Source organism: Chinchilla lanigera, unplaced genomic scaffold (assembly GCF_000276665.1).
Source record: "Chinchilla lanigera isolate Chin_1 unplaced genomic scaffold, ChiLan1.0 scaffold00006, whole genome shotgun sequence".
Taxonomy (NCBI): Eukaryota; Metazoa; Chordata; class Mammalia; order Rodentia; family Chinchillidae; genus Chinchilla; species Chinchilla lanigera.
The window spans coordinates 30,135,177-30,207,265 of NW_004955407.1; the positions used below are offsets into that span (position 1 = coordinate 30,135,177).

Consider the following 72,089-nt stretch of genomic DNA (forward strand, 5'->3'; position numbering starts at 1 on the left):
ATGAGCAAAGTAAAGAGACAACCTATAGTATGGGAAAATATTTGCTAATAACAACTTGGACAGAGGATTAGTGTTTAGAATATATAAAGAACTAAAAATGTTTGCCTCCCCAAAATAAAACAGCCAATCAAAATGGGCAAATTAAATAGACACCTCTCAGAATAAGAAATATGAAAAGTGAATAAACACACAAAGAAATGTTGAACTTCATTAGCCATTAGAGAAATGCAAATTAAATGACACTGAGACATTATCTTATGCCACAAAGAATGGCAATCATAAAAAAAAAAAAATAGTGCTGGTGAGGCTACTGTGACAGAAGAACCCTCCTACCTTACTGATAGAAATGCAACTTGATACAACGATTGCTGGCACCAGTATGGAAGAGTCCTGAAAAATTACAAATAGGCACTCCATTCAACTTAGTTCTTCCTTTTGCAGGCATCTTCCCAAACTTTTAAAGACATCATATTACAGTGATGCATGCCCACATCTATAGCAGCACCATTCATAATAGCTAAACCTTGGAAGCAGCCCACATGTCCATCAACAGAAGAGTGAATAAATCATTTGTGGTATCTATACATAGTGGGATACTACTCAGCTATAAAGAAGGATAAATTTTAATCATTTGTAGTAAAACGGATGCAACTTGAAATTATAATGTTAAGTGAGATAAATCAGACACGTAAGCCTAAGCACTGCATAATTGTTCTCATACGAGAAATCCAAAGCAAAAATAAAATAAAGAGCAAAATAAAGGACAAATGTAAGGAAACAGGAAGATAGATCTTTTGCAAATGGCCAAGAAATGGAGCATGGAGGAGACGGTTGGGAGAAACAATGAAAAAATTGATATGTTTTGTATATCCACAAACAACTCACGGTGAATATGATCATTAGGTTGTGCCAACACCAACTAAATAAATAAATAAAAATGTGAGGAAGGGAAACAGAGATGGAAGGAATGAAGAGGGGGAGATACAAGGAGAAAGAAAATGGTCTTTAATTTTATTAAATGACTTTTTACTCTATAGAAATAGCCATATGAAATGAGTTTTTTCTACTAATTAGATCAGTCATGATGAGTTTGAAAACTTTCTTCTTTATTTTAAAATCATTCAACTTATAGAAAAGTTACAAAAACATTATGAAATGTTACTCCATTCCCCAGACCACTTGTGAATAATGTTAAACTTGATGCCTTACCACTCCAGAGTACTTTAAAGGGGCATCATTTCCTACATCCAGGGGAGAACGGTCTACTCCCTAACCATGAAACAAACATTCAAACCAAGAAAGGGACCATGGTATATTACTACACCTAAGCTTCAGGCTACATCCAGTTTCCAAGATTGTCCTTTATAGTAAAATGGTTCAACATTGGACTGTACACTGGATTCAGTTATTGTCACATTAATCTTTTTTAGCCTTGACTACTTCTTAATTGTTTCTTTGATTCTCATGACTTTCACATTATTTAGGCTATAAACAAAGTACTTTGAAAATTTTCACTAGTTTTTTGGTTTTCCTATGTTTTATTCATGGTTGTATCTAGGTTTTTCATTTGTTGCAGGAATATTTAAACAACAGTGGTGCATTTTTCTCATTATATTTGTCAGCTAGTACATAATTGTGATTCATTCCATTATTGAAAATGTTAACTATAATTGATTATAACAGTACCTTCCACTTTTGTCCAAATACATTACTGCTTTGTGATTAATGAGAATTTTACAATGAATTATTTTCAAACCAAGTAAATAGTTTCCATCAAGTATTCATCTAAGAGTTTTAGTACCTAGTGACGTTTCCGGACTGAACTGATTTTTACTGCAACAAGTTGTCAAATACTGATTTTTCTCAGTGTGTTCTCCATTCTATATACATTACTTGGCATTCTACTATAGGGAGAACCTTCCACTTCTCCCTGTTTAATAGTTTATCCTGTAAATATTAATTGATTACTATTTCATGAAATAGGTTACAATTTGTTTAAACAAGGCACTATCAGTAGTATCACTGACCACTACAAAATCTAAGTTACCTTCTTTGTCCCTACTTAGGAGGTATACTGCATGATCTCACATGTTTTGAGAACTTTTTGGCACAAAAGTTACTTTAATGCCATCTGTTAGTATTTCTCTCCAACATTACTTTCAATAAATTTTCTCAAAGTGGTTCATTACATTTTTTGGCTGGAGAAAAGTATTTAAAAAGACCTGGAAAATCAATGTGTTGATTGGTTTGGAGAGGTTACTATTCCTTAGTCTTCTAAGTAGCCAAATGAGAAAATATAGGCATGTATGTGCACAGATTATTTTTTTATTTACAGCAGTATTTCTACCATTATTTTTAGTCTACAGATAGTTAGCTGTGTATCTATTAGGTTATCTGTCTGAGTAACAGACTTGCACTAGTATGCTCTGGAATAGACTGGCTCCACTTCACACATATAGAATTACCTTCCCCACATGACACTAGACTGAATATAACCACACCCAGCAAGCACTAGTAGAAAGCAGTCACTAACATTTGGAAGTAGTAACTCCTTTAAATGTGGCAACACCCATGTAACATTTCAAGAGCATAATGAATCCAGGAAATATGAGACATGGAATATAAAAGTTCAGTAACTGATCAAAGACATTTTAATGATGAATTTTCTGAAAAAATTCAAAATAACTGTTCTAAACAATCTCTGCAAGCTGTAAGACAGCACAAATAGAATACATAGTCAATTCCAGAAAAATATATGACCAAAGATGCACAGTAATAGGAATGCAAAATGAAAATGATAGAACTTCTGAAAATGAAAGGTATGATAAATAAAATGGAAAAAATGGAATAAATATGAAGAGCACACAATCAAGTGGAAGGAAAAATAAAAATCTGACATACAGCTATTAAAATTATTCAGTGAAAGAGAAAATTGGAATGAAAAAATCCATATGTTATGAGATTCTGTATATATATATGTATATATATATGCACTTTTTAAAGGAGACAAGTGCAAAGACAAAAAAAAAACTTATTTTGATGAATGATGATTGAAAACTCCCAAAATTTAGGAAAGAATTTAAAATCCCAGATTGAAGAAATGCACACACACACACACACACACACAAATCTATTGAACACAAAGGGATCTTAATTAAGATAAATTATATTTCATTGTCAAAGTCAATGACAAAGACAGATTTTTGAAAATAGTAAGAGAAAAATGACTCATCACATATTCTAGAATCTCCACAGGAATTTAAATGGATTTTTCGGTGGACAGCTTTCATATCAGGAGAAGGTGAATGGAAATCCTAAAGTATTAAGTGAAAGAAAACAAAACTATTAATCAAGGATTTAATACCTATAAAATCTATTCTTTAAAACTGATGGAGAATTAACACTTGGAGTAAACAAAAATTAGGGAATTTTTTGTCTGCTGCATCTATCTGACAAGAAGTAAATATGAGAGTTCCACAAATTAAAGTGGACACAGCATTTTGAAAACACAGATGACACTGGTATTGGTAAATATAAAAGCAAATACAAAATGATTTACAATGGTATGGTATATTTACATTTTAGCTCCTGTCTTTTAAAAGACAAAGGGGAAGTATGAAGAATAATTACAACAGCAAAAATTTATTAATATATACACAATAAAAATAAGTGTATTTTAACAGTAGGAACACAAGTCATGCTATAAGGGAGTGAAACTGTAGAGACTTTGTATACAATAGAAGTTTTATCAAATTAAAATACTCAGGTATACCTACAAGCTATTTTTTAAGTATTAAGAAATGCACAAAGAAAATGGACACACAATCATATGCAAAACATAAAGAGAGAGTAAATTCATACAAAAATCAAATAAGAAAAGCATCAAGCTAAGAAGACAAGAAACAGTTCAAACACAAAGAAAATAATCAACAGAATGATAAGTTTTCATTTGCAAATAATTAATGTATCTTCTAAGCGGATGAATCTTCTCAAGCAAAAGCCATACAGTGGCTGAATGCCAACAGAAGGTAATATATAACTTCCAGGAAGTCATCCATAAGAGACTCACTTTAGATTTAAGAACATGAAGGGGCTGAAATGGAAGGAATGGAAAAATTATTCCATTCAAATGGTAACCAAAAAGACAGGGATAACTATATTTATACAAAATAGAGAGAAATTCAATGAGTCTCTAAAGATTTAGGTCATTTCACAATGACTAAAGGTGAACTGAATAGAGTAGTCAATAGTTATAAGTATACACATAGCATACATCAGAGGACCTAAATATATAAAGCAAATAATGACACATTTACAAAAGTAAATAGTTATGGAACCTCTACTTATTAATTGGACAGAACCATAAGAGATAATAAAATATGCAACAACTGACTTGAATAGCATTACAGATGAAATGGAGCTAACAGTCATGTGAAGAACTCTTTACCCAAAAGAATATAATGGATATTCTTCTCAGGTACACATGGAGCATTTCCCAGGCTAGATCATATCTCATATCAAACATCAAGTGTAAACAAATGTAAGAAAAATCAAAATATCTCTAATTGTATTTTCGAACGTAATAGAAAAATGCTAGAAATCAATAACAAGAAAATAGAAAAAGTCACACATAAACAAACAACATATTATTGAGTGCCCATTGGATCAAAATGAAAATCAAAACTGTATTCACAGACTATCTTGAGACAAATGTACAATGCAATGACATCCACAGTAGGAGGGAAATTACAAAAATGAAGACCGTCACTAAAAAAGAATAAAGATATTAAGTAAACATACTAAATTTATATCTAAAGGGACAGTATGGATCAATGAGAAAATACTCATGCTGAAATGCGCCCCTGAAATTGATACTCAGTACTGCAGGAAAGAAGGAAAAGGAATAATAAAAGACAAAAGTTCATAGAAAGAAAGAAATAAAAAGAAATGTGACATCAGCAAAATGACTCACTGGAGGTAACTGGTGCACTTTCCTCCACAAGAAAAGATCCAAATTACAGAGAAAAATTCAACTACTAATACACTGGGCTGTATGAGGCACAACATCAGAATACACTAGAGATTTTCATAGGAATGTTGGACCATAGAAAAATGTAGGATGGCACTGTAAAAACTAGCACAGAGAATGTACTGTCTCATCTCTTCACTGAAGAACAATCCTGAACCAAAGCAAATTAGCATGATAGGGAAAGGGCAAAAGGGGGCTTGAAGCAGGCACACTACTGTCGCAAATATTGAAATGACTTGCTTCTTGAGAAGCCCACAGGCCAGCCTGGAAGGAATCTACATAGTACTGCATTAGCCCAGAGAAAGGGCCAAACCTGTGTTATGCACACTCCCACCTACACTATCCCTACACAGTACTATCCTCAGATGTTGTCCTACTAGGTTCCTTTGACAGAAGGTGATTGCTGAAGCAACTCAATTGACTTAGCCCTAAAAACCTGAGTGCAACTTGGGTAGTCACAACCACACAGCCTCATTCCCTGGCAGAAAGAAGGAAGCTTACACTGAGCCAGCTCTCCAAAACCACTGGAGGATATCTCAGACAGTGTCAAGTGTCCCTGTTTGGGAAAACTGGTGGCCCAGTCCTCAATACTAAATGACAAATCCGCTAATATCATGTGTCTTGGTTACTTTTCTCTCATTGCTGAGACAAAATACCCAACATCCAAAACTAAGGAAGGAAAGGTTTATTTAGCTCAGTTTGTGGAGGTTTCAGTCTATAATCAGCTGCTCCAAGGCAGAGTGGCATGGCACAGGGACAACACTTCAAGGCAACAGAAACCACCAAAAGCAGCAAGAGCAAAAGAAGGGGGGAGAACAAGCCTGTTTTCCTCCCTTATATTGTAAGCAAGCTATCATAACTCACAAGGTGGGTGTAGCATTCACACAATCTCCAACCCATCTGCTTGCATAGGATTAGGATATTTACAAAGTAAGGACCCTAGCTCCCTTCTGAGTGGCTTAGTTAAACTTCTGAACTTCTAAAGTTGACACAGGGTAGCAACAATTACAACATGTCATGATTCATAGACTGAAGCAAAAATACTATCATCTCAAGTAATGCCAAATATATCTGAGAAAATTTGAAAGACATTCATGATAAAGCTCTAACAAATTAGATATGGAAGGAACTGTCCATAGGATGATAAAGGCCATATAAGAAGTTTCCACTGAAAACATAGAAATCATGGGGAAACATTTCCCCTAAGATTTCATGTGAGGAAAGTATCCCAACTCCCCTATTTTGACCCAATACAGCACTATAAATCCTGGCAAGAGCAACAAGGCAAGAAAAAGAAAAACATATACAATTTAGGGAAGAAGAAAATGTATTTCTTTCTGCAGATGATGTATAATCATATATGTAGACCTACTTAGAGTAAAAAGAAAATAGCTGTTGAAACTAATAAATAAATTTATTAAATTAATGGAATACAAAATGAGCACGCATAAATCAGTGGCTCTGTACAAAAACAACATACTATTTGAAAAGGAATTTAAGAAAAAAATCACAGTTAGAATAATAGTAAAATGAATATTAAGGAAAAACATTAGCCAACGGGTTGGAAAACTATACAGTTAAAGTCATAAAATATTGAAGCACAAAATTAAAGCACTTACAGATGCAAGAAAAATGATCCAGTGTTCATGAATTGGGAGAAGTAATATTACTAAAATGTAAATGCTAGTCAACACGATGTATACATTCAATACAATTTCTATAAATATTTCAATGGCATTCTTAACAAAAATAAAGAAAAATAATCTTTAAATTCATATCCCCCAAGGATCTTGAACGATCAGAACAGTATTAAGAAACAAAGTTAGAAAAATCACACTTCCTGACTTTAAAATATATTGCTACCATATAATAATTATACATAGTATTGAGATTTTAATGAAAGAATACAAAATTTCAGTAATACAGGATGAATAAGTCCCACAGACACTCAATAATAAAAGTTACTGATGTACATACTATGTTACAGAAAATTTCCTTAAAAACATAAATCTAACAAAAACAAATTGCAATCTATCAATTGACAGATATTTTAACTATTTTCAGGATATAATGATTTCAAATGCATATAAAATATAAAATTGAATATATTATATACACATATATACGTATGTATGTACATATATATTTCTAAATGAATTGGGAGAAATGCTATATCTTATATTTTGAAGGACATTTTCACTAAAACAGATGCATAGGTTACTAGTACAGGTTACTACTGCTCACTCACAGTCATCATGAAAGATAATTTTTTCAAGGAAGAAAACAATACAAGATATTTATCACCATATAACAGCATGTTGCACTAGTTTGTATTTATATATTACATATGACCCTCCTGTATGACAGCTGATGCATATGACTGCATTGACAATTGAATTTTTCAAGATTTGGTTAAGGTCATAGTAAAGACTTTGTAGAAGTTAAGCAGAGAGGGATTTAATACAGAGAAACAAATGCATATACAACCATGAGGAAGAATTAAAATGAAAGTGAATGAAAACCTTTAAATTTCTCAAATCCAGTATTAACTGAGGGAAGTAAGAAGCATAAGGAGATTTAACAAATTGACAGGGAAACCTGTAGATGCCTACAATATGCAAGGAGTGTTCTGCCCGCAAACTTATTTTAGCCCCTGCCCTTGTATCTCTTTACTTATGCAAATGTGATAATCTAGCATGTGACAGTCCTCTGGGTCTTTGGCAGAAGCCTGCTACTGATAGAGTCTCTGGGGAGACCATTTTAGAAAGTAACTTAGAAAACAGGTATGTCTGTAAATGGGATACAAAAATAAATAAATAAAGAGGAGAAAATGGTGCTTAGTGGCCAATAAATAGAGAATACAATATCACAGGATTCACTAGAACACATTGTGTTCCTCTTTTACTTATTTTTTATAAAACAATCTTCTGTCTACTACCAGGGCCTATGAAATGTAGACAAGGAATATGTCAAATACTAAATTCTGAATATTCATTGTAAGAAAGAAAAAGAAGTATAATCATGCTGAGAAAAAAGTCAACATCTTACATTAATGGGTAGTTCATCTCCAATAAGAAACACTGACTCAGATACATTACTGCCTGCCAGTCTGGAGTCAGGCCAATGTTTTGGATATGTTTTCTGCAGGGATGTTCTTCTCCTCGAGGGCACCCGGAGGGGAAGAGGCAAGGCTGGGTGGAAGAAGGAAAGACTTAGGGAGATCTCATAACAACACATGTGTATGGGCTGAGATCACACCAGTATCCTAACATTAGACTTTTTTTCAAAGATTGTGACGTACACATTAAAAAATTTTATAGCTACCTAATAGATGAGATGTACACATAAATAACTTCATGGCAAATGATATACTTCAGTATTAATCTTACCTAAGCTAAGTTAAGAACACTGAACAAAAACAAATGTCAAGGTAAAAGAGTGAATGGCATTAAAGTCAGTAATGTATAAAAATTATTTAGTAGTAAACAATCACTGAAAATTTATTTCTAGGACAAATGTTTAATCCTTTAAACAATGATTGTGTAATGTGAAATAATTTGAAACTTCATAAACCCACATTCCTTAGAGAGGCATTTATAAATTCTAAAGCCTATTCGTTGTGAGATGAAAAACAGAGTAATAAAATTTTAACAATTAATGGCAAGAAAAATGTGCTTCCTATACATACCAGTCATAGATGTTAAATGAACAAAAACATTGTAGCTAACATACTTGGCATTTTGAATATAAGGTTGCTGGTTAAAAATATCTATTTCAGTTAAGAGAATCACAACACACTAGCAAAGAATTCTTAGCTATCAAAACTTCATCACGCCTAATAAAGTACAGATCCTTAAACTTTACAGTCTGAATTAAAATAAAACCTGAGGCTGACACATGCTTGTGGTTTGTCCCTCATACCATGGCAGATATATAAAAGGCCCTGTAGAAAAGGTAACCTTCACAACGAGGAAACTGATCGTCTGCTCTTCACTGAAATTTGCACTCTGACACCATGTGCTACTATGGCAACTACTATGGCGGCCTGGGCTATGGCTTTGGTGGCCTAGGCTGTGGCTATGGCTATGGTGGCTATGGATATCGCTGCTTCCGTCCATCTTGCTGTGGCAGATACTGGTCTTATGGATTCTACTGAGCAACCTCTGGAGCTGCTTAGTCAATAAATCTCATCCAGGCAGGGGATTTAGCTCAGTGGCAAAAGTGCCTGCCTGGCAAGCGCAAGGTCATGAGTTCGGTTCCCAGTACTGGAGAAAAACCAAAAAAAAAATAAATCTCATCCTCCTATGCTTCCCAACTATCTTTCCACTATTCTTTCTATGAGTAAATTATTTCTCTTTCCTAACAGGGAAAACTTTATCATATAATATTTCATTAGATTAGCTGCTTCAATTCAACATGTTTCAATTTGAGTGATAAAAATCTCCTATCATTCTTCACTAATCATAAACATGTTTACAATGGACATTCCATGTCACTTACCAACTTTGATGTGAAAATATTTTTTTTTAAATAAATTTTGTCTTTTCTTGAAAACTCTTTGCATTCATATTCATTTTTTGGGAAAGTTGAAGCATGGGAAAGTTGAAGAATGGACAGTTCATTTTCTTCTTTGTATTTCATGGGCAAATGTCATAGAGTTTCCAGATACACACCCTTATTTTTCAGGATTCTTCATGGTCAGAAAACTACATTATGTAAAATGGCATTGTGTGTCAGCTAGCAGGGGAAACTATGTTCAGGAGAATGTAAAATCCACTGAGACGTGTTCTGTCCCTCATACAAGCCTTCCATCACTCTAAGAAAATGGAAGGACTTTGGTTTATACAGATCAGTTATTTGACCAAAAGTCTATCAGTAGATACTAGACTAATGATTAAAACTATCTTAAGCTCACGTTGAAAATGTCAATATCAATTCACTGTTATGCATACAAACACATTAACTGTGGGGTGCTCTGTACATATTCCATCCACAAGTAGCTTTGCTCAATGCAGCTTCACACCATGCTCTTTAGATTTCCCACCAACACAGCTATCTCCTGTCCTCCTCTTGGCTGATTTCTGTAGATCTATAAAATATAACAATTGCTTATAAGGACAATCTTAACTCATATCTTCTCCAATATCTGGGTTAGGTTTTTCATGAAAACAAAGATTTTAAAGCATCTGTCCAATAGAAAGGAGAAGACAAAAACTGTCTACCATCCACCTGCTGCTGTTGGAATGTAGCTACAGCAATCTCAGGGCAACCTTAAGACAAAAGAAACCTCAGAAAATGAAGATACCATGTGTTTGGGCAACTGGAATCCTAAAAGTGGACTGTCAGTGTAGTACTTCTCCAGTACCCACATCAGAAACAGTGACATTTACATGACTGTGACACATATTGGCAGAGGTCTTATGATTGAAATGGTAGAAGATGAGCAATATGGGGGCCAGTAAGATGCATGAGTAGTAAATGGAAATATGAACCAGTGAGGAATTTTAAGTAAGAGGACATTGAAGGCTTTTTTTTTACTATTCTTAAACCTTACTTGTTGAAATCAAGTCATTCAATCAATCAAACTAAGTCATTTAAAAGAAAAGACAAAGGCTAAAATCCATTAACCAGTTTCTTTAAACCATTGATATGCAAAGCCTTCATGTGACCCTGCATCACCCCTGTTATCTCTATCCAATATCATCCCCACACATTAATGTTTAATGATGCATTGCTAGACCAACACTATTTCCATATTCATTGTAAGCAATTTCCATGTGACACTGTGCTTCTCGGTGACTGCGTTTCATTCCCTCCACCTCACATTCTTGTCATGACTCCTTAACAATACAAAGAAAACCACAGAGAAAATCCTGCCATGTTTCCTGGTTGTTGATGCTGTGGCTGTGTCAGTTCTGTGGAATGTGCTCCATAAAATTGGCCTAGGAACCATCGCTGCACGTCAGTCCATATTTGAGGCATGAGCATTTCCAAACATGTTACACGAGACCAACACATATGGGCAACGTGAAAGAAAATTAAGGCAAATCATTGTATGAGATGTGATTTAACAATACAATGTATTAAAATTTGCTAGAATAATTATTATAGCAAAAGACATGTTGCTGTTAATACTGCTTGCTTCACACACACTTATTCCACCATTCCTGCCACTGTCTGAAGCAGTTCTGCACATCCTCTTTCATGAGTTTCATCAGTTACACTGTCATGGCTGCCTCAATGTCCTGAATCCATTCATTATGTTTACCTTTGATTGACATTTTTACTTTGGGGAAGAGCCAGAAATTGCATGGCATCAGATGCAGCAAATAAGGCAAATAATGACATGCCACCATGTTTTCATGAGCCTGCCCTCTGTAAAATGTCACTACGTAGCAGCGTTCACTGTGCATTTTTGATATCACATCTCCTAAAGACGCTCATGAAAAAGGACTCCTAAAACTGCTGTAGAAAGTAGCAAAAATGAGGTAACATCTGTGTTCAAAGACGATGGAAGTATTTTGAGAGGAATTAATGGCATTGTATTTTTTAATGTAATAAATTTGATTTAAATATACATTTTGATCATCTTTTGTATAACAGAAGATAATATGATAAATCATTTTAAGTCCAGATAGAGTAGATTATAACATTTCATTCTCTTCCACTGTGAATTTCCTTCAGAAACATCTTTCTGAAAAATCCCCCTTCTACAATTTCAACCATGTCGTCCTTTCATGAAAATATCAACAGAAGATAACCTACAGCCCTGAAATATCACTGGATTGCAGTAAGCATTACATTTTATTCAGTGAACTATATTCATGCATTCATAACTGTATTTTGGTCTCTGGTGAGAGACTCAGACCTGACTGGCATTAACTATATGTTTAAAATTTAAGTAAAATAGAACAGAATTACATTTCAACTCCAGAGTCCACTTGTGCAGACTGCTTTGATGATGATCTTCTACTTCCACCTAATGATGCTATTTCTTTCAGTCAATAAAACACTTTGTTGTGTTCTTTTTGTTCATAAACTGTTTTGCCTTTGTCATATAAATCTATAAGGGACCAGAAAGTAATTATCTCCACCACATTTAAATATTCATCTTAAGGAAACCCCTGGAGCATATATTCCTCTAAAGGACGATCTGCCTTCACAAAGCATAAATCTCAGATAACAGTCAAGAAAGACAAGAATCCCTTGAGCTTGTCAGACTCATTGCACACTTTGAACAGATACTTTACTGCAGGAACAACAAAGTAATGGTAAATTCAAAGAGGAGGGCAGCTGTTTTGAAGTTTGCAAGCCACCTTGTAGCACAGATTGCTATAATGAGGAGACAGATCACATTAGAGAGTATCATCTCACTAATGATATTAATATGATATGTTCTATCAAAAGTGTCTTGCACATGACTGTTTTCCATCAGCATGATCTGCATTGACATTTGCTTAAATGTCATATTAGTGTAAACCATGTAATTTAAATGAATTTCATGATCCAACTGCAAATATGAGAGAAATTGAAGCTATGTACACCTACACACAGATTCTCACTGTCAAAGGGTTGCATTGGGTGCAGTCACACTACTTAGGGAATCTGTATGTGTGAGAAATGAAAAATTGGATTTAGGCACACTTTCTTTATTCCAAACTTCCTTAACTAGGGCAGAAATGATGTAAATTATGGTGAGTTCACTTCGACAACTCAATAACTGAACAAAACTGGGGCAAACTAAGATGTCTTTCATTAGAAAAATCATAAATTCTTCAGAACACAAGTGAAAAGATATTAATACATTACATGTAAAAATACAATAATTCACCTATCTGTTGACTGATGGTACTTTACTTGAGGGACAGTATGAATTACAGGGACAAAACTTCTCATGTCTTTTGCAACCAACAATAGAGCATTTTTAAAAGATCCAGCACTCTCTGGTTGTTCACACTCACTCTGAGAAAGCAGTCTTTATTACTCGACTGAACTTTCAACTTTTGCCCCCAGGTGCCATAATAGAAACCACTGTGAAGCCTGCACACTGCTTATACCCAATAATTGCAGCACAGTATTCGGGTTCTGGGGGTTCTATCAGGGCTCTTCCTGACAGCACAAAGTGCAAGGTTTATCCACTTTGTGTTTCCTACATCGCCTCCATAGTCACATCAGAAATGAGAACTTCATCCCTGGCTACTGAGAAAAAAGTATTCAGTTTGAGCATTTTCCATTTTGAATAACTAAAACCAGTGGGCTATCTTTTAATACTGTGTATACAAATCCTTTATACTTTTCCTGTTAATCTTATTCTTCCTTTTAAAAGCATTTCTGAGGGCAGACTCACAGCCCTTGAGGATACCAAACCTATGCCTTCTCAGTCTTATATGAAAAAGTGAAGCATTTGCACATACCCTACAAATTATCCCATGTACTCTAAATCATTGGTAGGTAACTTATAAAACATAACACAATGTAAATTTTATAAAACAGTTGTTATTCTTAATTGTTTAGGGCTGATTTACAAAGAATGTGTATTATTCAGTAGAGGTGCATTGTTTTTCAAAATGCTTTCATCCCAACTGCAGTTGAATCTATGGATGAGGAATCTATACAGACAGAGGGCTTTGTGCTTATTTCACTTTTCCAGAGAAAAAAAATAAAGTTCATGGTTAACAAACTGAGAGACCATGTAAATTGTGCTTCAATGTAATTATATTGAATTTTTCGCCATGATTTTTGCATTTCTCTTTGTGCATCTATCAAAGAAATGAACAGAGGGAGAGAGACTGAGACAGAAAAATAGGATGACATGGAAACAGAGAGGCAAAGGTAAACACTAACGAATAACACTGTCTTCAATGTCTCCTGAAGTTTTTTTCCTACTTAAAATACAAGAATCCAAATATGAATTATTTTCTTCTTGCGTCATATAATTCGCTCCCATGTGACACAGGCGCCACTGCTCCATTGAGCCAGACAATCGACTATTTCATATATCAAACTTCTCAATGACACTTGTGTCCATGAACTTAATCCCTTTTTCCTATCACTATGTTAACACTTATCTTTCTTTGTATCAGTACCCTACGTATAGGCAGAGATATTCAGCACTGTGTCTCAGGTAGGAGATGATTTGCTGCCTGATCCTCACCTGAAGCTATCTACATGTCGTGTCATGGGAGGCAGGTACAATAAAGATTCAATATTCTGTGTGGTGGCTGCTGGGTACCCAGTGTTTGATATTAAAATTCTGTAGAAAGGATGTGCTGTCCATCAGATCAGCACAACAGTATTCAAAGTGCTGAGTCCCTGGGTCCTTCTTCTACCACCACTGACATCTGATGCCTTCAACTTTTCCCTTTGAAATCCAGCAAAACTCTTCTCACATATTCTGATTTTTCTTGAGGTGGCCCCTGATACTGGTAAATGACAAGAAGATAATGCAATTGCATGCCATGTTAAATGAAGGACCTTCTATTTTATTAATAATAATAAACACATTTCTGAAAGTTATTCTGGCATAATATTTTAAAAATCAACAGTATTAATGAAACTCTTATTGACCAATAGATATGAAACATTATTTGCATGCTTTAAAAATCTATCTTATTTGAAAAATACAGAAATGTATAGAATTATATATATATATTTTACTTACTGAATTTTTTTTTAATTCAAAAGAAAGAAAACACTTTTTTTTACATCACTGGAGGTTTCTCCATATTTTCTTTCATCTCATGAAATGTTTCAGCTATGGACAAGAAACTATTAGTAAGAGACAGGAGGATAATGATAAACTTTACATCACAAAATATCTTAAAAATGATTGGCAAATGATTGGTGGCAAATATGTATCTACTCAGTGGTTGGGAGAGGCCAACCAATATATGACAATTTCTCTCAGACATCTAAACCTATCCAAAAATAGACCATTGGGGAAGAAAGAATTTTCATATTTAAAGACTTATGAATAGTTTCAGGATTCAGTAATAATAAGGTATAGCGTGGGTAGGGTTTCTGAAGTCAGATGAAATTTGGGTCAGCAACTGTAAAATCAGAGGGAAATCTTTCATCCTTGTTAAAACACTCAAGTACCTAAATTTAGATAATGACACATAATTTAGAAGATATTGGACCTATGATTTCTACTGAGGAATTCCTACAGCTGCTAACTTCCTGGTTATATTGATTTACTTGACTGTGAATCTCAGAGAGTTGTATCCTGATAATAAGTCTCATTTATTTTAAGCAAATTACATTTAATAAATTTAAGCAAATTTTTTTACATAAAATGAGAGAGGTAGATCCATGACTGAGTATCTCTGTTTCCAGTAATACTTCACCTAACACCTCAAATCTGTAGGAACAAACAAGAGGACCATGCTTCCTGGATCCCTCTCTTACTGTCACACACTTTTTAAGAGAAATGTCATGCCTGAACCAGGAATGCATTTATGAGATGAAAAGTAAAACCTGACTAGAAAAAACCCCTAAGAAATGAGGATGGAGCACCCAAAGTAATCTTATCTGTGTCACAGTTACATCTACAAAACATTTACATGGAGAGACATAAATAATCACAGATCATATAAGACTTTCTGTCAATAAACTATTTTATTCTTTCAATAAAACTTTCATTTTCTGGGAAGTTTGAAAACATTTAATCAAGTAATAAGGTCAGATTAAATACCCATAATGTACCAATATGATAGTTACTCACCACGAAGTTACTGAAGTGTCACAGCAGTCATGAGTAAGATACAGAAAATAAATTGTTACAGGGCAGATTTTTCAAAAAAGGAAAGGAAAGAAGAAGACAAGGGAGGAGAAGTAAACAAAGGGAAAAGGATGAAAAGAAGCAATGAAAGAAGGGAGAAAAGAAGAGAGAAAAGAGAGAAAAAGAAGAGAGGAAAAAGAGAAAAATGAAAATGATTCTGCACAAGAATTAAAATAAAACACAATGAAAATAAAACTGGAATTCATATTTCCATGATTGCCTCATACCATGTGATCAGGTCATAAGTACAGATTTAACTAAATATAGAATGGACTAGAGTCTTGAAAATAGGACAAGTTTCACTTTAAAGGCCTGTAATTTTATCATGGAATCCAAACTTTGGAGCAAAAATCTTAGTTATGAAGGCCTTGTTTTCTCAATAAATAAAGTCATTCATGACGTTGTCCCAAGCTGATTGGTGAAATAGTATGATGCTGCCCAGCCTGAGGTTTAGCACAGAGGTATAAAAGACCCTAGGCAGACAGTGACATCCAGACACAATATACCTACTTCCTAGTTCTCTACAGAACTGTCCACTCCTGACGACATGTGCTACTACGGCAGCTACTATGGTGGCCTGGGCTATGGCTATGGCGGCCTAGGCTGTGGCTATGGCTGTGGCTATGGCTATGGTGGCTATGGTGGCTATGGTGGCTATGGTGGCTATGGTGGCTATGGTGGCTATGGTTATGGCTGTTGCCGCCCCCTGTGCTGCAGAAGATACTGGAACTGTGGTTTCTACTGAGGAATTCCTACAGCTACTAACCTACTGGCTATATCTTCCTGTTTTCTTACAACAGTCTTCAATTTCTTTCAAATGAAAAATGATTAAAGGTCTTCAAAACAAAAATAATATACTGAGCTATCAAAAACACACAAAAAAACCAAAGGTAGCTTGTGATTTGGATTCATGTGTATCCATTGTCTTGAGTGATGGTGTGCACAACAGCTTTTGTATTATCATTACAAGTCTGTATAAATTGTTATCAAATTTGCTGCTCAATTTTTGCATACAAAAATGAATTATTAAATAAACTATGTTTCAACAAAAATATTGCCTTATTACTGCTTTCTTGCATTATGAGATCTGCTTATGTGTTTGTGTATCATTAGTCACAAGTGTGCAGTTGTGATATTGTGAGGAGAAATAGAAAGCAAAGAGAGGAAGGGAGGAGGGGGAAGAGGGAAAGAGGAAGTTCTTGAAATAACTGGGTGTCTAACCTCAACAGGGAAAGACATCAACTCTTTCTCAAAGATTATATAAATTTTTATACATCTTTTAATCTGACTTACCATTGGCCTTTGCTTGTGCTCATCTAAGGGTTTCAAATGCTTATTTCTACAGTAATAGTTGTATTTGCATCTTATCACTTAAAATTTTATCTGTGCTTTGTGGCATTTGCACCTCCTGTGGTTGGAATAAATCAGCTAGAGCTGTACCTCTGATAAAGGTTCCTCACTTTTAAAACAATACTCTGACTAACAAATGAATAGAGCTGTCATCTTAAACAATTTTCACATCACTTGGACCAAATACCTGATACCACAACATACATAAGGAGAGGTTTATTTTGCATCAGGGTCAGCTGGCACCAAGCAGACATGGCGCTGTGAGAAAGCCTGGGTAGAGAATACACTGGTCATTGTATGGCAGCCAAGAAGCAAAAAAGGGAAACAACTAGCCTGGAAGGGAGAAATACTTTCCCAGGTCACAGGCTCAGTGAGCACCCTCAAATCATTAGTGTGCAAATACCCGGAGTCCAGCAGCCCAATGATCCAATCACCTTCCAAAAGCTCTGCCTCTGAGTGTGACAAGTTAAGGGGGCATTCTAGATCTAAAGAATCGCAGATATTGCAGTGAAAATGTCAGCAATAATAATAACATTCTATCTCACCAACAACACACCAAACACCATATCAAAACATACCACTTCATTCTAATATTTTAAAAATATTATATGTATTGTACATAATAATGGTAAAGGAACTTTATTTGGGCAGAGTTTGATTAGATGAAAGATGGGAAGAATATAAAACAAGAATATAAAATTAAAATAAAATATGATTATTTCCAAAATCATATTTCATCAGTAACAAATTAAAACTAGATTTTTTTAACCTAGAAACCTGATCCTTATCAAACATGTGTTCATATATTTTGATTTTCTCCAAAATAAACTTGCTTACATTCTAAAAGACATTAGGTTCCCCTTGGGGAAATTTAGCTGATCATCAAATGCTATGAAATGCTAATGTGAAAAGGAAATATTAAGGGACAAATATGCTCATGACAAAAAAAATATTTGAATGTAGGGTGAAATTCCACTGCTTTTCATTCTAAGACGTATGCACAAGGCTGCATTTTCGATGTTGCCTCCAACTCAAGCTATCAAAACTCAACTGGATATACAAAAATACACAAATCCTGAACCGAGGTTTTATTAAAATACTGAGCATAACACACCACCATTTCTCAATAAGATACTTTAAAAGCTATAAAGTTGCAGCAATTGGTTTTATAAGCAAACAGTATAAACTATTTGAAACTCAGAAATATTGTCCATATCAGGTGATGAAAAATAACCACTACAGCTCAGAATTCACTGAGAGAAAGTACCCTTAATTGATTCTTTCTTTTTTTTTTTTTTGGTTTTTCTCCGGTACCGGGAACCGAACTCACGACTTTGCGCTTGCCAGGCAGGCGCTTTTGCCACTGAGCTAAATCCCCAGCCCAGTACCCTTAATTGAAAAAGGAGGATTTCTTATATGGTGGCTCCAACATGGGTAAATAGATTTTTGCAAGGAACTTTATTTTACATAATTTTTGCTTGAATTATGGCAATCAGACTTTCTCTTTTTCTTTCTTGTTTGTTCTTTTTTCTTTCTTTCTCTCACTTCCTTCCTTTTCTTTTTCTTCCTTTCTCTCTTCTTCCTTTCTTTCCTTCTTTCTTTCTCTTTTTTCTTTCTTCTTTCTTTCTTTCTTTCTTTCTTTCTTTCTTTCTTTCTCTCTCTTTCTCTCTTACATTCTAGCCTGCTATATTTTTTATTTCAGATGGATCTTGTTTTTGTTGTACAAGGTAGACTAAAATTCCTGAACTCAAATGATCGTCTGAGTGAAGCTCCATAGTACCTAAAACTACACACAAGGTCACCAAACGCACTGCTATTAGACAGTGAGACATGTTCTAACAGGAAAGGAGAAATCATAAATATTTCTATGATGAAATGTAAGATTATTATGAATTATCTATAATTTAATAAAAATATTGGGATTATGAAACTCTGTGGAAGAGTATGTAAAAATGTAACAGATGACAAAAACTACATAAACATAATAAAAAGTACTGAAGTTTCCAGAGAGAAAATCTTAGAATACGTATAATTAAAGGAAATTTTCAAAGTATGTATTAAATAGCTTGAATTCACCATAGAACATAGGTATATTCTAGTAATCAAAAAATTGAATAACACATTTAAGAATCAACAAATTTAAGTGAATTATTAAACTGAAAAGTACATTGACAAAGTCTAGTTAACAAAAAAGAAAAAAATATAATGCAAAATGCTGAACAGAATATAAAGCAGCTGTCAGATAATTATGAAATGGCAAAACATACATATAAATGATCTCAGCAAAAAAAATATAAACCAGACCACTTTTGAATAAAAAATGTTGCACAATTTTCCAAAACTGTTGAAGACATCAGTGCAAAGATTCTAAAATATCTTGTCTGACAAGAGAAATAATGTCAATAAAAATAGCATATAAGAATAACTCAGTAGCTGAAATTAAATAAAAGCCAAAAACTTAATTGAAGTACCTAAAAAAAAAAAAAATATGTTACTTGCAAAGAGAATCCTCAGAAACAAAGAGAGAGGGAAGAAAACATAAATTGTTAAGACTGAATCATAGGTAATCATCAATCTACAATTTTAATCACTCAATATTGCCCATATAATGAACTTAAGTGAGAAAGTATATTAAGTAAATATAAAACATTGTCTTAAAAGTAAAGGAAATTAACATAAAAGTTAGAAGAAAAATAGAGAATTTTTTATGATTTTTAACAATAAAAAATGAATTATTTAGGAAGAAAGTGATTCAAACAAAATTATGGACATTCAAAATTTTTAAAACAATAAAAATAAAAATACATATTGACATTCACATATGACAATGACTATTCTTTTTGATGTTTTAATACACAAAATGACACACGTGATAAGAATGTGCCAAAAGTATGTTGCTCTGCATAACGAAGCTTTCTGGGAAAGAAGGAATATAAACATGTACAATACACTGTCATAAGTGAATGAAGCTGAAAAGTCATAAAATACAAACATTTAGTGGGTAATAGGATAAACAGAGGTACAAAGTTGAACTTTGAAATCATGATGTCTCATCTTTGTCCCAGCAATACTGGATCTAGTTGTATACCCAACAAATATGACAGTTCTCACAGATCATTTGAGGAAGGCAAACACTTTCTGTGCAAAAAACAGTCATGCATTGGATTTCACAGGTCTTCTGGTCAGTGTTTCAACACTCAATTCTGCCGCTGTTTTGTCAAAACAGCTCTAGATCATAAGTAAATAATTGGTTGTGAAATTTTTTCTTTAAAATATTATTTCCCAAAGAAATGATGGAAATGTTGATGGAACTGTAAGTTAGGATATTACACAGCAGAAATTATTCACACAACATTAGGACTGTTTTAAGGATGGATCATCCACCTTAACCACAGTGTATTTCACAATTACATCTACAATATGTTTATACAGATTGACAAAAGGAAGCATAGGACTTCTATAAAATGGAAATTTGTTTTCTAGAAATCAGTGTAGTTTATTCAAGCGATGAATTGTTCACTGTGTAGACATATGATGGTGACTAGCTACAATTTTACCAAAATTAAAAAGTTACTAGTTTATTTATCATGTACAAGGATGAAGAAAAATGTTACTATTGATAAGAAATTTTTAAAAAGAGAAGGAAGGAAGAAAGAGAAAAGAAAAAAGGAGGGAAGGAAGGGAGGAGGAAGAGAGAAAGAGAGAAAGAAAGAAAGAAAGAAAGAAAGAAAGAAAGAAAGAAAGAAAGAAAAAGAAAGGCAGAAAGAACGAAAGAAAAGAAAGAAAGAAAGAAAGAAAGAAAGAAAGAAAGAAAGAAAGAAAGAAAGAAAGAAAAAGAAAATAAAAGAAAGAAAAAGGAAGAAAGAATGAAAGAAAAAGAAAGAACAAAAGAACGAACGAAAGAAAGAAAGAAGGCAAGGAGGAGGGAGGGAAGGAAGAAAGGAAGCAAGGAAGGAAGAAAAAACATCCCTGAGGTGGTAAAGGAAACAAAAGTAATAAAAAAAGTAGGATAACTATTTTTATTATTTGTATCATAACATGTAGTCAAGTCATATGTCCATGATTAACTAAGTATAGAATGAACCACAGCCTTGAAGATAAAAAGAAAAGTTTCATTTTAAAGGCTCATAATTAGATGATAGATTCCAGGCATAGAAAGAACACTCTATCCATTATGGCATTTGTTTGCTCAATAAGATAATGATGCTGTCGTTAAAACCATATTATTGAGACAATAAATTACTCCATTTTTTGTGGTTTCCCAACCCACCACCAAGAAGGTATAAAAGCTCTTGGCAGACCATAACACCTAGACTCAAGAAACCTACTTCCGACTCCTCTACAGAACTGTCCACTCTTGACAGCATGTGCTACTATGGCAACTACTGTGGTGGCCTGGGCTATGGCTATGGTGGCCTAGGCTGTGGCTATGGCTATGGTGGCTACGGTGGCTATGGTGGCTATGGTTATGGCTGTTGCCGCCCCCTGTGCTGTAGAAGATACTGGTCCTATGGCTTCTACTGAGGAATTCCCACAACTTCTTAGCCTACTGGAGATAGCATCCTGTTTAACTGGAATTATCTTCAATGATTTTCACAGGAAAAACTGTTCAATATTTTCAAATTATACCCACCAAATTGTCTAGAATAACAAATCTGCAACATGTCATTTTGATTCATCAGTATCAACTACATTATGTGATAATTTGTAGAAAAATTTCTATACTATATGATATAACATAAAATGTGATCAACTTTAACTCAGTTTTTATATAAAGAAATTTATTATTAAATAAACTATACTTTGTAACAAATATTGGTTTATTTCTGTTGTTACAATATTGATGCTCCATCAGCAGTTTTGCTTCTGTGTTTATGTGTTCATGTGCGATGCATCATATGTGTGTGATTCTGGTGTTGTGAGACACAAAGTGAAAAAGACAGAGAAAGGAAGGTAGGATAGAAAGAGTGTGGGGAGGTAGGACAGGAGAGGGAAAGCTTTTTTCCAGAATTAGTCTGAACTGGGTAAAAATACTAATTTTCTGTGCCAGACCATATATCATTGTCTTCATATATGACTTTTGATCTCACAGACCACTTCTTTTGCTTATGCTATTCACCTAAGTTTTAAAATTAGCTATTTCTAAAATAAATGCATGCATAGTTGATCATTTCAAAGAAGTTTGTGTCATTTCTCTATGCTTTGTCATTTGCAATAGCAGTGGCTGGATTATGTCAGCTAGAGCTCTGCACCTATGTAATGTTTCTCATTTTTTAAAATTTACTCTGTCTAGAAAATAATTATAAATGTCTCTTAGTCATTTTTCAAGTCTCTTGGACAAATATCTGATACCTACCACTTAAAGAGGTCAGGTTTATATTGTCTCATGGTTGATTGGGTCTAATGTAGAAACGGCATGGTGAAAGGACCTGGGTAGACCATGAGCTGTTCATCTCACAGAGAGAAACAGGAGGAGCTACAGACGGGGACACCTTTCCAGACTCACACAGTGACCAGCTTCTGACTAGAGCCCCCCTTCTAACAGCACACCCAGCTGTTGACATACAAGTGGTTGAATACCTCAATGAGAAGAGGGACCCTATGATCCACTGACAATGCAAAAGTTCCACATCTGAGTATGTGAGAGTTTGAGGGAACATTCTGGGTCTATATCTTAACATGTTTTATCATATTAAAAATATTATCAGGAATAACATTATCAAAATTCCTGACTTAAAAGCACAGCTTCAACAACTTCTCCAAATATAGCATTTTGTTTGAACTACACAGAAAATAATTTATTGATTATACATAGATGACTAAGTATTTTTCAAAATCATGAGTTATTTGCTCAGTAACATTAGATTATAAATTGATTTATAATCTAATATAAAGTTTTTTAATAAAGTTTTGTGCTCATGCATACTGATTTGCTCAAAAAAAATTCCTTCATTTCTAAATAATACTAAGTTTCACTTGAGAAATTTCAACTGACATTATCAAATGGAATATAATGCTTATGGGAAAAGAATGGATTACAGGAACCAACACTCTGAAGATGGAGAAATTTTGGAAAACTGGACTGAAATTCCACTGTTTTGATTCTGAGAAATAGGCAAGATGCTGTTAGAAGTATAATCAGCAGAATATTTAACGCTACCCCTACCTATGAATAGAGAATCACCATTGGAAATAAAAGCACAATTCTAAAAACTATGCTACTATAATACTGAGCTTCACATTGAGCAAACCTCAAATTTTCTCTTTGAGATAATTTACGAACTCTGAAGTTGCAGGAGTCTATTTTCTAAGACAGCAAGCAGAATCATTTGAAAATTTGTACACATCAAGGTGTTGACAAAATAATCACTAGTGTGGAAGATTTGCTTCTATGAAACAGCCTTAACCGAACATAGACTATCTGATACCAGGAGGGGGGAAATAGAGGTAGACAAATCCTTCACTGGAGAGTTATTTTTAATTGATATGGCGAGTCCATTGAGAAAGACACTCACAAGAAAACAAGAAAAGCATGAATCAGATCATTTTTAACCCAGAGCCAGAGAAGATGTCAGTGCCCACTCTGGGTCTCACTTTCAGTTTTAGTACATTTCAGATTTCCATATTAATCATTACTTCATTTTCAGGAATCTCACAAGAATGTCGCATAATTATCACAAAGTTTACCATTCTCCCAGGAGGTCAGACAACCAAATTCCGATGACCATAGTGGGTTAGCCTTTAACCTAGTTCGCAGTTTGCGGTTTGTTCTGTTCCTGATTTACGTACGGCTTTGCTCTGCTTTTAAGCAAGTTGATAAGGAGACTGGGGTGTGTGGGGGATCAACTCCAGCTTAAGTGAACTTTAAGTGACCTCTCTTATTATGAAGTTACAGCCAGAAATCTGAAGTTTCTCTTGCTCTATCAATATCACTCTTTCTTTAAATCAGCCAAGTCAGGCTTTATTTCCTTCTATCAATCTATCTTTCTCTTCTGCTTGTATACTAGCTTTCCTGTTTACCACTTTGCCTTTAGATGGGTCTTCCTGGTGCTCTCCACTATTAACTGAAACTTCTCAGCTCAAGTCTTTGCTTTACTTCAGCCTCTTGAGCAACTGGAACCGCAGGCGAGAGTCGCCACACAGTCCTCAGTCAGACATTTTCTGATAGCACAGGAGCATCCATAAAAGACTCTATGGTGAAATGCAATTATAGTCTACGTCTTCTATAAATTTAATAAAAATATTGAAACTATGAAACCCATGGCAGCATTTAAAGGAAGTAACAGACACAAAAACTAAATAAAATTAGCAAAAGTAAATAAAAATGAAAAAAATTCACCAAAGAAACAAATGCAAATTCTAGCTCTCAATAAAGTCATATAATTTTAAAGAGATAATATCAAAAACAAAATAACAAAAATATAGGCATTAACAAAACAACATAAAAACAAAAAAATTATAGAGAATTTCAAAACTAGGTAAAAGAAAATTAACAATAGTTGTTATACTAGCATGCTTATACTTGGTAATCAGAATAACTGCTTTGAAGACAACAATATACAATATAACAGCCATTGCTGAATTCCTACTATCTTGTCTGATGAAGGTGTGTAACATTTCTAATGTGTTTCTTATTATTTGTTATTGTCTTTAATTGTTTGATCAGTCTTGCATTCTTGCATGTGGTAACCTGAGGAACTTCACTGAAGATAATATGTAATATATCAACCATTGTTAATTCCTATCATCTTATTTTGAAGTCCTGTATTGTTTTTATTCTTTTTGTATTGTTTTGGTCTTTTTGTCTTCATTGTTGTTATTTTGTTATTGTTTTCTTTTTCTCTTTAAAATAAAAAAATAATATATTTAAGAATCAATAAATTGAGGTGAACTATGGATCTGAAACATACATTTATAAAATATAGTCAATTGAAGCAAAAGTAAGACAAATTAGAATGTAGAGTATAAAGCTGTATGTGATCCCATGAAGTGGCAAAATATACATAACCAGGGAATTTGGAAAAAAAAAATCTTAATTGAAAATAATGCTATATTTTTTTTGAAATTTTTGAAAGACATCAATCTACTATTTAATAGCTATTCACTCCCAAGTGAGAGAATGTCAATTAAAATCACATGTAGGCATAATTGAGTAATTGAAAATTAAGGGCAAAAGCAAAATCTTAACTGAGGTGCTAAAATACTATATTATCTACAAAGAGAATCAATGAGTCTAACAGGAAACCTCCTTAATAGAAACAAAAGAAGCTGTGCGTAGTGGTGCAGGCCTGTAATTCCAGCACTCAGGAGGCTGAGGCAATAGGATCGAGGATCACTGCAGGTTAGAGGCCAGCCTGGGCTACAAGAGTTTAAGCCCAGGTTGAGTTGCAAAATGAAACCCTATCTTTAAAAAAAAAAAAGAAAGAAAGAAAAAGGAAACAAAAAGAGCTGTAAGGAAAGTTGTAAAATAAGTGAAGAATAGATTATGGAAAAAAAAAAAAGAATGGACTATGGATAACTACCAGCCTGCAATTTCACACAATGAAAACTGCCCTCATAACAAAATGAAGTAAAAGCTCTATTAATAAAAACTACCATATGATCCTAAAAGTAAGGAAAGTAAACATAAATTTATAAGCTCAAGAGAAAAAATTAATTTTTCATGATAAGGAATGATAAACTTACTTATGAAGAACATAAATGAATTAGACAAAAACATGGACATTCAAAATATGATGAAGTTATTAAAACAAAATGAATGTTATTTTCCACATATAACAATAGCAATTCTTTTCAAGGTTTTAATGTATAAAAAATGAAATACATGACAAGAGTATCTTTATAGAATTTTCACAAGTATACCTAGGTGTATAGAATCAAGCTTACTAGGAAAGAAGAAAGACTAACATAAGGTAACATACTGTCATAGATCAAGGCAGCTAGAAAAATCAGAAAATATAAGTTTAATGGACAGTGAAAAAAATACAAGGTAAAAAGTTGAATTGTAGAATGGTGATAAATCTCTTCTATGAATCAGCAAAATTGGCTCTAGATATCCACCCAATCAACAGTACAGTTCAGTCAGGGGAAGGCAAACACTTTCTGTGCAGGAATAGTTGGTCAATATTTTGGATTTTGTGGACTTAGGGGGCAATGAATCTTAGCATACTATTTTAGATAAAATCGTTTGGAAAAAGCCTGCATGGTGCCTCTGGAAGCCTCCCAGGACAGTGCAAGAGCTAATTCCCCAGATCAACACTGCCCAGGAGTGTCTCCCCAAGATAAGGGGGCGCCTAGGCCTAGGTGACCCTCTGTGACCCTGCCTGGGCAGAGCCATCTCCTGGCCCTAGGTAAACATTGCAATCCTAAAGGAATGCATAGGTTGTAAAAAAGGAAATAATGGGGGAAAACATCTATCATGGTTTGACATGCGACCTGCAACTGACCTAGGGTCCAACAGGATGAGAGAAACACCATATGCCCACCGGGGTCAGAGAATGTAACACCCCAATCTGTTGTCAATGGAAACCAAAATGTATATAAGGGGAAGCAAAGTTAGCCATGGGCCCCCGCTTCCAGATTGGCAAAGGAAGTGAGGGTGGCTAGCCTCAAATTAAACTCTGATTTTGTTCTCACTGGCGATTGGAGTCTCTTGTGGAATGTTTGGAACAAACGGGAATTTTCTGCCGTAACAGTGTCTCAAAAATACTGAGTTCTGCTGTTGTGGTGTCATAGCATCACCAGGCCAGGTATAGACAAATGAATGCAATTGTTTTTCTAAAAATATTGTATCCCAAAACAAATAATTGGTAAGAGTTTGTGTGTGCTTAATATTACACTGCAGAGATTATCATTTCTTCTCTTAGTATTAGGATAAGATTATACTTTCCTTCCCTTTGGATATGATTGCCAATGTCATCTGTTCAGAGCTCACTGTGCAGAGTATTTCTGTGCCCTTCTACTAAGAGAAGAAATGATAATCTCTGCAGTGTAATATTAAGCACACACAAACTCTTTTGGCTTGGCTATGTTCAAAGGTAAGTCCTGATTAAAAACAATGAGAAAGGATGAGGACGGTTCTTCAAACTTGACCATGGTGTGTTATTTTTACATGGAGTGTCAAAGGGAAGCATAAAATGTAGAGAGTTTCATTTTTATTATTTTATGGAAAAAATAAAACAAAATTACTAAACAAAATAGGAGAATAACAACAGTTAACACATTGCATAATTTATCTTCAGAGCAGTTACTCAGAGAACAAGATATTTCTGTTCATAAAATGGACACATTTTCTGGAAATGTGAAATCATTTACTCAAGGGATAACTTCACATTATATTCCCATATAGTCATTAGCCACAAACTTACAAATAATAACCTATAACTACCAAGTGTGAAGAAATAAGTTGCCACTGATAAAATTTTCAAGAAAACCCAGGATAGGATGAAAGAGAAAAGAAAGGAAGAAAGGAAGAAAGGAAGAAAGGAAGAAAGAAAGAAAGAAAGGAAGGAAGGAAGAAAGGAAGGAAGAAAGAAAGAAAGAAAGAAAGAAAGAAAGAAAGAAAGAAAGAAAGAAAGAAAAGAAAGAAAGAAAAGAAAGAAAGAAAAGAAAGAAAGAAAGAAAGAAAGAAAGAAAAAGAAAAAGAGAGAGAAAAAACAAAAGAAAAGAAAAATGTATTCCTGAGGAGAAATGGAGAAAAATGTGATACCTATTTTCATTGCTTGTACCATAACATGTAATCAGGTTATACGCCGAAAATTAAATATAGAATGAAGCACGGAGCTGAAAATAGAAAAAGGGTATCATTTTATAAGACTTTAACTGGACAATAAATTCCTGATATATGAGCAAAATTATCTCAGTCATGAGGGCCTCATTTTTTTGGTAGCACATATTTATGACACTGTCTGAAGCTTGTTAGTGAGATAATGTAATGCTGCCTTCCTGTGGTTTCCCTACTCATCACCACCATGGACGTATAAAAGGCCAATGACATCCAGACACAAGACACCTACTTCCTGATCCTCAACAGAACAGTCCACTCCTGACAACATGTGCTATTACGGCAACTACTATGGTGGCCTGGGCTATGGCTATGGCGGCCTAGGCTGTGGCTATGGCTATGGTGGCTATGGTGGCTATGGTGGCTATGGCTATGGCTGTTACCGCCCCCTGTGCTGTAGAAGATACTGGTCCTATGGCTTCTACTGAGGAATTTCCACAGCTTCTTAGCTTATTGGCTACAACCTGCTGTTTTGCTGGGATCATCTCCAATGTTCTGCATATGGCACATTTTTAAATATCTTTAAACTCTTGCTTCACAATGAACTATTGCAACATGCTATTTTGATTCACCAGTGTCAATTAGATTATGTGAAAGATTATACAAAAGTTTCTGTGCTATTTTTATAATGCTAGATAAAATGAGATAAAATTTGACTGTCAATTTTTGCATACTATATTTACTGTTAAATAAACTTTCATCATAAATATTGCATCATTACTCTTACATTAGCAGTTTTCCCTCTGTTTGTATGCTTTGTGTTTTGTATGTTCTGTGATTGCATGTGTGTGGGTGGGGAGTTGGTGGAGAAATAGTGAGAAAGACAGACAGAAGGGAAGGTATGATAGGTTCCTGGAGTTAGGGAATAAGAGAGAAAGCTCTTTTACCACAATTAGTGGTCTAACCTGGATGGGAAAAATATAATTTTTTGTATCAAATGATACAAATTTGTTTTTACATACACTTTTTAATCTCACAGACCATTTTTCTTTGCTTCTACTATTCATCAAAGTTTTTTAAATGGTTATTTCTACAATAATAATGGTATCCCCCCACCTGATAATTTCCAAATGTTTGTGTCTGTATGTTTTGTCATGCGTAGCACCGGTGTTTGCATTACATCAGCTAAAGCTGTGCCTCTGTGAAAGGTTTCTCAATATTTAAAAAATATTCTCTCTGCCTAGAGAATAATTGCAGGTGTTTTGTTAGTCATTTTGGAATCGCTTGGACTAAACATCTAACACTCACAATTCAGAGGAAGAGAGGTTTATATCAGTCTACTGTTGACTGGCACTAAAGCAGAAATGGCATGGAGAAAGGGCCTGGGTAGAGCACAAGTTCTTCATCTCATGGCAACAGGAAGCAGAGAGAGACAGGAAGAGCTGGAGCGGGAGACACAGATTTCCAGGCAAAACCCAGGGACCAGCCTCTTAACACCCCCAAGAGCACACTCAGCTGCTGAGACGTTAATGGATGAATATTCTGCTGAGGAGAGGGCCTCCCTGGTCTACTGAACCTCCAAGGGCTCTGTATCTGAGTGCTTGAGCCTTTGGGGTTCATTGTAGATCCGTATCATATCAGGTGCAATCACCCTGAGAACACAGTAATGCCTCAGTTCATGAACACTTCTGTTTGTGAAACTATTCCGTTCACAAACAGAAGCGTTTGGCAAAATTTGGTTTCCTTTTCTTAAACTTTTTATTTTAAAAATTAAAAAAATGACAAAACAACAATGAAGACAAAATCAAAACAACACAAAAACAACCAAAATGATACAGGACCTCAAGACAAAATGATAGAAATTTACGATGGTTGCTAAATTACATACTGTTATCTTCATCGAAGTTGCTCAGTCCATTAGACATAAGAATGTAAGGTTGATCAAAATTTCAAAAACAGTAACAAGTAAAAAACAATAAAATAATTTTAAAAATATTGGAATTGATGCAGAGCTTCACCCTACAAAATGGTAGGAGTTCAACAATGGTTCTTATACTGCATATTATTTTCAGATCAATTACCAAATTCAAGCATTTAAAATTGGTCAAGAAAAAAATAAACTTTTCAACACTGACTGTTCCTCTCAACAAACTACAGACATGTATATAAGGATAGCTGGAATAGGTGTATTGCTAATGGTTTCCCTTTTTGAACTCCACATAGGGTGATGAAAAGGTACATCACCATCTTCTTAAGAATTGTGGAACAAATCAAGTTACTGAATTGAGATATTACTGTCTTATGATTAATACCACATTCTAACTAAAAATATGGTTTCTGTAACATTTTCAAAGTACAGCATTTCATTTTAAATATTAAGAAAATAAAGGCTAGGTGTGGTGGAGCACACCTGTAATCTCAACACTTGGGAGGCTGAAGCAGAATTGCTGTGAATTCGTGGCCCGCCTGAGCTACAAAGTGAGTTTAAGGCCCACCGGAACTGCATAGTGAGACACTGTCTCAAAAAGACAGACAGACAGACAGAAAGAAAGAAAGAAAGAGAAAGAGACAAAGAGAAAGAAGAAAAAAGAAAAGAAAGGAAAGAAAAGAGAAAATATAGGTTATATAGGCAAGAATAATTGTCAACCATGAAATGTTTTCTCAGTAACAAATTAAGATTGAATTACGAATTTACTTTCTTGGTTTTTAACAAAATATATGCTTATGCTTGTTGATTTTCTCAGTGGTAGAGTTGTTTCATTCCTAAAGGATATTTGGTTTCACTTGGGAAACCCACACTGATGCTATCAATATGCAACAAAATATAGTAGTAAAAGAAGGAATTAACGGAGCCAACACCCTGAAGATGGAGATACTTTGGAGACTTGGATTGAAATTCCACCATTCTTGATTCTGAGAGCCTGGCAAGAAGCTTCTGCGAGAAGTAAAATCAACAAAATTTTGAATGCTACTCCCACATAAGGATAAACGTCATAGTTGGAGACAAGCCGCAATCCCCAGAAAAATGTACTACTAAAATATTAAACTTCACACTAAGCCAGGTTTCTCTCTGAGATAATTTAAAACTCTGAAGTTTCAAGAGTCTGTTTCCTAGGATAACAAGCAAAAATCATTTGAAATTAGAAATTTGTCCATATCAAATCTTGAGCAAATAGTCACAGCTTTCAGATTTCCCTGAAAAGAAACACCCTTAACTGAACAAGGAGGATCTCCTATAGGTTGAGTCCAGAAGCAGAGAGATCATTTGCAGGAGGCTTATTTTATGAGCCTTTGATTGAATCAAGACAGTTAAATCCTTCCCTCCCTCCCTTTCTTTCCATTCTCTCTCTCTCTCCTCCTCCTCCCTTCTCCTCTCTCCTCTTCTCTCTCTTCTCTCTTCTCTCTTCTCTCTTCTTCTCTCTTCTCTCTCCCTCTCCCTCTCTCTCTCTCTCTCTCTCTCTCTCTCTCCCTCTCCCTCTCCCTCTTTCTTTTCACCTAATTTTTTTCTTTCTGCTTTCCTTCCTTTCCTCTTCTGTCTCGGTTTCATTCTTTGTTAATTTCTTTGCTTCTTGGTCGCTTGCTTACCTCTTGTTAGTTTTTAGATTGACCTTACTTTGCAGTTTGGACAGGCTAATACTTCTGAGTTGAGGTGTCTGATCCACCTCAGGACCTACAGTAACTGAAATTACAGGTAAGGGTCACCACACCCAGCTTAATCAGACAATCAGACATTGTTAACAGCCAAGGAGCAACCACAATAGTCTCTATGATAAAATATAATAATATTATGGGCACTCTGCATTTTTAATAAAGAAATATTGGTCTTATGATAACCTATGGAAGTATGTAAAGAAAGTAACAGAACATAAAAACTAACCAAAATGTGATAAATGTATTGTAGCTTGCAGAGATAAAATTTTAGAAGATTTGTAATTAATAAATAGAAGAAAATTTTAAAAATGGAAATGTATGTTAAAATGAAAAGTTTTAATGAAGAATCACATGTAAATTCTGATTTCCAAAAACAGTAGGTAACATACTTAAGAAGTATTAAACAGATATACAATGATAAAATATGGTAAACTGCAGTAAAAATAAGAAAAGCAGAGTGTAAAATATTCAGACTATAAAGTCTGTGTCAGAACTCATAAAATGACATAACACCCACATGAGTGTAATTCAGCAGAGGAAGATAATAAGGAAGAAACCATTTTGGATAGAAAAATACTGTTAAATGTTTCAAAAACTGTTGAATGACATCAGTCCACAAATTTTAAAATCTGTCCACTACCAAGGGGGCACCAACTAAAATCACATGTATTCCTAACTGAATAACTAAAAATTAAGTGCAAAACCAAAATCTTAATTGAGGTAGATAAAATATATTACCCACAAAGAAAAACAATAAGATTAATTAAAATGCCTCTATAGAAACAAAGGGAGATGAAAGTAATTGTAATGCTATGATAAGGGCAGATTATGCATAGCTGTCAGTCTACAATTAAAACAATCAAAATTGGCCACATAATGAAATAAAGTAAAATTCATATTAATAAAATATAAAATATAATCTTTTCTTTTTGTGGTACTGGGAATTGAACTCGGGACTTTGTGTTTCCCAGGCAGGTGCTTGTGTCACTGAGCTACATCTCCGGCCCTATAATCTTAAACTAAGTAAAATAAACAAGGTTAAACAATAAACGGAGGAAGATTAAGTTTTTCAAATTTTTACAATAAGAAATGATAGATTTACTTAGGGAAAAGTTAAGTCATTCAAAAAATTCAGACATTCAAATATAATGGAATTAATTAAAATTAAAATGAATGTTAACATGCGGAAGTGGTAATGTTAATTCATTTGGAATTTTAATAAAGACAAAATGAGATATAAGAGTACTATAAATGAATGTGCACAATCATATACAGCATTAAGGCACTAAAATTATGAAAAACAAGAAATATTAATACATTATAACAGATGACAAGAGTCAATGAGGTTGGAAAAGTCAGAAAATACAAAATAATAGTGGGTTGTAGAGCATGTAGAGTTAGAAGGTTAAGTTTTGGAATAGTGATATCTTTTCTGGGAACCAACAATGCTGATCCTCTGTGTATACCCGGCCAGTATGTCTGTTCTCATAGATCAAGGAAGCCAAATGCTTCTGTGCAAGATTAATCAATATTGTGCCTTATGTAGGTGTTCTGCTCAGGGTCTCAACACTCAATTCCACAACTGTGGTGTAAAAACAACACCAGATACTGTACAAAACTGGGTGTGAATGTTTTTCTATAAAATATTAATTACCACAAAACCTGGAAAAGTTTTGTATAAACCAGTGAAGATATTATACTGTAGAAATTATTGTCCATTTTCTCCCTATTAGAACAGTATTATGTGATACTTCTTCTCCTACTGTGCTTGCTGATGTCAATTGTTCGGTGCTCACAAAGGAGAGATTTTATTTCTATGCCTTTGTCTGTGGCCTTGCCTATGCTTAAAGGTGAAACTTAATGTTAAAAAAAAGTAAGGATTAAGAATGTATGATCCAACTTAGCCATGCTATATTTCACTGTATCTACAATATATATGTGGAGGAAAAGGCAACATAAAACATAGAGTTTTTGTGCATAAAATGGAAATTTCTGGAAAGCTTGAAATCAATTATTCAAAGAATGTTTAGATTAAATGTCCATTGTGTACACATATTATAGTAACTAGCCACTGATTCACTAGCAATTACCAGTCAATAGCTCATAAATGAGCAAGTATGAAGATATAAGTTCTACTGATATGATTAGCAAGAAAGCACAAGGTAAAAAGCTAGAGATAGGAAGAGAGGAAGCAAGGAAAAAAGAGAGAAAAGAAAAACAGAAAGAAAAGAAGGGAGGGAGGAAGGAAGGGAGGAGCAAGAGAAGAAAAATGGAAGAAAGGAATGTGGGAAAATGTATACCTGAGAAGTAATGAAAATGAAACAAAGGTAAAATGGGATACCCATTTTTATGATTTGCACCATAACATGTAAGCAGATCACATGACTACAATTAACTAAATATATAATGAGCCCCAGGCTTGAAAATAGAATAAGAGTTCCATTGTAAAGGTCCATTATTGGGCCATGAATTCATGACATAAGAGGAAAAGTATCTCAGTTATGAGCATCTTGTTTTTTCAGTTAGTAAATATCTGGATGACATTGTCTGAAGCTCATTGGTCAGATAATATAAAGCTAAACAGTCTATGGTGTCTCCCACTAAACACCAAGGAAGTATAAAAGGCTCTTGGCAAGCAGTGACATCCAAACTCAAGACGCCTACTTCCAGATCTTCAACTGAGCTGTCCACTCCTCACACCATGAGCTACTACAGCAGTTACTATGGTGGCCTGGGCTATGGCTATGGCGGCCTAGGCTGTGGCTATGGCTGTGGCTATGGCTGTGGCTATGGCTATGGTGGCTATGGTGGCTATGGTGGCTATGGTTATGGCTGTTACCGCCCTCTGTGCTGTAGAAGATACTGGACCTATGGCTTCTACTGAGGAATTTCCACAGCTTCTTAGCCTGTTGGCTATAAGTTGGTGTTTTATGGAATTTATTTCCAATGTTCCTCACGTGACAGAGTTTTAAATGCCTTCAAACGGCAACTACATACCAAAATGTCTGAAAAATAAATAAACTGTAACATTCCATTTCAGTTCCTCAGTGTCAATTGTTTTTGTTTGTTTGTTTGTTTGTAGAAAAGTTTCTGTATTCTCCCTATAAGGTTATATAAAATATGATCAACTTGGACTCTCAATTTTTGTATACAGAGATTTACTATCAAGTAAACTATATGTAACCACAAATATTGCTTTGTTACTATTCAAGTACTTTAGCAAGTTTCCTTACACATTTGTGTGTTTGTGTGTGATTAATCACGTGTGCGGTGGTGGTGTTGTGGGAGAGACAGTGAGAAAGACAAATGGGTAGGGAGCACAGAGAGAGCACAGGGAGGTAGATTGGGAGAGAGGAAATTGTTTTCCAATAATTTGGCATCTAAACTGAATACATAGATATGCTAGTATTTTTGCAACAGATAAAGATTTGGTTTATGGATGGTTTTAATCTCACCTAAATTTTCTCTTTGATTTACTCTTTATATGTCTTCAAATTATTTCTATACTAATTGTATTCACATCTAATTATTTCAAAATGTTTGTGTCTGTGTGCTTTGTCATTTCCAATACCAGTGCTTGGATTACATCAGCTAGGGTTTTGCCTTTGTGAAATGTTTCTTAGTTTTAAAAAATTATTCTGCCTAGAGAATGATGGAGGTGTTTTCTTTGTTGCTTTTTGAGTCTCTTGGACACATATCTGAGACCTACTAATCAAAAGAGGAGAGATTTCTCTTGGCTTACTGTTGACTGACTTTAAATGTCATATGAAGGGTGTGAATAGGTTATGAGCTGTTCATCTTATGGCATCCAGGAAACAGAGAAAAAAGGAGTCAGGGAAGGAGAGATCCCACCATTATACACCTCCCCCCACCAGCCCCCAAAGAGGTCGCTTCTCCTAATGCTGCATTCACTTGCTTGAAAAATAATAGATGAAGCCAGGAGTGGTGTCACATACCTGTAATCTCAGCATGGGAGACTGAGGCAGGAGGGCTGCTGCAAGTTTGAGGCCAGACTGGGCTACAAAGTGAGTTCAAGGCCAGCCTGAATTGCACAGTGAAACCCTGTCTCAAAAAGACCAAAATTGATAATAATAATAATAGATAAGCACACTGATAAGTAGAGGACCCCATAATAGTTCACTTTCCAAAGGACACACATTCTAAGCAACTGCAATGTGGGGGAACATTCTAGATCTAAATCTTAACAGGTAACTTTTTGACAATATTTTCATATTGGAAATTTAACAATATTTTCATATTGGAAATTTCATATTGAAAATTAGCCTACAAAGTATGAGTTCAAGTAATACCTTAAGACATTCCTTTTTGTTTTAACTTGCAAAAAATAATATATGGACTGTATGTACACACCAAGAAAAATGTTTTTCAAAATCATAAGCTATTTGCTCAATAACAAAGGAATATGAGAGCACTCTTTTTATTAAACAGGATCCTGGTGTTTCAGAAATATATGTGAATATGTATGCTGATTTGATCAGTATTGCAAATGGTTTTTTCTGAAAAGGTGTTAGGTTTCACTTGGGAAATTCAAACTATCAATATCAAATGCTGTAAAACACGGGTTTAAAGAGGAAGAAAGGATTAAAGGGATCAATATTTTGAAGGTGGAGAATTTCCCATTCTAGGGTTGAAATTCCAACCTGCCTGATCCTAGAAGGCAAGAGGCTGCTGGGAGAAGTATAATCAGCAGAACTTTGGATGCTAACCCCACCCATGGATAGCAAATCACAGTTGAAGGCAACAGAAAGCATAATATTGAAAACAGTGTACCAGTGAAATACTGAACTTCACACTCAACAAGGATTTTCCTTGAGATAATCAACATTTCTTGGGTTGCAGTAGTCTCTTTTCTAAGCTAATTGACCATATCAAGTTCTTACAAAATACTCATAAGCATTCTCATGTAATTGAAAAAAAAGTGTCTCTTGTACTGTGGGCCGAAAAAGACACAGAGAGAGCCTACAGAGAAACCTTATTTTATGTTGGAATTTGTGATAACTGGGTCAATAAGAACCATTGTTTCTTTATGCTTTTTCATTCTTCCTCTCTGGGGCTCTTTCCCCTTTTCTCTTCTCCTCACCTCAACTCTGCTTTCCCCTCCACTCAGGCTCTCTCTCCTCTCTCTCTTCTCTCCTCTCTCTCTCCTCCCTCTCTCCTCTCCTCTCTCATTCTCTCTTTCTCTCTTTCTCTCTTTCTCTCTTTCTCTCTCTCCTCTCCTCTCCTCTCCTCTCCTCTCTCTCTCTCTCTCTCTCTCTGTCCAGTTTACCACTTGCTCTTGTTTGCTTTTAGGTTGATCTTCATTTGCTATCAACAATGACTGGAAACTACTGAACTCAAGTGACTGTACTGCCTGAGCCTCTGGAATAACTGGAGGTACAGGCTAGGGTCACCATTCCCAGCTCAGTGAATCTGACATTTTAATTGCCTAGGAGCAAACATAAAATCTCTGTGGTGAAATACAATACTATTCTGGATTGTCTGCAATTTTAATAAAATATATTGGGCTTATGAATTCTATAGAAGCATTTAAAGGAAGTAGTCAGCCATAAATGTTAACTAAAATATCAAAAACTTACTGGAGCTTGTAGAGATGGATTTTTAGAACATTTTTAGTATAATTAATAAATAGAAGAAACCTAAAGAAAATTTGCAAAATGTGTACTGAAAAATTCACCATAGAATCAAATGTAAATTGGGGCTGGGGATTTAGCTCAGCGGCAAAGCGCCTGCCTGGCAAGCGCAAGGTCGTGAGTTCGGTTCCCGGTACTGGAGAAAAACAAAAAAACAAACAAACAAAAAAAAAGAATCAAATGTAAATTATGTTTCTCAAAAATGTAAGATGTTTATGAATCAAATTTAGACAAACTATTATAAAGTTTGAAATGTATGCTGATAAATTATTGACTAAAGCAAAAATAAAAATCTGAATGTGAAATACTCAAAAGTGTATAAAAGATATACTAGAGCTCATGAAACTGAAAAACATACATATAAATAGAATGTGGCTAAGGAAGAAGACAAAGCAGAAACCATCTTTAAACAAGGAATTATTGAATATTTTTAAAGATTGTTGAAAGACATCAATCCACAAATCCTAAAAGGTATTCACTGAAAAAAGAGAAAAAGCCAATTAAAATTACATATGGATATAAATCAATAGCTGAAGATTACGTTTAAAACCAAAATGATAATTGAGGTAGATAAAACAAGTATGTCACCTACAAACACAAATACTAAGGTTGACAGTAAAACATTTTTATGAATCTAAAGGGAGCTAAGAGAGTATTGATATGACAAGGGTAGATCATACATAACCATCAATTTATAATTTTACACAATCAAAACTGCACACAGAATAAAGCAAGCATCATACTAAGAAATATAAAGCATTATGCTAAAAGTAAAGAAAATAAACATAGACATCACAAAAATAGAAAAATATAATTTTTTTCAATTTTATAGCATGAAATGATAGATTTATTTAGAAAAAAGAAAAGTGACTCAGACAAAAAAATGGACATTCAAAAATGGTAAAATTAAGATCAGAGTGAATGTTAACATCTATTTATAACAATGATAATTTTTTTGAGGTGTTGATAGCCACAAAATAAAATACTTTAAAATAACCATAAAAGAATATGCTCAGAGCTCTAAGGCACTGTATTTATGCAAAAGAAGAAAGATTAGCCTACTAAAATCAATGGTATAAGTCAATGCAGCTGGAAAAGTCCAAAAGTACAAAATTTTAGTGTGCAGTGGTGCATCTGGAGGTACAAATTTGAACTTGGAATGGTGCTGTCTCTTCTATGAAGCAGTAATACTTATTATCTTACTATACCCAAGAACTATGACAGTTCTTACAGATGAGCCAGGGGAAGGTAAACACTTTTTACACAAGAATAAATGGTCAGTATTATGGATTTTGCAGGTCTTCTGCTATTCCTTCGACACTGACTTGCACCACTGTGGTGTCAAAGCAACTCCTGACTGTGTGTAAAACAAAGAATGTGAATATTTTCCTATAAAATATTATTTACTAAATAATACTGGGAAAGGGTTTGTATAAAACTACGAATATTAAGCAGCAGAAATTATTCTTCCTTCTCTCAACATTAGAATGGCATTACTTGATCCTTTCCCTTTGATTATGCTTGTCAATATTATTTGCTCTGCCTCAATGAGAACAGAGTTTACTTTTGTGCCCCTTGTTTTTGGCCTTGGCCATATTTAAAAGCCCTAATTTTAAAATATATAAATAGACTAAGAATAGATGATTTAATTTAACTATGGTATGGGGCCGGGGATATAGCTCAATGGCACAAGCGCCTGCTGGGCAAGTGCAAAATCCCGAGTTCAATTCCCAGTACCGGAAAAAAACCAAAAAAAAAAAAAAAAAAAAAAAATTATATATATATATATATATATATATATGGTATGTTACACAAATTAATCTAAAATAGATTTGCATGGGGTGAGAAAGGGGAGCATAGAACATAGGTAGTTTCTGCTCATAAAATGTCCTTTTTTTCCTGGAAAGCTTGAAATCATTTACTTGATGGTAAGTACAGATTAAATATCCACTCTGTACACATGGATTCACCAGTAATAGCTACTAACTAGCTCATTTCTAATGGGAAAAGGATGAGGAAATAAGATACTACTGATAAAGTTTCCAAGCAAAGATGAGAGAGAGAGAGAGAGAGAGAGACAGAGACAGAGACAGAGACAGAGACAGAGACAGAGACAGAGACAGAGAGAAAAGAAAAGAAAAGAAAAAAGAAAAAGAAAGAAACAAAGAAAGGAAATGAAAGGGGGGGGGAAGGAGAGATGTGTACCTGAGCAGTAATGGAAACAAAGCAAAGGTAAAAATTAGATACCTTATTGTTATGACAAGCACCATAATATGTAGTCAGGTCATATGTCTACAGTTAAATGTAGAATGAACCTGCTTTGAAAATAGAAGAAGAGTTTTATTTTGAAGGGTTTTAATTGGGTAATGGATTCCTCATGGAGAAGCAAAACTATCTCAACCATGAAGGCCTTGTTTTCCCAACAAGTAAAGATAATGATCACTATGTCTGGAGCTCACTGGTGAGATAATATAATGCTGCCCTGCCTGTGGTTTCCCCACCCACCACCAAGGAGGTATAAGAGGCCCCTGCAGAGAGGGAAATCCAGACTCAAGACACCAACTTCCATATTCTCAACTGCACAATCCACTCCTGACACCATGTGCTACTACAGCAACTGCTATGGTGGCCTGGGCTATGGCTATGGTGGCCTAGGCTGGGGGTATGGCTGTGGCTATGGTGGCTATGGTGTCTATGGTGGCTATGGTGGCTATGGCTATGGCTGTTCCCGCCCTCTGTGCTATAGAAGATACTGGTCCTATGGCTTCTACTGAGGAATTTCCACAGCTTCTTGTCTTACTGACTACAACCTGCAACCTGCTGTTTTAATGGAATAATCTTCAATTATGTTCACATGATAAATTTTTAAAAGTCTTCAAACTCCAACTACACACAACTATCTAAAAATGAAATAAACTGTAATCTGTCATATTAATTCACCAGTATCAATTAGATTGTTTGATAGTTTCTAGAAAAGTGTCTATACTAGCTTTATAATGATATGTAAAATGTATTCAATTTTAATTCCAATTTTTTTGTATACAGAAATTCATTATTCAATAAACTATATCTTATCCCAAATATTATTTACTTACTGTTCTGCAACATTTGCTATTTTGTTTGTGTTCTTTGTGTGTTATTAATCACATGTGTGAAGCCGCACTGTTGTGGGAAGGAAAATGAGGTTGTAAGGGAAGGAAGAGTAGTTATGACACATGGTGTACAAGGAGGAAAAAAGTTCTTTTGCAAACATTTGACATCTACACTGAACGGGTAAAAATAGCAACGTTTTTGTAATAGATCATACAAATTTGATTTTATATGTGGCTTTAATCTCACCTACCTTTTCTCTTCAGATTTGCTCTTCATCTGGGTTTTAAAAATGGTTATTTCTACAGTAATAACTGTATTTGCATCTGATAACTTGAAAAACTTTGTGACTGCATGCTTTAACATTTGCAGCCCCAATGGTTGGATTATAGCAGCTACAGCTCTGCTCTGGCCAATGTTTCTCCATTTTATAAAAGTATTCTTCCTATCTCCATTTTATGAAAATATTCCTCCTACAGCATGAGTGAGGAGTTGTTTTAGTCCCATCTCCAATTCCTTGTTCCAAATACTGGGACCTGTCACCCAAAGGAGATATCTATTGGTTCATAGTTGAGCGGCTCTAAGGTAGACATGGCGTGATGAAAGAGCCCACATCTTGCTCAGTAAGACAGTCAGACATTTTTAATAGCCTAAGGGAAACCAAGAAAGTGTGGTACAATATCATATTGATCTTGTACTTCTAAAATGTAATAAAAATGTTGCGTTTATGAACACCTACAGAATTATGTGAGGGCAGTAACAGACCACAGAAGCTAACTAAAGCATGAAAAAGCATATGGGAGCTTGCAAAGATCAAATTTTAGAAGAGCTATAGTTAACAGGTAGAAGAAAATAGAAGGAACTTTGTAAAATATATATTAAAACTGGAAAAATTCACCATTAACCAAATATAAACTGTAGTTCTCAAGAAAGTGAGTAGTATATGTAAGAATTAATAAATTTCTGTGAACTGTTAAACTGAAACATACTTTGCTGAAATATGACCAATTGAAAAATTAGAAAAATCAAAGTGTATAATATTATAGAGAGCATAAAAGCTGTGGTGGGGCTCATAAAATGGCAAAACATTTACATAAGTGGAATTCAGCAAGGGAAGGAAAATAGGGAATAAACCATTTTTGAATAGAAAAGTACCGTGCATATTTTCAGAACTGCTGAAAGATATCAGTCCACAAATTCTAAAAGGTATTCTTTTCCTAGGGGGAGAAAGCCAATTATAATCCCATGTAGGCAAATTCAGTATCTGGAAATTAACTGGAAAACTAAAATATGTAATGAGGTAGATAAAATATGTCACTTACAAAAAGAAACAATAAGCTTGACAGTAAAACTACAGAAACAAGGGAGTGGGAAGAAAATATAATGATATAAGGAGAGATTATTGATAACCATAAGTCTACAATTTCATGCAACCAACAGTCCCCAAGTAATAAAATAAAATAAAACATCCTATTGACACAGCATTAAGCATTACCTTAAAAGGAAATAAACACAAAATTACATGATGAATAGATAAAAATTATTTTTTTTCAATTTTTCACGATTTGAAGTGATAGATTTATTTAGGAAAGATGGTGACTGGGACAAACACAGGATATTGAAAAATGATGAAATTAATTAAAACAAGCCAATGTGGTGGCTCATGTCTGCAATCCCAGCACTTGGGAGGCTGAGACAGGAGGATTGCTGTAAATTTGAAGTCAGCTTGGGTTATATCAGCAAGTTGAAGGCCAGCTTATACTATATAGACAGACTCTATCTCAAAACAAATAAAAGAAATTAATTAAAACAAAAGTGAGGGCTAACTTAAGATATAATAATGCTTTCTTATTGAGGTTTTAATATATAAAAATGAGATACATGACAAGAGTATCAAAAAAGTATATGAACAAAAATACTTAGCTCTAGGGCATTAATCTCACTCATTAGGCAAGAAAAAAAATAATGTGTAGAAACAAATTACATTTAGTTGGTTAAACTGAAAAAATACAAAATAAAATGCAAAACGTTAGTGGATAGTGAGATAACTCAAGATAAAAGGCTGAATTGTGGAAAAGTGGTAAGTCTCTTCTGTGACCCAACAGCTCTGCTTGTAGTTACACCCAACCCATGTGCTGCTCTTACAGATCAGTCAGAGAAAGGCAAGCACTTTCTGTCATGGACAGCTCATTGAGAATTTTGGATGTTGAGGGTATTCTTCTTGTTGTCTCAGTATTAGTTCTGCCTCTGTGGTGTCAAATCAGCCCCAGACTGTGTGGAGATCTATGACTATGAATGTTTCTTTAAAATATAATTTTCCAAACAAATAACAAAGAAGTTAGATATTATACGGAGAAATTATTCTTTCTTCTCTTCCATTATGGTAGGATTTTATGTTCCCTCTCCTTTTAATATTTTTAACAATGTCAGAGAGAGAGAGAGACGGAGACACAGAGAGAGACAGAGACAGACAGAGACAGAGGCAGAGACAGTCAGATACCTGTGGAGAAATAAAAACAAAACAATAGTAAAATGGAATACCTGTGCTCATAGTTTGCACATAACATGTAATCAGGTGACAAGTAGCTAAATGCAGAATAAACCAGAGCCTTGAAAACAGAATACAAGTTTCATTTTAAAATTCCTTCATTGGCTAAATAATTCCTCACACAAGAAAAAAATAATTTCAGGCACGAAAATTGTTGTCTCACTAATTAAAGATGCTGACAACATTATCTAATGCTCATAAGTGAGATAATATGAAGCTTCACTTCCTGTGGTTTCCTCCACCCACCACCAAGGAGGTATAAAAGGCCCTTTCAGGAAGGGGCCATCCATACTCAAGACACTTACTACCAGATCCTCAACTGAGCTGTCCACTCCTGACACCATGTGCTACTACGGCAACTACTATGGTGGCCTGGGCTACGGCTATGGTGGCCTAGGTTGTGGCTATGGCTGTGGTTATGGCTATGGTGGCTATGGTGGCTATGGTGGCTATGGTGGCTATGGTGGCTATGGCTATGGTTGTTGCCGCCCCCTGTGCTGTAGAAGATACTGGTCCTATGGCTTCTACTGAGGAATTTCCACAGCTTCTTATCATGGAAAAACTCCAGTTTCACTGGAATTATCTCTAACTTTATTCACATGTTAAATTTCCGAGTATCTTTAAAAACACCAGCTGTACCTAAACCCTTTGAAAAAGCAAAGGCAATATGTCATTTGGATAAATCAGTATTAACTGGATTATATCATAACTTTAGAAAAATTTTTGTAGCATTTTTACAATCCTATGTAAAATGTGATTACATGTAAGAATTTCTCATAAAATTATGTAATATTGAATAAACTATTCTATGCTAAATATTTCTTTGTTATTGTGCTATTATATCAAAGGTTGTTTATTCATTTGAATATTTGTGTGTGATTAGTCACAAGTGTATTGTGGTGTCCTGTGTGTATGAGAGAGAGGGAGAGAGACAGAGAGAGAGAAAAAGGAAAGTAGGTAGTGAGTGATGGAAGGAGGGAGAGAGGAAGCTCTTTTTTGATAATTAGGGATCTAAACTGCGTGGATAAAATTTCAAGTATTTTCACTGATCATATGAATTTTCCTAACTATCTGTAATACCCCCTACTATCTTTGTTTGCTTATGTTCTATGTCCAAGTTTTTAAAATGGCTATTTCTACAATAATATGTATTCACATGAGATCATTTCAAATTTTGTACCTGTCTGCTGTGTTGTTTACATCACCAGTGCTTGGATTATACTACCTAGAGCTCTACCTCTGCAAAATGTTCCTCAGTCTTTCAAAATTACTCTGCCTGGATAATGATTATAAGTATTATCTTAGCAACTTTTCTGGTCACTTGGACAAAATACCTGACACCCACCACACAAATGAGCAGAGTTTTATTTGGGGTCCTGGTCAGCCGCCCTTAAGGCAGAAGTGCCATTGTGAAAAGCCCTGGGTAGGGCATAAGCTATTCATGGCAGGGAAGCTGAGAAGCAGATAGAAAGGAGGATCCTGGGAGGGAGAGATACCCTTGCTAGTCCCAGCTTAACCAAGTACAGCCTTCTAACAGCGCTCTTGTTTTCTGAAACATTAGTGGATGAATACTCCGATCTGTACAACAACCCCATTGTCCAGTCACTGGTCAGAAATCCTACTTTTGAATTAATGAGTGCTTGGGGGTTTTCTAGATCTGATCCATAACAGGTGGAATCATATTGAAAATATCACCAAAAATAATACCTATCTGGTCTTCAAACATGGCAACAAATAGCATCTCAAAATGTACGAATTTATTCTAATTATTTTGAAAAGAATGTATACTTTATACATCACCACAATAATTCTTTTCAAAACCTTGAGATATTGCCCAGCAGGAAATGAAGAGTACATTGTCTGATTGATTGATTGATTTTATCAGGAAGCCTGTTCTTTAGTATATGTATGTGCTCATGCATGCTGATTTTCTTGAGATTAAAACTGCTTCATTCCTAAAGTTCATTGGCTTTCACTTGGGAAAATCCAAATGAAACTGTCAAGTGCAATGAAATGCTGATGGAAAAAGTAAGGACTAAAGAGAACAATATGTATGCTAAAGATGCAGAAACTTTGCAAAGGTATACGGAAATTCCACTGTTCTTGATTTTTAACAGGCAGGCAAGCAGAACTTTGGATTCTACCCCCTGCCCCCATGGCTAGACATAAAAAGCAAATCCTATAAAGGATGCACTATTAGATTACTGAGCTTAACATAGAGCAAGGATTGTACTTGAGATACTTTACAAATTCTGAAATCACAAAGGTCTATTTTCATGTAGAACATAAGAATTATTCACAAGTTAGATATTTCGTCCATATCCATGTGATGAAATAATAATCACTATAATTTAGAATTTGCTAAAAAGAAACAATTTTAATTGAAAAGGGGAGTGTTTCTTGTAGGGTACACCCAAACCAAGTCTAATAGATCCTTGCCAGCAGCCTTATTATCTGTTAGCCTTGAATTACAATAATCAGACCCTTTCTTTTTTCCTTCTCCCTTCACTCCTTCCTTTCCTTCCTTCTTGCTTGTCACCTTTCTTTCTTTAGGGGGATCTTGTTGTTCTGTCCAGAAAGATCTAAAATTTCTGCATTCAAGTAATCCTCCAACCTCTGCCTCCAGAATAACTGAACTATGAGCAAATGTCAACACATCCAGCTCAGATAATGATTGTCTAGAGCCTAAAATTAACTACAGAAGTTTCTATGTTGAAATCCAGTACTATTTTGGATCATCTATAATGTGAATAAAAAGTGTTGAGGATCTGAAACCTTGTGTAGTTATTTAATAGAAATAACAGATAATAAAACTTTCTAAGACATGAACGACATATTGAAGTGCACAGGCAAGAAATTTTGGAATAGACATAATTAATGAATACAAGAAAATTTGAGGAAATTTGAAAAGTATATATTAATATTGAGAAAATTCACAATAGAACCCAGTTTAAATTCTGGTTCCTAAAAGGTGAAGCCTACAGCTAAAGATTCAATAAACTTAGATTAATTATTAAAAGTAAACATATATTGACAAATTAGTCATCTGGAGGAAAAACAGGAAAAATTGGAATGCAAAATACTGAAGAGAGACCTCATGAAATGAAAAACACACATGTAAATGCAATTCAGTGGAGCAAAAAAAAAGAGCAGAAGCCATTTTAAAGAAAAGTATATATATTTTCAAAACTATTCAAAATCATTGGTCCACAATTTCTTGCAGCAATTAGCTGTCAAGAGGGAGAATGTCAATTAAAATCTTATGTGGGTATAACTCAGTAAGTACTTCAAAATTAAGTGCAAACCAAAAACTAATTGGGCTACACAAAATAAATGTGTTATCTAAAAAGAGAATCAATAAGGCTGACAGTAAAACTCCTCTACAGGAACAGTAAAACTGACAGCTCAATAAGAGAATCAATAAGCCTGACAGTAAAACTCCTCTAAAGAAACTTGAAAGAAATTGTAATGATAGGTTAAGGATGGAATAGGAATAACCAACAATCTAGAATTTCACACAACCAAAATTGCCTAGGTAACAGAATAAAAAATTAATAAATTAAATGAATCTTAAAAGTAATGAAAGTAAAAGATAAAAAAAATCATGAAAAAATATACTTTCAATTGGTCATAATAAGAAATGATAAATTTATTAAAGAAGAAAATTACTGAGAAAAAATGTGTGCACTGAAAAAATAATGAAATGGGCCTTCCTGGCAAGCATCTTGTGCTGGTTCCAAAAAAAGATTCCTGGTTCCAAAAAAGAAAGAAAAAATGATGAAATGAAGTACAACAAAATGAATATTAATCATGTACATATAATAGTAATATTTCCTCGAGCTATTAATAGATCTAAACGAGATACATGAAAGGAATATCATAAAAATATGTATAAAAATATGCATCTAAGGCACTAAGCTTATGAGGTAAGAAGAAATATACATATATGAAAATAGACTGTCAGTAAAGCTGGAAAAGTGAGAAAATGCAAAAATTTAGTTGGTAGGAGAACAACTGTAGGTGAAAAGTTGAATTTTGGAAAGAGGTAAGTCTCTTCTTGCATGCAGCCACAGTGGGTCATGTTCTATACCACCCAATGTCACTGTTCCTACGGCAGGGTGAGGGGGAGGCAAACACATTCTGTGCAACAATACTTGTTCAATATTTTGGATTGTGAGGGCCCTATCCTCTGTTTCAACATTCAGTTCCACACTTGCTGTGAAAAGCATCCACAGATGCTGTGTAAAAGAATGGATGTGACAGTTTTCCTATAAAATTATTTACCAAAAGAAACAGTGGACAAGTGCTTTTGCAGTCCTAAGGTAAAATATCCAGCAGAACTTATTCTTCCATTAGTTACTGTTATTGCACAATGTATGTTGCTTCTCCTTTGAGTATGGTTACCAGTGTCACTTGTTCTGAGCTTAAAGTGACCATTGCCTTTTGTCTTGGCCATGTTCAAAACTAAGCCGTAATCTTAAAAAAAAAAAAAATGTTGGGGATGGAGTAAAGATCTTAACTATGATTATGTTACAGTTCCCTTTTATGCTTGTGGTACTGCTTATTTCATTTTTCATGTCTGCCAAAATTTGCCTTATATACTTGGGAGCTCCCTTTTTGGTGCATAGGTATTTATGATGGTTATATCTTCTTCCTGCAGTTTTCTCCTCACAACTATGTGGGGACCTTCTTTATCTCTTTTGATCATTTTTGGCTAGAAGTCCACATTGTCTGCAAGGAGAACAGCTACTCCCGCTTTTTTCTAGGTTCACATGGAATCACATGGAAAATTGTTTTCCATCCTTTGACTTTGAGTATATGAATTTCCTTTTGAGTTAAATGTGTTTCTTGTATATAGCATATTGTTGGATTTTGTTTCTTGATCCACTCTACCACTCTGCTTCTTTTGATGGGTGAATTGAGACAATTTATATTTATGGTTATAATAGATATGTATGGGCTTGCCTTTGTCATGTTATTTTCCTGCTATTGGTGTCTACTTTTTTCTCTCCGTTTAATTGCTTACTATGCTTGGTGGTTGCTTTCTGTTGTTGTTCTTGAAATTGAGGTCGTTTTTATCACTTTCTAGAAAATCAGTACTCTTTGTAGGGTTGTTTTGGTACTTATAAAATTTCTTCAATTGTTCTGTATAATGGAAATACTTTATTTCTCCATTAATTTTGAAGGATAAGTTTGCCAGATACATCAATCTGGGTTGAAAATTGTTTCCTTTCAGTACCTGAAATACTTCACTCTGAGCTCTTCTTGACTTGATGGCTTGTGTTGAAAAATCTGTGATTCCAGTGGGCTTTCCTTTATATGTGATCTGTTTCTTTTCTCTAACAGCTTTTAGTGTTTTCTTCTTGTGTTGAATTTCTGGAATCTTGATTGATACATGTCTGAATGTAGATTTATTTTGGTTATGGCTAATTGGATATCTATATGACTCACTTATTTGTATATCACATTCTTTTGCAATGCTTGGGAAACTTTTTGCTATTACTTCTGCAAATAGTCTTTTTAAGTCATTGCTGTTGACTCCTGCTGTTTTTATTGACACCTGTTGATCTCACATTGTTTTTCTTTGCATCATCTTGCAACTATTGAATTGTTATCTCCTGGTTCATTGTTATTTTTAAGAAATCTCTCCTGCCACAATTATTAGCTGCAATGCAATCCTGAAGGTCTGAAAGTCTAGCTTCAGCTTCATTCAAGTGATTTTGCCAGGTTTGATGGAACTTTTAATTTCTTGGATATCTGTTTGAATCTGTTTCATGGATTTGAATTCTTTCCTATATTGTTCATTCAAAGTTTATCATTTTTCTTTGCTCTTTTGTTTATTTATCTAAATGCTCTTTAGATGTGCTGAGCAATCCTTTCATTATTATTTTCAATTCTATTTTACCTGAGAGACTTTTTGTGTTCTGATGTCTTCTATATCCTGATAGAGTTGTTTCTTTACTTCAGTTGCTATCATTTCAGAAATTTCAATTGTTTGATGTCCAAGATCTTCTGTGTTGATATCTCCTGGACCTGGTCTGGGTGGGGTGGAGGTCTAAGATTGCATTTTGCTCCTTCATTTTCTCATTTTCAAAGATCCATAAGTTCCCTGGAGCTCAGCCTCACTCCCAGGGTGGTGTGGGAATGGCAGGGCAAGGACCCCAAGGTCCCCAGTGCTCAGCATAGCTCCCACGATGGTGTGTAGGCTGGGGTGGAGCTTTCTGGGGCTCAGCTGGATCCCACTCCAGTGGGGGAAAAATGGGGGTGGATGACAGAGTTTCCCTAAGCTATCCAGGTATCAGTTTGTCTCTCACACAGGGTTCCCTAAGCTGTCAGGGACTCAGTGCAGCTCTGACAAGGTGTAGAGTATGGTGGGGTGTGGTCACTGAAGCTCCTGAAGCTGTCGGGTGCCCAGCTTGGCTCCACTGGTGGGAGATGGACAGGAGCAGCTCAACAAATGTTCCCAAAACTGCCTGTGGTTGAGCTGGCCCCTGTGAGGGTGTCGGGGGGGAAGGGTATGGTCACCAAGGCCCCCAAAACTGTCCAGGGCACATCTTGCCTCCTACGCAAGGTTCCTGAAACTGTCTGAGACTTGGCTCCTTCCTGCGAGGTGTGGGGGTGGGGTATGGAATGGTCACCGAGGCTCCCAAAGCTGTCAAACGGTCAGCCCAGCTCCCTTGAGGATGTGAGGTGGGGGCAGAGCAAGGTCATCTATGCCCTCAAAGCTGTCCAGGGCTCAGCTTGGCTCCCTTGCAAGGTTCCCAAAACTGTCTGGGGCTTAGTACAGCTCCCACCTAAATAAACTTTCATCAAAGTTTAATTTGTTATACTTCTATTATATTATGCATTCAGCTTGTATATTTGTATATTTCTTTCTTTTCTTTTCTTTTTTTAGATAAGTTCTGGCTATGTGGCCTTGAATTCACTTATTTATCCCAGGCTGTCCTGGAATTCATGATGATCCTCCTGCCTCAACGGACATACCACTGTGCCTGGCAGTATACTTCTGTGTGATTAGTCACAAATGTGTGTTTATGGTTTTAGTGGGGACAAGGAGGAAACGATGGCAAGAAAAAAAATATAGGGGCTAGTGAGGTGACAGAGGAAGTCAGTTTGGGATAATTAGAGGTCTAAAACAAAAAGTAAAAATATCAATTCTTCTACATATATTATTCAAATTTATTCTTTTATATGCCTTTTAATATTCCCTATCATTTCTGTTGGCTTATAAATTCATCTACATTTTTTAAAATGCTTCTTTCTCTAAAAATATATGTATTTACATAAGATCATTTGAAGTTGTTTGTATCTCTGTGCTTTTTGTCACTTACAACACTAGTGGTTGGATTATGTCAATGCAAGTTTTCCTCTTCACTCTGACAAAACACTTGACACCAAAAAAAAAGAAAGAGGTTTACAGTATCTTCAGTCATTGTCAGTTGGTTCCCAAGCAGAAATGGCCTGCTGAGGTCTAGGTAGAGTTTAAGTTGTCCTTTTCATGGCAACCAAAAGTACCCAGAAAGCAGGAATTTAGACTGACTGGCCTCTAACTAATCCCTACCTCCTAACCCCACACTCAGCTGCTGATATGTTAGTGCGTGAATACACTCAGGAGTGTAGCACTTCCATAACAACTCACCTATTAAAAGCAATGCTTGTGAGTTCATGAGTATTTAGGGAACATCCTGGATCTAAACCATACCAGGGGTTATCATACTGAAGATAAAAATTACTAATTTAGTATAACTATTTAGAAAATAACATATATTCTGTACATTGCAAAACTACAGTAATTCTTTTCAAATTCAGGAGATATTTCAACATTAACAAATTAACATTGCATTTTTAAGTTTTCATCTAGAAACTTGGTCATTATCGAATGTATGTGCTCATGCATGCTGATTTTCCCCAGGTAGAAATTGCTTAAATCCTAAAAGAAACATGTTTTCATATGAGAAATTCCAACTGATACCATGAGATATAATAAAATGTTGATGAAAAAAGTAAAGTGCAATGGGACCAATATGCTGAAGATGCAAAACTCTGGGGAAAGGTGGGTTTAAATTCCAATGTTTTAGATTCTAAGAAGCTTAGATTCTAAGAAGCATTCAAAAGGCTGCTGGGAGAAGTATAATCAGCAGAATCTTGTAAGCTACCCCCACCAAGTCTTGGCAATCACAAGTGGAAACCTAACAAAACACAGTGTTTCTATTAAAATACTGAGCTTAAACACAAGTTTTCTCAGAGTTCATTATAAATTCTGAAAAGGAAAGATTTCCAAAAGGAACAACTAGAATCATTTCAAAGACAAAAATTTTGTCCATGTCAAAGTGATGAGAAAACAATCACTACAGTTCAGAATTTGCAGAAAAGCATGCTCAATGAAAAGTGGTTGTTTTGTATAGGTAGGCCCAAAGAGATGTACGTAGGGACTTGTGAGGCCCTTTATTTTACGTTAGTCATTCCTTGAATTATGACAGCATGACTCTTTCTTCTTTCCCTCCTTCCTTCCTTCCTTCTTCCTTCTTTGCTTTTCTTTACAATTCAGCCTCCTGAGTAGTGGAACTACAATTAATGGACAACACAGCCAGCTCAGATAATCACACATTTTCAAAGAGCCTATTACCAACCCCAAAATTCTATATGGTAAAATTCAGAACTGTTTTGGATCCTCTATAATTTGAATAAAAAATGTTGAGCATATAAAACACTATAGAATTATACAAAGGAAGTAACAGACAATATATAGTCAATTAAAGAACCAATAAAAAATATTAAAGTATAATACACTGAATAGAGTAATAAAGATGTGTAAGATCTCATGTAATATAAAATTACATACATAAGTAGGATTTAACAGAAGAAAAAAAAGAATCTTCTTTTAGTACAAAAACAGTTTTTATTTTTTCAAAACTAATAAAAGCATATATCCACCAATTGTAAATGCTATTCAGTAGAATGCCAGTTAAAATCACATGTAGGGATAACACAGTCAATATAAATTATATGCAAAGTCAATTTCTAATTTAGGTAAGTAACATAAAAATATTACCTACAAACAGAAACTGTAAGCCTGACAGAAAAACTTCTCAATAGAAAGAGAAAATGTAATGATGCGTTAAAGACAGATCATGAGTAACTATCACTCTAGAATTTCTCACAATCAAAATTTCACATATAATAACAAAGATATAAATTAATAACAAATATGCTCTTAACATTAAAGAAAATTAAGCTAGAAATTATAAAAGAAATAGGAAAAATGCATTTTTTCAGTTATTCACAGCAAGAAATGATTGATTTATTTAGGAAGAAAACAGATTGAGATAAAAACCTGCACATTCAAAAGCAATTAAAATAAGAATGAACATTAATCATGTGCATACAAAAATGTTAATTCCCCTCGAGGATCTCATATACAGAAAATTAGAAACATGACAAGCCTGTCATAAAAAATGTACATGAAAATACAGACCTCGAAGACCTTGAGGGTGTTCAGCTTACAAGGAGAAAACACTAACATATATTGAAACAATGTCATGACATAATGAAGCTGGAATCATCAAAAACTTCAAAGGTTAAATGACTAATGCAACAACCAGAGGTGAAAAATCTGAATTTTGGGATAACAGTAAGTCTTTTCTACTACCCAGCAACACTGGTTCTGGGTTTATAACCAACCAATATGACGGTTCTTATAGATTAGTCAAGGGAAAGAAAACACTTCCCTGTGTAACAAGAGTCAGACAAGCTTTTGGATTTTGGAGGCCGTATTAACTGTATCTCAACACTGAATTCTGTCATTTGTTACCAAAGCAGACTCAGATCACGTGGAAATGAATGGATGTAAGTGTTTCCTACAGAATATTATTTCCCAAAACAACTAACAGATAAGTTTGTGTAGATCTGTTAGGATATGCAAAAGAAGGAATTATTCTTTTTTCTCACCATCAGTGCAGACTATATGCTCCAATATATACATATGCTTACCAAGATCATTTTTTCTGAGCTCACGGTGGACAGAGTATATGTCGGTGCCCTTTACTTTTGAGACTGGCCATGTTCAAAGGCAAACATTGATTTAAAGTAAACAAGGGTTGATGGTGGAGCATCCAACTGAACCAAGGTGAGTTTTATAATTACATCTACAGTATATTTATATGCAGGGACAAATATGAGCATAGAACATACAGAGTTAATATCCATAAAATGGTCACTTATATTCTAGAAAGTTTGAAATAATTTCTCAAGGAAGAGTTCAGATTTAACATCCACTGTTCACATTTATGATATAACTAGCCACAAATTTAGCAATAACAGACCATAACTTGTTGTTTTGAAATAAATTTTTATAGAATAAATTTTTGCATTCTATATCCATACTAGAAATTTTTGCATTTCTATATTAAGAAAATACAAAATGAACCTGAGCCTTGTAGATAGAATGACAGCTATATTGTAAAGGTCTATCAGTTGTGATGGATTCCTGACATCAAGCAAAATTATTTCAAATATGAGGATCTTGTTTTCCCAACTAGTAAAGATTTTGATGACTTTGTCTGAGGCATATGATATCACATTTCCTGTGGTTTTCCTTACCCACAAATAAGGGGGTATAAATGGTCCTCGGCTGACAGTGAGACTTATACTTCAGATAACAACTTCCTGGTCCTGAACTGAACTGTCCACTCCTGACACCATGTGCTACTACAGCAACTACTATGGTGGCCTGGGCTATGGCTATGGCAGCCTAGGCCGTGGCTATGGCTGTGGTTATGGCTATGGTGGCCATGATGGCTATGGTTATGGCTGTTACCACCCGCTGTGCTGTAGAAGATACTGGTCGTATGGTTTCTACTGAGAAATTTCCACAGCTTCTTAGCCTATTGGTTAGAACTTTTGGTTTTCCTGGAATTACTTCCAATTTTCTTCATGATAAATTTTTTGATATCTTTAAAACATCAACAATGTACTAAACCATATAAAAACGACAAAACCATCCATGGCTTTTTGATTCTTCAGTATCTATGGGTTAGTTTGTAAAAACAATTCCTGTAAAATTTTTTATAAATCTATATAAAATATAATCAATTTGTACTCTCAGTTTTTGTAAAAATTGAGATGTATACATAAAGAGATTTATTACCAAATCAACTGTATTTCACTATAATTATTGCATTGTTCTTTCTGCCACATTTGGATTTTGCTTATATATTTCTATATTTGTGAAATTTGACATATTTTTCTCACTGGTCAACAAAATATGATTCTCATTGACTTATGCTCTTTGTCTGTTCCACAAATGGCTTTTTCTAAATAAAATCTGTATTTACATCTGATTATTCAAAGTTATGTGTATCTGTATTCTTTGGGTCATTTATAACACTAGCATTGGCATTACATCAGTGAGTGCTAGCTCTGAAATCTTTCTCATTTTCTAAAAATTATTCTGCCTGGAATATTGTTACAGATGTTGTCCTAGACACTGTTCTCATTGTTTTGACAAATTACCCAAAACTCACAACATAAAGGAAGAAAGCTTTATGTAGGTTCATGTTAGGTGAATACCAACGAAGAAATGGCATGGTGGGGATGCCTGGGAAGAGCATAAACTGCTCATAATCTGGTAGCCATTAAGAAGGGAGAAAAGGGTGGAAAGGAAGGGAGACAAAGTCTTTCAGGTCACAACCCTCACAAGCCTGTAACCAGTCCCCATCTCAGAATACTGCATACAGTTGCTGAAACTCTAGCACATGAATAAGCCAGTAAGTTTCCCACCCCTATTATCCAATCGCTTTTCAAAAAGCACTTCCCCTGTGTGCTTGATTGTTTACGGGGACATTCCAGATTGAAGCCATCACAGGTGTTATCGTACTGAAAATGTCAGCAATAAGAATGGTATTCTGGCTTGCCAACATACAGTGTCTCTACATAACAATTTAATCCAACTATTCAGAAAACCATGTATGTATTACACATAGCCAAAATAAATCCTTTCAAAATCAGGAGATATTTATTTGCTCATAACTTTGTTACTGTTCTTATGCTTTTGCATACATAATAAGTATTGTTATGTTATCATCAGTTTTGTTTTTGTTTTTAACTGAGAAGCTTGGTCTTTATAAAACGTATTTGTTTGTGCATGCAGATTATCTCTAGATTAAAATCCCTTCCATTCTAAAATGAATTTAGTTTCATTTGGGAACTCCAACTGACACTATCAAATGCACTAAAATGCAGATAGAAAATGTAAGGAATAAATGTAAATGTGTTGAAGATAGGGAAATTTAGAAAAGTTCATGGAAATTCTAGGAGGAAGGGAAGAAGGTTGCTGGGGGAAGTAAAATCAGCAGAATTTTGTGTGCTTGCCCCATTCAAGCATAACAAACCACATTATTGGAGACATAAAGTAATAATGAAAACGACATACTGTTACAATCCTTAGGTTAACACAAAGCAAGGTTTTCCATTAAGACACTGAACAAGTAGGAGGCTGTTCACTAAGAGAAGAAGTCTCATTTGAACAAGCAATTTTGTCCACATCAAGCAGATGAGGAAAGAAAAAATACTACAGTTCAAGAATTTGCTAAGTACCCTTAATTGCAAAGGAAGGCTCTCTTTCTAGGGTAAGTCGATTAGGACCCACCCTATAAGATAGTATCCAGGAGTTTTATTTCATGTTAGCCTTTGGTTGAATTATGGCAGTCAGACACCTTTCTTTTTATCTTCTTTCTTTCCTTTTTTCCTTTATTCTTTCAATCTTTCTTTCCTTCATTCTTCCTTTCTTTTAGATTGATTTTTTTATACCATATAAGATTATCTAAAAATTCTGAGCTCAAGTGGTATTTGCAGTTTCCAAAGGATAAGCAAAGGTCACTACAACCAGCTCAGAAAGTCAGATAGGTTCTCAGAGCCTGTGAGCAACCCTCAGACCTCTGTGCTGAAACACAATACTGGTTTGGATACTTTAAAGAAAAATGTAGAAAATATGAAATCCTGTTGAAAGTTTGAAAAACAAGTGGCATAACTGTTATGTTTTGTGTCTGCATGTCCCCCAAATCCTCATGCTGTTATGGGGCTGGCTTTTAGATTTTTGATTGGTGGTCCAATGCTGGGATTATGGGTGCAAATGCTACACCCACTCTGGGGTGGGTAGTGTGCATATGTAAGAGAGAGAATGAGGCTGTTTGCCACCACTCCTTCCTTTTGCACTTGTTGCTTTACTGTGTTCCTCTGCCATGAACATTTCCCCTCTGCCATGTGCCACTCTGCCTTGGAGCCTGCCAAGTGTGGACTGAAACCTCCACAAACTGTGAACTAAATGAACCTTTCCTTCCTTAATTCTGAGTGTCAGGTATTTTGTCTCAGCAATGAGAAAAAAGTAACCAAGACAATGACAAAAGCTAACCAAAAAAAGAACATATTGCCATTTGCAGACAAGTTTAAGAATCAATGTAATTAGTTAATATGATATTAAAGGAAATTTGCAAAGTAAAGCTAAAGGAATTCATCAAAGAGTCAAATTTAAATTCCAATTGTCAAAAAAGCAAACAATTCACTTAAAAATTGAGTAAACTTAGTTATTAAACTGAAAACTACATTGATAATATATACTGAAATGTACTAAAAATAAGAAAAATTAGAATACTAAATATAAATGGTATGAATGATACATCAGATCTCATGAAATGTCAAATATACAAATAAGCTGAAAGTCACTAGAACAACAAAAAAAGCCCAAAGCATTTTGAGTAGAAAAATATTGTATATTTTTTCCAAGCTAGTAAAAACCATGTCCACAAATTTGCAAAGCTAGTCACTGCCAAGAGCGATACTGCCAATTAAATCAAGTGTTAGCTTAAGTCAGTAGCTCAAAATTAAATGGAAGGCCAAACTATTACTTTAGTAGATAAAATAAATATGTTACTTACACAGAGAAACAGTAAGGATGAATTCAATAGTCCTCTATAAAAAGAGAGCTAGAAGAAATGTAATGATATCTAGAAGACTGTCTAGGAAAAGCTATTCAATATAGAAATACATTCAATCATAGTTACCCATCAAATAAAATAAAGCAAAAGGGCATATTAATAAAATATCAAGTATCTTCTTACAAGTTAAAATATATAAAAAAGTTACAAGACAAATAGTGACAAATACACCTTTCTATTATTCACATTAAGAAATGGTTTCATTTAGGAAGAAGGAAAGTGAGAAAAATGTGGACAAACTGAAATATACAAGTGAATTAAAATGAAGACAAATATTGCATATTTGGCAACAGAAAGTAAGATAAGTGGCAAGAGTATCACAAAACATTGTGCACGAAAATATGTAGCTCTACAACACCACGCTGACTAGGGAAGAACAAAGGATAGCATACACTGAAAAAGACGCATAAGTCAATAAAGTTGTAAAAGTCAGAATATGCAAAAGTAGAGTGGGTAGTGGAGCAACTGGAATGAAAAAGTTGACTTTTTGAAAAGTGTTAAGTCTCATCTATGGCCCAGCAATATTGGCCCTGGGTGAATCTGCCACCAATGTGAATATTCTTACAGATAGATCACTGAGGCAAATACAAACAATGCTGTGCAAAAATAAAAACCAAATATTTTGGATTTTGGAGGCCACATAAGCTGTCAGCACTCAATTCTGTCATTGTGGCATCAAAGCAACACTAGACCTTGTGCAAACAACAAATAGATGTGAGCATTTTCCTACACAAATTATTTCCCAAAACAAATAATGGACAAGTTTGTGTAAACCTGAAGTAGGATAATATGCAGCAGGATTATTCTTTCTTTACTCTTAGTGCAGGGCATCAGTCCCTTCCTGTTGAGGTTGGTTATGAAGGTCACTTGTCCTGAGCTCACTGTAGAAAGAGTGTATTTCTGTGCTCCTTGTGTTTGGGGTTGACCATGTTCAAAAGTAAACAGTGGTTTAAAAAGTAAGAAAGAATTGCAGATGGAGTATTGAACTTAATCATGATGTGCTTCACTTAACATCTACAGTACGGTTACATGGAATGACAAAGACAAGCATAGAACATATACAGTTACTCTCCACAGAATAGTCACTTAGTCTCTGGAATGTTTGAAACCATTTACCCAGGGAGTAAGTTCAGGCAAATTGTGTACGGTGCACACATATGATAGAAACTAGCCCTGAAGTTAGTGGTAACATCTAGTAGCTGCTTTGTCATGAAGAAGAGTCAAGAATTAATGTGCTCCTGGCATCACATATCAAGAAAAGTCTGCATAGGAAGACAGAAAGAATGAAGGAAGGAGGAAGGGAAGAAAAGAAAAGAAGAAACATGAAGGAAGGAAGGGGGAGAGAGAAACAAAGAAACAAAGAAAGAAGAGGCAATGTTGTGTGGAAGAACTTTTTAAGAGAAGAAAATTATGGCATCTCTTTCATCTTCTGTACAATAACATATAATTAGGTCATATGTACATGACCAACTATATATAGAATGAACTAGAGCCATCAACACAAAGCAAGAGACTAATATCATCAATTCCTAACATTGGAGCAAAATTATCTGTTACGAGGATCTCGTTTTCACCATAAAGGTATGGATGATATCAGAGCACATTAGTGAGATAATGTGATGATGTATTTCCTGTGTTTTTTACCATGTACCACCAAGGAGGTATAAAAGGTTTTCCTTTGGGAGAAAATGAAATCTAGACTCAAGATACCTACTTTATACTCCGCAAGTGAAAAATCTCCTGATACCATGTAATACTATGGCAAATATTTTGGTGGCCTGGACTACAGATATGATGGCCTAGGCTGTGGTTATGGCTATGGTGGCTATAGTGGCTGTGGTGGCTATGGTGGCTATGGTAGCTACGATTATAGCTGTGGCCATCGCCTGTGCGGTAGAAGGTACTGGTACTATGGCTTCTACTGAGGAATTTTCATAGTTTCTTAGCCTATTGGCTACAAACACCTGATTTATGGGATTATCTCCAATTTTCTCAAATGGAAAACAATTTAAATATCTTCAAATACCAACTACACACCAAATTTAAAAAGCCAAAATAGTTATATGATCTGAAGAGAAACCAGAACATCTACATACCAAATTATATGAAAACACAAAAAAATACAATGTGCAGTTTGATTCGCTGACATTAATGGGGTAACGGGATGGTTTGTAGAATAGGTTCTATGCTATTTTTATAATTCTCCCTAATGTGTAATCAAATGTAGTCTCATTTTTTGTATAAATTGATGTATCACTAAATAAACTATATTTTATCATAAATATTGCTCTGTTACTGTTCTACATTGTAAGTGTTGCTTATATATTTATATATTTTTGTGTATTTAATCCCACTTTTGATTTTGTTGAATTGAGGTAGACAAAGAGATAAGATGAAAAGAGAAAGAATGTAGAAGTGATGAGAGGGTGGGAGGAAGTGAGGTAGGAGCCTCTTTTGCGATAACTAGAGTTTTAAACTGAATGGCTAAACATTCCAGTTCTTTCTTACAAACCATACAAACTTATTTTCACATACGTGGTGATCTCAAGTATTATTTTTGTTTGCATATGCTCTTCATCTATATTTCTAAATGGTTTTATCCAATTATATCTACATTCACATCAGATCATTTAAATTTGTGTGTATCTCTCTGCTTCATTTGACTTGCAACACCAATGGATAGATTGTTTCAGGTAGACCTTTAGCTTAGAAAAGACAATATTTATGTTTAGAAGAATATTCTGTGGAGATAATTGTGCTGTCTTAGTTACTATTCTCATTGTTTCATGAAAATTCCTTGTTCCCACAACAAAAAGGAGGAGAGGTTGTGGCGGCTCACAGTCTGGCAGCTTCCAGGAAGAAATAGCGTGTGAAAATTCTTAGATAGGAGGTAAAGTGTTCATCTCATGACAGCCAAGAAGAGAGAAAAGTAGGGGAAGGAGATAAACCCCTACAGGTCACACCCCCAGGGAGCAATCCCTTACCAGGCCCCACCTCTGAACATCACACTGAGTGGCTGAAATATCATTAAATGAATACACTAGGGAGTACAATACCCCTATAAGCCAGTTACCTTTCAAATTCTCTGTCTGTGAGTGCGTGATTATTTTGGGGGACATACTTGTTCTAAACCATAACAGGTGTTGGTGTATTGAAAATGTCAGTGATAATAATGACATTCTGACTTGCCAACATACCACTAACTAGTACCTTAATATATACCAATTTTTAAAATATTTTTAAAAATAGGATATTATTATTCAAAGTAATAAGTAGCTCTATAAAGCCATTTGAAAGTTGCTCAGTAACAAATTTACTTTATGTTTTATCCAGAAGTATGTCTATGTTAATTATATATGCTCATTCATGCTGGTTTTTTCCAGGTTAAAATTGCTTCAATCCTAAAAGAAATCAAGTTTCACCTCGGACACTCCAACCACTATCATCACATGTAATGAAATATTGATGGAAACAGACTGGATTAAAGGGACCAATACAATGAAGATGAAGAAATTAGGGAAAAGCCAATTGGAATTCTCCATTTCTCCAGGAGGCAGGTGAAAGGCTTCTGGGTAAAGTATAATCAGCAGAATTTTGGCTGCTGATCCACTAAGACTAATAAGCTACTGCTTAAGACAAAACCACAATTCTGAAAATGATGCACTAATAAATTCAGAGTTTAAAACACAGTAGGGGCCTTCAGTAAGATGCATGACAAACTCTGAAATTGTAAGGGCCTCTTTCCTGAAAGGACCACCAGAATCCTCAGAAAATTAGAAATTTTTCCACATCAATATGATGAAAAAATAATCACCAGAGTTCAAAATTTGCTAATAAGTAATACCCCTCATTTAAAAGGGAGTATCTCTTATAGAATATATTTAACACACTTTTATACATCATTGTCTTACTACATATTAGTCTTTGCTTGAATTATAGGGCAGTTTTCTTTCTTCCCTTCTTTGTTTTGTTTAGTTTTTTCTTAATTTCTTTCTCTCTTTTCTTCTTTCTCTCTTGCATTTTTCTCCCATTTTTTATTCATTTAGATGGATCTTGTTACTCTGTCCAGGACTGTCTAAAATTTCTGAGCTCAAGTGATCCTCCCAGCTTAGCCTCCAGAGTAAATGGGACACCACAACTGGCTCAGACTACCACACATTTTCTAAGAGCTTAGGAACAAACATAAAAATATCTATGATAAAATCCAATACTGATTTTGATCACCTATAGTTTTATTAACAAATGTTAACTGGATGAAACTCTGAGGAAATATATAAAAGAAGTAACATAATAAAATCTAACTAAAACATAATCAACATCTTATGTTTACAGACATGTTAGAACAGACATGATTAATAAATATTGAATAACTAAAGAAAATTTACAAGATATATGTTAAAACTGGAGAAATTCACTATGGAATCTAAGTTAAATTTTAGTTGACAAAAAAGAGAATATTATGCTTAAAAACTCAATAATATTAAATAAATTGTTGACCTGGAACATGTATATATAATATCAGTTGAATTCAAAACTAGGAGCAATTGAAATATAATATACAGACTATAAAGGATATATCACATCTCATAAAAGGGCAAAACACATGTTGGTGGAATCCAGTAGTGGAAGAGAAGTGAAGCAGAAATAATTTTTGACTAAGAGAAATGCTGTATATTTTTTCAAAAGTTTTGAAAGTCATTTGTCCATAAATGTAAAAGCTACTCACTTCCATGAAGATAAATACCAATTAAAAATAAATGTGTAAACAAAACTTAGTATCTGAAAGTTAAGAGATAATACAAAACTCTTAATTTAGGTACATCGAAAAGTATGTTATCTGCAATGAGAAACAATGAAGTTGACAGTAAAATTCTTCTATAAAGCAAAATGGTAGCCTAAAGAAAAGAATAATATATTAGTGACAGATTAAGAATAATCAGCAATCTATAATTTCATACAATGGAAATTACCTATATAATAATATAAAGTAAAAACATTTTAAGTAAATATTATCTTTAAGGCAAGAAATTAAAATAAATGTTAAAAGTAGTGAAATATTTATTTTGTTAATTATTCACAGTAAGAAATGACAGATTCATTTAGGATGAAGGAAAGTGAGATAATAACATGGATTTTCAAAAAAAATGACATTAATTAAAATAAAAATTAGTCATACAATATGACAATGATAACTACTTCTAACTTTTTATATACAGAAAAGAGATACATGAAAAAAGGAACAGAATTTTGGCAAAAATATGTAGTTATGAGGCAAAACTCTTACTAGGAAAATAGAAGGATGACGTATGTTGCAAATTAATATCATCAATGAATAAAGGTGGAAATGTCAGAAACTTCAAAAGCTTAGTGTGTACTGGGACAACTGGAATTAAAACGCTGAGTTTTAGAAAAGAAATGTCTCTTCTATTTCCAGCATTACTAGGTCTAAGTGTATAACCAGCCAGTATGGCAGTTCCTACAGATCAGTCAGGGCAACGCAAACTCTTTTTTGGCAAGAACAGGTAATATTTTGGATTCTGCAGACCTATCATCAATGTCTCAATGTCAATTTGGTCACTTCAGTGTCAAAGGAGACCCATAGCATCTGTACACAAATGGAGGTGAATGTTCTCCTATAAAATATTTACCAAAACAATAATGGAAAAGAGTATATATGACTCTAATTTGGGATATCAAGCAGCAAAAATTACTCCTCTTTCACCATTAGTGCAGGATTATATGTTGCTTACTCCTTGAGTATGGTTACCAATGTCAGTTGTGCTGATCTCATTATGGACAGGGTGAATTTCCACGCCACTTGCCTTTGAGCTTGGCCATTTTCAAAGGAAAACCCTAATTTAAAAAGTGAAGTATGTTAGGGTTAAGCATGGAACATCAAACTTAACTAGGGTGTATTTCACAATTATATCTACAATATGTTTATATAGCTGCAAAGAGAACCACAAAACATATAGAATGTCTGTCTATAAAATGGCCATTTTTTCTGCAAAGTTTAAAGTTATTTATCACAGAGTAAAATCAGAATAATATGAACTCTATAAACATCTGATAGCAACTAACAAAAATATTACAAATACTAACCATGACCTTGCACATTTGTCATGAGCAAGGGTCAAGAAATAAGTTACTGAACAATAGTTACTGATTGTTACCAAACACGGGTCAAGCAATAAGTTGTTCCCGGTAAGATTCTTTTGAGAAAGAAGACAGGAACAAAGAAGAAAAATAGTAAAAAGATGAAGGAAGAAATGAAAGAAGGAAAGAGACAAAAAGGAAGAAATAAATATGTCTCTCTGGAGGATTGGGAATTAAACAAACCCAAAATAAAAATGGGACTCATGTTTTCAAGGTTTGCACCATAACATATAATTGGTCAACGCATGTGTACACAATTTACTAAATATTGAATGAACCAAAGCCATGCAAACAGAACAAGAGTTTCATTTTTAGAGGCCTATAATTGGATGATGTATTTCTGACATAGGAGCAAAATTATCTCAGTTATGAAAGCTTTGTTTTCAACAAAGATACTCATGACTTTGACCACATTAGTGAGACAATGTGACACTGCTCTGTCTGTGGTTTTCCCCTTCCCACCACCAAAGAGGTATAAAAGGCCCTTCCCAAAAAGGGATACCAAGACTCAAGACACCTACTTCCCAGTCCTCAACAGAACTCCCCACTCCTGACACCATGTGCTACTACGGCAACTACTATGGTGGCCTGGGCTATGGCTATGGTGGCCTAGGCTGTGGCTATGGCTGTGGCTATGGTGGCTATGGTGGCTATGGCTACGGCTGTTGCCGCCCCCTGTGCTGTAGAAGATACTGGTCCTATGGCTTCTACTGAGGAATTTCCACAGCTTCTTAGCCTACAGGATACAACCTCCAGTTTAATTTATCTCCATTTTTTATCATGATAAAATTTGAAATGTCTTCAAAATATCAACTAAATATTACATTATCTAAAGAGCAAAAGTCAACATATTTTAATTCATCAGTATCAATTGGATTATGTGATAGTTTGTAGAAAGCCTTTAGTATTATTTTTATACTATGTAAAATATGATCAAATTCAACTCTCAATTTTTGTATAATGAGATGTTTTATTTAATAAACTATATTTTACCATAATTTTTTTGTTGTTCTACTAATTTGTGAGTTTCACTTATACATTTGTGTGTGATTAGTCACAGTGTCTGCTTATGGTGTTGTTTTTTGGTTTTTCTCCGGCACCGGGAACCGAACTCACGACCTTGCACTTGCCAGGCAGGCTCTTTGCCGCTGAGCTAAATCCCCAGCCCCTGCTTATGGTGTTTTGCAGAGAAAGTGAAAAGGGGAAGGATGGCAAGGGGAGGTGAAAAGAAGCTCTTTTGCCATACATAGAGATCTAAACTAATGGATGAAAATATCAATTCTTTCTCACAGGTCATACAACTCTGTCTTTATTTATGTTAATAAGTATGTTATCTGCAAATTGAAGTAATGAGGCTGATAACCAAAACTTCTGTACACAAACAAACAAGGCTGAGAAAATATGTAATGATAAGTTAAACATAAATTATGTGCAATCTAATGTTCTTTTTAGTTGTATAATAATATTATGTATTTTGTCTCAGTAATGTAATGTATTTTAGTTGTATACATTTAGTTGTATACAATCTAATGTATTTTAGTTGTATAATAATATTTACTTGTGAAATCAAAAGCAAGAATGCAAATGTCTGCAAGAATAAAATAGACAAATAAATTCTGGTATACAGTACATAGAATAAACACAAAAATTAAAATTTATGAATCTTGAAAGAGAACAGAGTGCAAAGGAAAACTATTTGTGTGAACCCATTTGTGTTAGATTCAAAAATAAGCAAAAATAAAATTTATGGTCTTAGAAATGATTGCACATGAATCTAGAATTTCATGCAAATGACAATTGCCCAAATTTAGTAAATAAAATAATCATATTAATAAAATATTAACCTTTTTGGGGGCGTACCAGAAATCAAACTCATGACCTTGCACTTGCCAGGCAGGTGCTGTGCTGCTGAGCTGTACCCCTGGCACTAAACCTTATCTTTATAAACAAATAAATAAACAAATAAATTCATTTTTGAAATTATGCATGATAAGAAGTGATATATTTATTTAGAGAGAAAGAAAGTAATTGAGACAAAAATATGGACACTCAAAAATTAAATACAGGGTGGGGATATAGCTCAGCAGCATAAGTGCCTTCCTGGTTAGCATAGGTCCTGAGTTCAATTCCCAGTACCCCAAAATATTAAAAAATTAAATACAATTATTTAAATATAGAAATGTATTTTAGTTGTGTAATAATATTTACTTGTGAAGTTTTAATATGTAGAAAATGAGATATATAACAAAAGTATTATAAAAAGTATCTAGATCTAAGGGTGTAAGCTTATTAAAAAAATATTGCCTTAGTTACTTTTCTCATTACTGAGACAAAATACCCAACATCTACAGTTAAAGGAGGAGAGGTTTATTTGACTCAGAGTTTGTAGAATTTTCAGTCCATAGTCAGCTGGCCCTCAGGCAGGATAGCATGGCAGGGGACACTGCAGAGAAGGAGGAGCTGGGGAAGGACACACACCCTCCACAGGCACGCTGTGGTGACACAGCTCTTCTGCAGGTCTCACTGCCTGCCAGCACATGGAGCCACAAATGCATCAGTGGATTAATTCACTGATGAGCACAGAGCCCATGATCCAATCATCTTCCCAAACTCCATCTCTGAATTAATGAAATTTGACGGACATTCTAGATTCAACTCATTAACATAAATGATGACAGATATGTCTTGCATGGAGATTTTTGCCTGTGTATCTGTGACTTCTCTGCAATGTTTCTTCACTTTCTACATGGAGAAGGTGCCCCATTAAGCTCCTGATCTGAACAGTGGGATCTAGTAGACTTCAACTGGTCTACAACTGGAGTGAAATCCAGACTATCTAGGCCAAATTTCAGGCAACCCAAAAGCACTTGAACAAAAAGTAAACATTATTTCTATTTGTCACTGAGATTTGAGGAGTCATTGAAAAATGAAATTTATTTTTACCTGAAATTAAAAACCTAAGTTCTTCAAATTAATGGGGTAATATGATGTTGTGATATATGTATACATTGAGTAATATTTACATTAGATGAAATATATCTAACTCGTCAAGTATATTTTGTTATGGAAAAAAATTTAAAATAATTTTCCTAGCTGTTTTTGAAATATAGCACATTATTATTGTCTGTTGTCATCTAATGTAAAATAACAAACTGCAGTGTATTGCTCTTATGTACTTCCCATGGTCTCGGAAAACTACCCTTTCACTCTCAACCTCTATGAAATAAAATTTTTTTTTTTTTTTTTTGGTTTTTCTCCGGTACCGGGAACCAAACTCACGACGTTGCGCTTGCCAGGCAGGCGCTTTTGCCGCTGAGCTAAATCCCCAGCCCCTGAAATAAAATTTTAAATTCAACAATATTACAGTAGCGACTGTCTTAGACACCTACATTAGTAGGCCAAGAAATATATAAAAGATTGTTCATAACCAAAAGCAAGAATGCAAATGTCTGCAAGAATAAAATAGACAAATAAATTCTGGTATACAGTACGTAGAATAAACACAAAAAATAAAATTTATGAATCTTGAAAGAGAACAGAGTGCAAAGGAAAACTATTTGTGTGAATCCATTTGTGTTAGATTCAAAAATAAGCAAAAATAAAATTTATGGTCTTAGAAATCGGAAGAGGTTTTACTGAAGGGCTGGTATGTACGGATCCGCTGGGTTCTTGCTGTATTCCAGGAAGGAATGGTGTTGAGAATCAGGAAAAAACAGACAACAGACAAAACTCTGGGATCAGGCGGAGGTCCTCTCTATCCTGAGTGGAGAAGGGGAACTGCCTAAGAAAGGTAGAGCATTTATTTATACCCTGGAGAGGTTGATTAATTTCAGCTTCGATGCCCAACAATCAGTTAACAAGCTACAACGACTTGTTTACGTGCTTCGAGATGCTCTCATGTTCTCGGGCTGGCTTCGTCCTGCACGTGTAATTACATTCCAGCTTCAGCAGCTCCCAACACTGGTACTAAATGGAAACAGGTTGAATGTTTGGTATATTCACTGTCTATCATGGAGACAAAATACTGACATACACAGTTGAAAAAGGATAGGGATTCATTTTGTCCCACAGTTTCAGTCCTTTGATCCAATTACTTCTCTAGACTCCACCTCTGAACATTGCTACTCTTACTACATGAGTGTTTGGCATCTCTTGTTATTTAAGCCATAGGAGTAGTAACCTGAGATATGTGTTATGCAGTTTTTCTATTAAGTTCTGACTAAATAAATATTTTTCCATGAAAATTTGTCAAGTTCTACTATTATCATTTTGTTTACTTTTACGTTCTATACCGTATACATGAACGAGGTTGTTTCAAGGTCCATAAAAATACATGAAGTTAACTTACAGAAAGCATCCTGTGGGAAACATGATCTGACAGAGAAGGCAGGCTTTCACCTGAGAACAGTTGAACGATTTGGCAGAATTCTGATAACAAATTGATTGTTTTGGTTTGGTTTGGTTTTTTGTGTCTTTTTGAGGCAGGGTTTTGCTATGCAGTTCAGGCAGGCCTTGAGCTCCCTTTGTAATCCAGACTGGTCTCAAATTCACAAGGATCCTCCTGCCTTTGCCCCCCGAGCACTGGGATTACAGGTTTGTGCCCAAACTGATTGTTTTAAAAACTTACAGGATGGATTAGGTTCAGGCATTCAGAAAAGTAGCAGAAAGTAAAGAGCACTACCACATAATCTGCACTCCAGTTTTGTCTCTTCCCAATATTAATGTGTCATATTTATTACAATTTATGTGCTGATAGTGATACATTATGATGAACTGAGGTCTATAGTTTACATTGTGTTGTGCATTTTATGAAATTGATTAGTAATAGCCACAGAACTACAGTATCATACAGAATATTTCCATTCTCCTGAAATCATCTATTGCTTTAGCTAATTTTTCCTTAGTGTCCCAAACCTATGATTAAACTTTAACAATATTATTGGATAAATAGTTGTATCATTTTCATGTGTTACATAACTAGCATCATGTGCTATGTATTCATTTCAGGTAGGCTTCTTCACTGTAGCACCATGCATTCAGATATCTCCATATTTTTCTTGCTTCAACAGTTATTTCCTTTTCCTAGCAAAAATATTCAATTTGCAAGATATACCACATTTTATTCACTCATGTAATGTAGAACAGTGTCATTGGTTCTAATTCTAGCCAGTTTCAGCTGGTTTCTATATATCTATGCATAAGTATTCATATGGACATACATATTCAGTGCCTTTGGGTAAATATCAAGCAGCACATTTGCCAGATTACAAGCCAAAAGTATGTTTAATTTGATATAAAACTGGCACGCCATCTTCCAAAGTAGCTGCACCACTTTGCATTAGTACCTGTGAAAACAAATATTCCTATTGCTCCAAAACTTTGTCAATATTTAGTGTTCTCAGTGTTCATATTTTGGCCAAGATACAAGAAGTTTATTAGTATTTCATTGTTATAACTTACAGCTTCTTAATAGAATATGATGTTTAGAAGTTTTTTATCTGTTTGTTTATTATCTATAATGTTCTTGGTTGTCAGTTCAGATTATTGCCTAATTTAACTGAGTTATTTGTTCTACTATTTTTGAGAAAATGTCTCATCTTAAAGCCACATGATTTGCCTGTAGGATCCTGAATTGTAACAAAGTAATCTTTGATATAAGGACTTCATTTCACCTTATGAATTAAGAAAGTCCAAAGTATTTCTAAATAGTAGTGATTAATTTATTCTCACAAGATACATTCTACGCACCAATTTCAAAGTCAAAAATGTATATTAATGATCTGAAAACATCTAAGAGACAGATATGAGAAAGTAATTTATTCAAAATTATCATAAATCATGCAGCACTTTTTGGAAAGTATGCTCTTCCACATTTTTCTCATGATGGTTTTTATTGCCTTAATGATTTTTCAAAATTGCAATGTTCTCATACAATAAGATTGGAAATAGAAGTTACTCAGAAATGACCATTAAGTGACATGATCCAGTTCTTAGCAAATTGTCCTATATCCAATCAACACTACGCAAATATTAAGAGAATGACTTAATAATATGGGCAAAAATAATCATATTTCCATAAGTGACAAGTACTGAATTAAGACTGTTCAAATATTTCTGTTTAGCAATCTCTACTATGTTGATTTCAGATTTAAATTTTTCTGACTCAATGGTACTGTTTGTCATCTTATATAAAAATGGAGGCAAAGGATTTCTGATAGGAACTCGAGACTCTGCATAGAGGCCGGATGTAGTGACAATCACGACCAGTCAGTTCTGCCATTTTTAGGAGTTGACAAAACAACTAACCAGAATGCTAATAACTCAAATTGAATTCTTTCCTTTCCAACAACTTGTGCAAATACAAAAAAATCTATTTCATTTGGAGTTATTTTATATAATTTTCAGAATGTAAACAAAGCAGAAATATTTACAAGTCATTTTTATAAAATGCAATTTATACTCAGATGAGAAAATAGAGTAGCCCATGTGACCTTTTCATGTCATACTAACTGAATTGTGTATCAGTTAAGGTTTACCAGAGGTAAAAATTACTAAGGGTCCATTCAAAGACAAATACCTCGAGTTCACTGTAGAGTCCCATATGAGTACGTAGCAGGAACCCAAAAGGTCTGATTCTGGATGGCTGAAGAGTCTGCACTGGAAGCCTAGAGATGGATGACCATAGGGCCAGAAGTGAGACTTTCTTCTTCTTTCCCTTTTTATTCCTTCCAGGATACAAGCCTCTTGGTTGGTGATACCCACAATCTGGTCTTCCCTCTTCAGTAAGTCAGTCATCAAAGCACAACCAGAACTGAGCAAAATCAGTGATCTAGGCATTTATTATTCAAGTTGACACCAGAATTCACTATTTCAAAGTGAATTTGCTACATGTAGGGGATGTGTAAAGCCTTATTCAATATATACAATACATTTCTAATATAAATATATAAATTAATATACTGCCTACCCTGACTTTTCTAGTTCCTCCTCATCCTTTCTATAACTGATTATATACAAATCCTTAAAAATGTTAATAAGACTAATGAATGTCCATATCTTTTCCATCTTTTGCCCAATTGTCTGTTGGATACATTTGAATATACACGCTCATGCACACACATACCACAAAGAATTTTATTCCTGAGGCCTTTCTGATTCTATTTATGCTGTAATGGAATGAGCATAAGCTCTGAATTCACTATATTGAGCTTTCATCACATTTTCTCTACAATTTATGCTTTTATAGGAAAGCAGAAAACTCAAAGCTATTTTACTTTTTTACTTGTATATATAGTTTATAAAAGTTTTACCTTTAGATGTAAAAATCATCTGAAATTGATTTTTTGATACAGTGTGAAATACACATCAAATTTATAAAATGTTGTGTCTCAATAACTTGTTAAAAAGTTCAGCTTTTCCCTCACTCTTCTGAAGCGTACTTTCAGCTTGTATCTCAACTCATATCTGGACTCTTGGTTTTCCTCCTTGATATCTTTGTTTATTTTGTGTCCTGCACTCAGATAATGTAATCTTTTAAGGCTGTCCTTCTTCAGCATTGTTAGAACACATTATTCTCTTTGACTTTTCTACAAAACATGCAGAATCATCTGGTCAGATTTTACTAAAGTATAAAAAAATTGACAAAAATTATCTCTGATATGTCACACATTTTATCAGAATAAGAATTGGATGTATTTATTGATAACAGTTGTTACTTTAAACTGGTCTTCAGTTTCATTAAATGACATACCTGATCACTTGAAATTATTTTGTTTTGTCTGTTATTTTGATCATACTGACAGAGAAAATTTTCTTGCATTTTAAAAATAATTTTCAACTTAACGAAAAGTTGTAAAATATTACAAAGTACTATTTTATTCCTCAAAGCATTTGAAAGTTAGTTTCTTACATGATGGCTCATTGCTTGGGAATACTTTCAAGGTACGTCATTCTCTATGCTCCACAGACATGAAACAACCATCAAAATCAAGAAAGGCACTGTGGTAGATTACTACAACTGATCTCCTGGACACATTCAATGCTCCAATATTATGCTTTATAGTTGAAACTTTCAAGACAGGACTGTGCATTGGGTTTAGTTACTGTGTCCCATTCATCTTCTGTAATCTTTAATAGTTCTGGAATCTTGTTTTCATTCTCTTAACCTTGACAGTTATGAGAATGATGGACTAGGTGTTCAGAAAACTGTTCCTTGGTTTGGACTTTCCTAATTTTTACTCATGGCTATATTTAGTCATTGCATTTGTTGCAGAAATGTTAAATCAATGATGTTTTGTTCTTGTCATTATCCTTTGCCAGGTCATACATAATTGTGATTTATTTCACGACTAAAAATATTCACTGTGATTGATTTTGGTGGTGTGGTGAGTCCAACTTTGTTCACTGCAAAGATTTACTTGCCTTATTTAGTATTAATAAGCATTTAAAATGTATTATTTTGAGTCTATGTAAATGTTCCATTTTCCACCATGTATTCACTCAGGACTTTCAGCACCTAGTAGTTTCTTAACTGAACTCATTATTAGCACAGTTTGTTATCAGATGTTGATTTTTATCAACATATTGTCATTTTCATTAGTTGGTATTTCATTATAAGGAATCACTTCCAACTCTCCTCATTCGATTATCTATTTCATATACCACATCTTGTAGGCATCTATAGACTCATTAACAGGAACCATTTCCTGAAATCTAAAAGTAGTAACTGCCTCTTTGAATTTGCAAACATCAGTGTAATGTTTCAAGAACCTGACAAATCCAGGAAATATGATGCTATCTAAGGAATATTAAAAAAATCAGTAACTGGTCCCAAAGACATTGAGCTCTATGGATTTCCTAAGAAAAGCTCAAAATAATTGCTTCAAAGAATCTCATTTCCTTGAAATACAAGAAGCATAGGTGGATTGCGCAATAAATTCAGGAAAATACGTGACTAAAAATATACAGTGATAGAAATCACAAAAAGGAAAAATATAGAACTTCTGAAAGTGAGGAATGATAAATAGAATGAAAATATTGAAGAGACTGAAAAGGCCAGGTAATCCAGTGAAAAGAACAATAAAAACATTAAAATATAGGTATTAATGTTATTTAGGAGAG

The 72,089-nt window shown here is 34.5% G+C and overlaps 8 protein-coding genes across 8 annotated transcripts; all 8 read left to right on the forward strand.

Moving 5' to 3' along the window:
- Positions 1-16,356: 16,356 nt before the first annotated feature.
- LOC102006633 (keratin-associated protein 20-2-like) lies at positions 16,357-16,554 on the forward strand. Its single transcript, XM_005375639.1, has one exon. It carries the CDS (start codon positions 16,357-16,359, stop codon positions 16,552-16,554), a length of 198 nt encoding a protein of 65 aa, XP_005375696.1.
- Positions 16,555-21,524: 4,970 nt separating this feature from the next.
- Positions 21,525-21,683, forward strand: LOC102006979 (keratin-associated protein 20-2-like). The gene has a single exon (XM_005375640.1). The coding sequence runs from the start codon at positions 21,525-21,527 to the stop codon at positions 21,681-21,683; it is 159 nt and encodes a 52-aa protein (XP_005375697.1).
- Positions 21,684-28,211: 6,528 nt separating this feature from the next.
- LOC102007299 (keratin-associated protein 20-2-like) lies at positions 28,212-28,370 on the forward strand. The gene has a single exon (XM_005375641.1). The coding sequence runs from the start codon at positions 28,212-28,214 to the stop codon at positions 28,368-28,370; it is 159 nt and encodes a 52-aa protein (XP_005375698.1).
- Positions 28,371-34,234: 5,864 nt separating this feature from the next.
- On the forward strand, positions 34,235-34,417 carry LOC102007626 (keratin-associated protein 20-1-like). Its single transcript, XM_005375642.1, has one exon. The coding sequence runs from the start codon at positions 34,235-34,237 to the stop codon at positions 34,415-34,417; it is 183 nt and encodes a 60-aa protein (XP_005375699.1).
- A 5,367-nt stretch (positions 34,418-39,784) lies between these two features.
- Positions 39,785-39,958, forward strand: LOC102007971 (keratin-associated protein 20-2-like). Its single transcript, XM_005375643.1, has one exon. The coding sequence runs from the start codon at positions 39,785-39,787 to the stop codon at positions 39,956-39,958; it is 174 nt and encodes a 57-aa protein (XP_005375700.1).
- Positions 39,959-43,164: 3,206 nt separating this feature from the next.
- Positions 43,165-43,353, forward strand: LOC102008288 (keratin-associated protein 20-2-like). The gene has a single exon (XM_005375644.1). The coding sequence runs from the start codon at positions 43,165-43,167 to the stop codon at positions 43,351-43,353; it is 189 nt and encodes a 62-aa protein (XP_005375701.1).
- Positions 43,354-53,521: 10,168 nt separating this feature from the next.
- Positions 53,522-53,683, forward strand: LOC102008596 (keratin-associated protein 20-2-like). The gene has a single exon (XM_005375645.1). The coding sequence runs from the start codon at positions 53,522-53,524 to the stop codon at positions 53,681-53,683; it is 162 nt and encodes a 53-aa protein (XP_005375702.1).
- Positions 53,684-63,527: 9,844 nt separating this feature from the next.
- LOC102008917 (keratin-associated protein 20-2-like) lies at positions 63,528-63,683 on the forward strand. Its single transcript, XM_005375646.1, has one exon. It carries the CDS (start codon positions 63,528-63,530, stop codon positions 63,681-63,683), a length of 156 nt encoding a protein of 51 aa, XP_005375703.1.
- Positions 63,684-72,089: the final 8,406 nt, after the last annotated feature.

Coding starts and splice junctions, on each gene's coding strand:
- LOC102006633 (XM_005375639.1), top strand. CDS start 16,357: ATGTGCTACTACGGCAGCTACTATGGTGGCCTGGGCTATGGCTATGGC.
- LOC102006979 (XM_005375640.1), top strand. CDS start 21,525: ATGTGCTACTATGGCAACTACTGTGGTGGCCTGGGCTATGGCTATGGT.
- LOC102007299 (XM_005375641.1), top strand. CDS start 28,212: ATGTGCTATTACGGCAACTACTATGGTGGCCTGGGCTATGGCTATGGC.
- LOC102007626 (XM_005375642.1), top strand. CDS start 34,235: ATGAGCTACTACAGCAGTTACTATGGTGGCCTGGGCTATGGCTATGGC.
- LOC102007971 (XM_005375643.1), top strand. CDS start 39,785: ATGTGCTACTACAGCAACTGCTATGGTGGCCTGGGCTATGGCTATGGT.
- LOC102008288 (XM_005375644.1), top strand. CDS start 43,165: ATGTGCTACTACGGCAACTACTATGGTGGCCTGGGCTACGGCTATGGT.
- LOC102008596 (XM_005375645.1), top strand. CDS start 53,522: ATGTGCTACTACAGCAACTACTATGGTGGCCTGGGCTATGGCTATGGC.
- LOC102008917 (XM_005375646.1), top strand. CDS start 63,528: ATGTGCTACTACGGCAACTACTATGGTGGCCTGGGCTATGGCTATGGT.